Source organism: Diadema antillarum, unplaced genomic scaffold, assembly GCF_040938485.1.
Source record: "Diadema antillarum isolate AM-2024a unplaced genomic scaffold, OU_Dant_1.0 seq00002002_RagTag, whole genome shotgun sequence".
Taxonomy (NCBI): Eukaryota; Metazoa; Echinodermata; class Echinoidea; order Diadematoida; family Diadematidae; genus Diadema; species Diadema antillarum.
In genome coordinates this window covers 215,001-266,743 of record NW_027272658.1, presented here as the reverse complement: position 1 = coordinate 266,743, position 51,743 = coordinate 215,001, and the positions used below count along the sequence as shown (strand labels likewise).

Below are 51,743 nucleotides of genomic sequence, written 5' to 3'. Positions count from 1 at the left end.
AAAAAAAATGTAATGAACTCTCCGTACGCTCAGGTCACTATGTCACAAGATTCACTTGTAATTTCCACACTACCCAGAGTCAAGAGAAACCAAAGCAAGTACCACTACGTCGAAAACTTCAACAAAGTTGCGCACAACTGTTGAATACTTGATCACATTTAAAAGGTAGAGGAATAGATATGCCCTAAACGAACAACTATCTTTACACAAGAAAACACGCACAGACATTAAACTGGAGGTAACTACAACAGTGACAAAACACTCGATACAGATCTTTTTTTTTTCAAAAACCTGGTACAAAGAGACACAAAATTTAAAAAAAAAAAAATTGCATATCATGATATCACATACATTCTAAATTTTTCATCACACAAGTTCCTTTTCCTGTAATCAAATGAAATTCAGGTATAATTACATGTACTATATATAAATCCTCAATATCAAAATTGTAAGATCAATTCATATTTACTACCAGTTTACTTGCTACTGGAGAGGGCATAAACTCATATTCATCAATGTACAGCTAACCGACTCCATTTTTTTTCTCTCCAATTTAGTATCAATCCTTCAAAGCAGTTTTGCAATTTGAGATACCCATAAAAAAAAAAAGAGAAATAGAGAGAGAGAGAAAAGAGCCAGAAGATTTGTTACAGACCAATCAATCTGCCATTACCAGCATCACACATTTACAACACACATGATTCCCTAGGTCACTGATAGTCCCTAAATACTGGTGTTTGGGATGCTCCGCCCACACAAGGGGCAGGACTAGCTCCACACATCACAGGAGTACCGCCCCTTCGACTGCATCCTCTTGATGTAGTCCTCCGCCTCTGTCTGCGTCTTCCCGCCCTCCTCACAGATGATCTCGCGGATAGTTCGCTGGACATCCGGAGCCATGAAGCGAGCATCACTGAAAACGTACCAAAGCGTGCAAAAGTCTTGTTAGCAACAATATCAGGAGTCGTTATCAGCTTGCATTTTATTGCACATAGTTTCAAAAAGAAAGGAGTGACTAAGAATCATCAGGTGAGAATTCGTCTATGCAGCACGGATGTATCTAAGTTTTGGCAGCAGATACACATGATTATAATTATCCTGGAGATTTCATTATCTCAAAGGGATTAACACTCGCTTGTGTAGTTCCTTGAATACATGCTTCATAATATGATTGCCAAAGGGTAGAACTATTCGTTTAAAGTGTGGCAGACAGTTTGGTGACGTGCTCCATGTCACTCATGTTCGAAATGAGCAGCAACTGAACCATTTTGCGTCCCAGGGAGAGTCTTGCTGCCATCTAAAATAATCAGCTTTTAAATCATTAAATCCTTAAATTGGCAACTCTGGAGACCTGAAAAAGAAAGACAGAGAGAGGTCATTTTGACACATATCTGAACCAGTGAAACTCCAAAGCGATGGCACTCACCCACTGAACAGTTTGAGTTCAAGGCGGAGTCTTGTTTCCAGAATAATCAGGTTTTAAATCATCAAATTGGCAACTCTGAAGACCTGAAAAAGAGACACAAAGAAAATCCAAAGTGAATGCACTCACCCACACACGTAGATGTGGCTCCCCTTCTCCAGCATCTCCCAGAGTTTCTTTTGGCAGCCTTTCATGATGTGCTGGACGTAAACCTTCTTCTCCGTCTTTCGTGAGAAGGCCACGTGGAGCTCGCTCAGCGTCCCGTTGTTCTTGTAGTCCGCCAGTTCCTCCTCGTAGATGTAGTCGTCGTCGCTACGGCAACCGAAGAAGAGGATGGTGTCGCCAACTTTTTTAGCTGGATTTTAAAAAAAAGGTGGAGATTGAAACACGATAAAGATTGTGACAGTAATTTTGACATGGCACATCACGAAATGGACGGAGGTATTAGTGGTTATGATACCACAAACTACAAAACTGTCATCCATCAACCAGATCACTGGGCGAATCATCACCACCACTGTGATTGTCTTTGATGGGGCATTATCATTCCATCAATATCACTACAACCATCATTACTGTCAGCACCACCTACATGAAGTCTAAAATAATTTCTCTCTTTCATCATCACATGCCTGTTGACATCTTAACCAATACTTCACACTTGCACCTGCCCGACAGTCCAAGACCAGTAAAAATCACTGTTGGGCCAGTAACTTTTCAGGAATTGCCATATTTACTGGTCCCATATGACTGGTAAAAAATAAAAATAGCATTGTTAGGGCCAGCTCAAAAAAAAAGTACAGGACCAGTAAAAACATGGAAAAACTGGAAATTTACTGGTCCGACAGGGACTAGTTGGACCAGTAGAAAAAAATGGGTTAGTGTGCTGTGCAGTCCCGTCTTCACAATAGTATCACCTCATTTTTCAAAATCACTATCAAATCTTCATTTGACATCACCAACACAACCATCATCCAATATTCTATGACAACATTCCACTCTTAGCATCCCTTTCAATCACTGTCATCAATACCATAATCAGCATCATCGTTAATGTCACCAACATCACAATAGGCGCGGTCAGACTGGCAAAAGATCGAGAAGTTGAAGATCGCGATCTTTAAGATCTCGAAGTTTTGCCAGTGTGACCGCAAACTTTTCGCGAAACTTCCCGCGAAACTTCTCAATCTGTTTGCGGGCGGTGTCTCCGAAGCGCGAGGCCATTGTCATGTACAGATGTGGATTGTTACGTCACAATCACTAGCCATCGGATGGCGCACTCTTTCTTGCGCACGTACCAGTGGCTCAAACTTCTCGATCTTTGGCCAGTCTGACCGCGCCTTTTCATTACCAACACTACCAACCCCCACTGCCATCATTCTCAAACAACCCAAAGTGCTCATTTCATTTCAGTGCTACAAAGACCCCTCGACGATACTCCACACAAACACTTATACCATCAAACACTAAGACCAATGTAGAGAAAAAGGAGATGCAGACAGATGAAGGGAGGGACTGAGGGGGAGACAAAACTCACTCTCGTCCTTTCGGAAGAAATCCCGCTCCTGGATGAAGCCTCTGAAGGGGGCCAGACCGGTCCCCGGTCCCACCATGATGACGGGCGTGGTAGTCTTGAAGGGCAGGCGGAACTGGGACTTGCGCACGTAGATGGGCACGCGGGGGCTGTTGTCCGGCCCGTCGGGGATCTTGTCCTTCAGCCAGTTGGTGGCCACACCCTTGCCTATCCTGCCGGTGGATGTGGTGTAGCGGATCAGCACAGCCGTGATGGAGATCCTATCAGGAGATACCTTTGGACGGACAGACACCAAACAAATTCTCGTATAGCTCAACAAGCAGCAATAAATGTAACTAATGAGCAGAATTCTTGGGATGGCAGGGCTCACAGCCGAATCATGTTGAGTTTGAAATAGAAGTGCAATCTTGGAAAAACAACCGACCACTCAAACAGTTTGCATTGGGGTTAAATGGAACACATCAGTTCATGGATATCATTGCACAGCACGCAACTATTAACATTGTTTTCTTCTTGGATATGGGATTTCTTCAACCTTTTTCATGATCCTTGAAGCATGCAACATGAATGTTTGGCTTGCAGAAAGCAATTACACATACAGACATACTCCTCAATAAATGGGTGGTTTAGTAATAGACTGTTTACGCTCAGTGCTGTCACAGAGTTTAATTTCACAACTATGTGTTGGCACATCCCCCTCAAGGAATATTGCAAGCAAAGAGGTCAGCGACGTGTTGCAACCAACCTTAGGCGAGGAAGAGATGGAGTAGTATCTGGCCTGGAGGCGGGGCAGCAGCTCACAGAGGTGGTCAAGAGGAGGCTTGACCGATGGCAGGTCCTCCAAGATGGCCACGATGTTCCGATGGCACTTGATCACCCAGTCGCTGTACTCTTTCTGGAACAGAACGGTACAATACAAGATCACAAAACCAGCACAGGGAAGCCTTGTTGTAACAAGAACCTAAAAACCAGGAAAATCACCTTGTTTTGTATTGTAAGTATAGAATACTACAAAAGTGGAAAGTTTTGCTGTGCTGAAAATTTTGCACATTTTAACATGACTACAAACTAGCGCGAAAATTAAAGTATGTGAATGTTTTTGCTTATTGTATGTACCACTATGTAATGTCTTGATTCTGTGAAATTAAAAACGCAAATTAGACTGCTCACCAGCACGTGAAAAATTACTCAAGCAAAAAAAAAAAAAATAAATAATCCACTTTTATAGTAAAGTATTATATTGGTTATACAGTGCATTGAGAGTTCTGTTAGATCTGAAATGTGCTATATAGAGATGTATTGTTATAATCACTATATTCATCACTACCATAATTATTTTGATTGATATCATTATCATTGTCATTGCTATAGTGTATCAGGTTTTTCACTATGTCAGGGAAAAGAAACAAAGAAACAGAGTTGGAATTTACAATATGAACTTGGTGCAAGAGGGTTTTGTCAGAGACGATATCTCCACAATGACGCTCCACTGCACTGTCATTCATGACTACACTCATTCAGTGAGTAGAGAAAATATATGAAAGCATGTGTAACACTGTTAACATCCTTGGTGTAATGGCAAAGATTTCTCATATCATGCTTTACTTTTACTTCTGCTGTTTGCTTTCATTGTTTGGAGTCCTTGGTCTCTCTGGTTTGTTTTGGCTTCGTCCCCCCCCCCCCCCCCCCACCCCCAATCTCTAATGATGATGTCATTCCATGACCCTCAACAGCTCGTTTGCTCATTTCCCTCATGAGAGAAAAGCACATACTCGGGATAGGGAGAAGCAAATTTACACAAAAACAGAGAGAGAAAAAAAAACAGAGCACGGCAGAATAATACTAACAGAAAGAGACAGGGGAAAATGTACTGACAGACAGACATACATACACACAAATATACAATGGCAACAAGACACTGAGAGATACTCATCAATGATCTAGATGGACAAAAACTAATAGCCACAGAAAATACCTTGCAGAGACAGGCAGACATACAGAATGTTAGAAAGACAGAAAGACATACAGAATGTTAGAAAGACAGAAAGACATACAGAATGTTAGAAAGACAGAAAGACATACAGATAGACAGAGAAGGACATGGTCACAAGGAAAATTGCTTTTCATCCTCCGACTGGAAGATGTATTGTGCTATAAACCACATACAATGTTCATCAACACCAATACATATCACCACCTTTTTTTTTTCCAGGAAAAACAGAGAAAATGACACTGACAGAGGGTTACTGAACACGAGTAACAAAAACACACAGAAACAGGCAATAACAGTAACAGAGACTGAGACAGGAAGGAAGGAATTAACAAACAAACAAACAGTAGCCAGCCAGACAAGGATATCTACAGACATACAGACATGATTAACAGGAATATACTCTGATAGATGGTCCAAAGGCTAACAAAACCAGACAGGAACACATACATACATACAAACACACACATGCACACACACACACAGGGACAGACAGAAACAGAGACACAGAAAGAGAGAATAGTGGGGACAAACAAACAAACAGAGACAGACAGACAGACAGACTGACAGACAGCCAGACAAGGATACACACAGACATAAATTGAACAAAATTAGCAGGAACATACTCTGACAGTCAAAAGGCTAACAAAAACAGACAGGAACACATAATATACATATGCACAGAAACACACACAAAGAGATAGAAACAGACAGAGGAAAAAATGGGGACAGACAAACATACAAACAAACAGAGACAGATGGAGACACTACCTTTCCTTCTGGTGTGGCGGAACTCATGAGGAGTAGCTTCTCCTTGTCCTTGGGGTCTGAGGCGTACTCCGAGAGCTCCTTCAGCACATTGGTGCGGGGGCAGGAGGTGATGTCCAGGTAGTGGGAGAAGGCGGTGCGGTAGGAGGTGGGGCACGGGAACGGGTGCTTTTTACTCGCCTCCTCTGTTGGCATGGCAACATTCATAATAATAATTTTAAAAAAAATAAAAATAACTATTTCTTATTGAGCGCTTTCACAGGACCTGATCAAAGCACTGTACATACATCAACATACAACATTCACAAAGTATAGGAACAACACAATTACAATACAATTGAAACGGTTCAGTCTTGACTTTCCTTCTAAACATTTCTTCTGAGTCACATAAATCATATTTTGATGAACACTACAACATTGATCGGTCACAAAATGTAAAAACTTGTTCTTGAAGTAACATACTTAGTCTCACATCTCATTCATCACTTTAAAATATTCTATCCATGCTACTGCCCCCCCCCCCCATATCAACAGGAAAAAACTTTATTTGTGGTCAACACCTGCCACTATGGATACAGCTCTTCCTCTCTTCCATGCAAGTAAGAATTTATTTAAAAATCATCATTTCCAAAGTCACTATCGTGTTTTCAGATCCTCCATCTCAAGAAGGTGATGTATTGGATTACACTTTACATGAATGACAAACAGACGTAAGTGGCATTTCTGCCACTTCTCTGAAACCATAATCTAACACACATGGCTGTCCAAAAACATAACCACAGGACCAACGCACCACTTTATTACATCTTACCGTCAATGTTTGTGAGAGTGAAGACCACATCCAGATCCGCGTCCAGCAGTTTGCCAATGGAGTTGACGAGCTCCAGGTCATTGATGGGGTACACAGCAACATGGTCGCCAGATTCGTATCTAAGGAGGGGGCACGGACACATGATCATCAGATAAGAATCTTTTGACACAAACTATTCCTGCAAAATCATTAATGCTCAATATCCTGTTGCAAAACAAATAATCAAATTACTTTATCCAAAATGCTCTTAGCAAAATTCAGCGACAACCTAGCATTGCATCTCAATTGTTTTTTTCCCCTTTTTTCATCTCTGACCTCATAAATCATGAGTGTTGGGACTTACTGCCTGTGTGGTCATACATACCCACGAATGTGCAACACATTTTACTACACTACCTCAAGACGTGCTCAAGTTCGTGTGACACTAAAAACTGTCACTCCACTGAGAGATGAACGTAAACCTCTCACAGTAACTGCCACAGACATCACCACCACCACCAGCCACTTCCAGACTTCCAAACTTTTTGACTGAAATGTAGTGATTATTTGACTCAATGGCAGGAAGGAAAGAGCAGATCCCATAGGAGTGTGTAGTAGAATTATCAAGAATAAAAATAGGAAACTCTTAATGGACATAAAGGCTCAAAATTCAGATTCTTTCATCCAAATTTAGAAGGGCTGGGAGGTTTGCATATCACCAAGTGGTGACAATGACAAGGTCATACAGTAAGGTCAATGACATGAAAGGAAGGAAGCCCATCACTTCCTTTCTCTAGAGAAAGTGACTTTCTGAAGTGCAGTGACACTGGCTTGGCTGGAGGAAAGGAAGCGGACTTACCGTATCCTCGATCCGGAGATGTCGAACTCTATGTGCATGCAGGACCTGTCTCCTCCTTTGTGGAGTTCCCGGTTCATGCGGATCGGCGCCAGGTACGGGTTCTTGGCATCGTACGGACTGATTGAAGTCGGATGAGAAGTATCCAGTTACCAACATGGACAAAAGATGATGTACATAACATATTGATTGCCTTAACACTAAGACTTTCGATGATTCACTCAGTTCCTGAGGATTTCCCGATTAAAGCTTAACTGCTCAAAAACTTCCATAGTATGTTTTGACTGATTGCCCTAAACATTACGACTGTTGATTGCTACATTTGTTTCTGAGGGTTTCCCCCAAATTTAAGCTAAATTGCTCTTGACTTCCTTTGCAGCTCAATTTAGTCTCAAGATATCCTAAAATGAAACTAAACTGTTTGATGACTTCCTCTGCGCCTAAACTTGAGCTTGAGATTTCATAAAACTTTGGTCATATTACAATATGATTCATTAACACACAAAAAGTAAGCATTTCTGGCTACTCTTTCTCAGTAGCTTTTACTTCAGTTTTGTATCAAATCATGTACAATCATCATATTTTAGGAGCTTGACAGTAAAAGGATCAAAATATATTACATTTGTCTGTCCACATCATCCACACTCTTTCTCCAGCACCAAAAGTAACACCAGTAACATGATACAATCCTCTTCAATATCTGAGATACAGTCCACAGTTTAATAAATGTTCATGCATGTTAGAAATTAACTGTGATAACTTTTGTTGAATTTCTGTTGCTTCCAGGCACATATTTCACTTTCATTGTATGCATTTCTAAGGACTGAAAACCCATCTTACTCATCATTATTAGCAGAAAAATTTGTTAGAAATGTTATATAGAACAGAAAACTCTTTTAGAGTTGCATATGATTTTAACCACACTTATTAGAGGAACAACGTAAAAGATACAATATAATGACCCTGCAGACTAGCACTGGGCCGACAGTCAAGGACCAGTGAAAATCACTGTTGGACCAGTAGCTTTTCCAGGAATGGACCGGTGAAAGATAGAAAAACTGGGTACCTACTGTCAAACAGATAGGTCGGACCAGCAGAAAAAATGGGTTAGTGTGCAGCCCTGAATATACGGTGGAGTGGACTCACGGTTTCTGGTTGAGGAAGGATCCTTGCCTTGCCACCTCTCCCTTGAAGACCTTCTCTGGGACGTCCTCCGTGTGCTCCGTCACAGAGTACTGCCGTATACTGCAAGAAACAACATGTGTATCATCTTCACAACTTTGCTGTCGATTTGAGGTTATGACACGGTCACGGGTCAGCAGCAGTTAATCCTTTGCATGCCACATGTGTGAAACTTGAGCACATTTGAATCGTTGGAACCACAAGGGTTGAGGGAATGAGAGGTTCCATGCTCTAGGATACTACCATATCATCTCTATGGGTGGCACACCATGTTCCTTAGCCCTTTGAGGACGGATTGAATTTGCTACAACACGCATTTCCCATAGACACATGCCCGTGTATACTCGGGACTCGTTCTCAACGGGTTAAAAATCATGAATTGTCGGAAGTCACATACGACCAAAAGGTAACGATCTCGGGGCACACGTTTTTCTTCTTTCTTTTTTTAAAATCTTTATCATTGATCTAGCATTCCCTTGTAGATAGTGTTGTTGTGGCTCTTTTAATATTAAAGTACACAGGAACGAACTACAACACATAATCAACGTAGGTTGCACCATGTGCTTAATACACACAGTAAAATTCACATACCCCAAAATTCCATCCATCCAAATGAGACAATTATTTTTTCGTTTGGCATCACAAGTGAAGTCAAATCTTGTCTAGAAGAATGTAGGATTGTATAAATCGCAAAACAGGATTTTGATATCTAGGCCTATAAATCTCAATCACCAGCTAAGCATTCTCTAGTACTGTAAAAGTGGATATTTTCGCGTAAGTAATTTTTCACACTCGGCCAGGTAAAATGAGTTTCGCATGCTTTTAATTCCGCCGAATCTAGACAACAACTACTGGGAAAAAATATTTGCACGCTTTTATTTTGTGCTAGTTTCCCGGTTGCGCAAAATACGCAAAAATTTCAACACCGCGACGCCAACTTACCTTGATTCATCGCCTGTAGCCTCCCAGCCATAATATTCGCAGACAGCCGGCCAGAATTTGTCCTTCCATGTCACAAAGTCTTCTTCAATACTGAAATGCAAAAAGTGAAATCATATGCACATGAGGAAAGAAAGTCCAAACCCAGAGAAGTCAAACAATCAGAACATTAATGCTTTCAGAAGCATTTGCCAGCGAGGTACAAAATGAAATAAGCAAACACACTGACAAAATGAAATCATAGACTGTAGTCTGTCAATCAACATTCAGGTCTATGGTTTGAAATACTGCATTTTATGAATCCTTGACTCTGACTGGCTGAAGCTGGGGGCGTTTAAAATTTACGAACTGCCTTGAATTGCTTTTGTAAATAGCACAAAACTAAAACTGCCCCATAGTACTAAAACCACCCCATAGTACTAAAACTGCTCCATAGTACTAAAACTGCCCCATAGTACTAAAACCACCCCATAGTATTTAAACTGCCCCATAGTACTAAAACTGCTCCATAGTACTAAAACTGCCCCATAGTACTAAAACTGCCCCATAGTACTAAAACTGCTCCATAGTATTAAAACTGCTCCATAGTACTAAAACTGCCCCATAGTACTAAAACTGCCCCATAGTACTAAAACTGCCCCATAGTACTAAAACTGTTCCATAGTACTAAAACTGCTCCATAGTACTAAAACTGCCCCATAGTACTAAAACTGCCCTATAGTACTAAAACTGCCCCATATACTAAAACTGCCCCATAGTACTAAAACTGCCCCATAGTACTAAAACTGCCCCATAGTACTAAAACTGCCCCATCGTACTAAAACTGCCCCATCGTACTAAAACTGCCCCATAGTACTAAAACTGCCCCATAGTACTAAAACTGCCCCATAGTACTAAAACTGCTCCATGGTACTAAAACTGCTCCATAGTACTAAAACTGCCCCATAGTACTACACAGCGATTCTTTTTGGTTCGCAGCAGTACATATGCACATGTAGGTCCTACTGCAAATGCTTGGCTTAATACAGAGACTCCAACTCTCCCGTTTTCATAGGGAGATCTCCCGCCGAAAGCCCATTTTTGCACAATCTCCCGTTCTCCCGTTTGAGATTTGATTTCTCCCGCCCTGGCGCTGTGTCTCCCGGTGGAAAGGATTTCTTACTTATTTCTATCGTATGTTGAAAAAATAAGCCTTAGATAGCACCAGAGAACATCTAGAATCCTAGGAACTTCGCGCTTTGCACACATCAACTTGGAGTCTCCTGTTGGTTAGGGGTTTCGGGCGGGAGAATCTCCAGATCAGAAGGTGCTTGGTGGGTTGGAGTCTCTGTACTTATAGTGCGGACCTTGAACTTTTGATTCCAATAAGTCTATCCCTTTTTCTGCTATTTGTCTATTTCATCTAGTCTTGCCCCAGGCATTTTATGAGCACATAATCAAGCACATACATTTATGTACAAACACACACACATACACAATATACATTTGTAAGAGCACACTCAGATCACACTCGGACATACAAACATGCAGTGCATATACACATTCCCACACACACACAACTTACCCAGTCACTCAAATACACACTTACACACAATGTGCATACAAACACTCACTCACACAAGACATTTTTTATTTTCTGGTTTGTTTTTGTTTTTTTGTTTGTTTGTTGGTTGGTTGTTGTTTTTTTTTGTTTTTTTGTTTTTGTTTTTGTTTTTGTTTTTTGGGGGGGTGGGCATATCTACATTGTACATGTACATTCTCTGAAAAAAAAAAAGTAGCTACAAGATGCGGAGCCAGTATTCCAGAGGTGATGGAATGAAACACCCATAGCCAAAGTACACAATACAGTATACGTACTGTAGAATACATGACATACATGTATTCCCCATTGATCTCCCATTCTCCTATACCACTGGCTTAAAAGTAAATATTTCAGAGTTCAAAAGAGCTATTTGCCAAAGAAATGGGACACTTTGATCATCGCAATTTAGAAATCAAATGTTTAAACTTCAAAGGGACATTGACGTGTTTGCATTCATACATGGGCATTTAACCCAATGAGGACGGGCTGATTTTGCTACAATACGCATTTCCCATAGACACCTGCTCGAGTATACTCGGGACTCGTCCTCAACAGGTTAAGAAGCCTCTTTTTCCACTGTAACAAAGTACATATTGTGTGTTGAAAAAGAAGAAGAAAAGAAGAAGAAGAAATAGCATGAAATGAGATACAGCATTCAAACGACAGAAATGTGCTTTCAACGACCTGATTGATTGGTTAAACTGGGATGAAAGTCAGATCCTAATCCTCTATACAAAAGTATGTCAGTGTGGATTACTAAGAGTACACAGTATCATGCCCTTTATTCTGCAGTGCTTTTATTCACGCAACTTTTGTGAGTCAACTGATATTACCAAATTAACAGCTTGCAAAAATGTGCAATCCATAACGTCAATGTGTTGTCTATTTCCTTTGCAATGTGGGAATTTGCCATTTTTTCTCAAAAAGGTGATAATACTCCCAAAACAAAAGGCAAGAGATCTGGCAAGGTGTTAAGAAAGAGGGGGGGTGGAGTGTGTGTATCCGTCTGTGTGTATGTAGGCCTATGTATATATCGGTATGTATGTGTATTTGACAGTGTGTATGCAGGAGAATATGTGTGTGTGAGTGTGTGTGTGTGTGTGTACACAGTAAACATAAAAGTGCGCTGTAATTTATGACTAAGATGCCCTTGCGACATCACTGATCCAATAAAGTGGGACCTAATCTTTTTTTCAAATCAAGTAAAGTAAAGAGAAGATAAGAGTCAGGAAATTTGCGTAACGCTATAGCAAATAGCAGAGTGTATTGAACCAAGGAGTCCTTCCAGTATATGGAACACCTATTAGAAGTCTGTAGTATTCTGCAGTACAGATTTCTCAAAACACTGCCTGATTATGGAATGCCATTTGCATTCTGATAACAAGAAAATACTTCTTCAAATTTATGAAATTCTTTCGTCGAGATGTTTTCATTGCAACTGATTGACAAATTGCCCTACATCAACGTAAATAAGCACTGAAACTAAAACACTAAAACACTGATCAATTCAGTGCTTAGTAACGCCGATGTAGAGCAACTTGTCAATCAGTTGCAAAGAAAATACTTCTTATTGCTTCCAGTTCGTATGCAGGGTTATCAACATACTAGATAAAGAAATCAAAGTAATGTGTTAAGACCATTCAAGTGTAAGTCCTTTCCCGTAAAGCATGTGGAAAGAAAATTATAACCCAAATATTCTCTGGTAGTCTTGAAAGGTTTACTGTAATTACCAACAATGGCTGATCATACATTTGACATGCAGTTTTCACAATCTTTCTGAGAAAAAGTGTCTTGCCATGCAAAGACTAAGCTCCTATGCCCATTTCACACACCTCTTTTTAAGTGGTACATAGTTCAAGAAGTATGTACACAAAAATCATGTGAAGCATGAAGCCAAAATCGCTTATCATGACATCCACATGCAACATATGCACATGTGACCTAAAAAATTTGATCTCGAGACGGGCCCATTCTGGCGATTTAAACATGAGGTGATTCATTCAGTGATATACAAATGATAGAATCAAAGTTTAAAATGATATTGAGTGCTTAGATGCTTGACTGAACACGAAGTCTAGTCATAACCTGGTAAGTCCATATAATGCTTGAAAAGGTACCAGTGACACCCAAGTTGCTTCTAAATCAATTTGAAACGATGACGATTTTGAGAGGTTAATGCTAAAAGCTGGGTTAATGTTGCTTTGTTAATTTCAAATAAGCATTCTCCTTCATGAACTCTTTCACCCCCTGGGAATTCACTACGGCCCTGAAATGGACGATTCTAACAGACTCTCCAGGATCTGCTAATAATGAAACACTGAAAATCAGAACTATGGTAAATTCTGCATATGTGACATCATCACCATCCTCTCCTTATATCCCCATCCCAATCCTGGACCACATACTCAAGAGATTAAAACAAAAACAATGATATTTTCTTCAATGGCCTACCTTTTTTCCCCACCATATTTGTGCCAAGGGTAAAATAACGACACATAAATTGCATGTCACCATCTCCCCCATCCCCCCCCTCCCCACCTGAAAAAAAAAAAAAAAAAAAAAAAAAAGGTTCATGACATTTAATCCACAGGTGAAACATAAACCTATCAATATTGTTGATTATCTCATGGACCCCACTACATGTATCAATCAAGTTTCATAACGGAGACTATACTGTTTCTGAAAACAACCAAAGAAAACAAAGATTTGTGATCTACCGTTCATAGGATGAAAACAAAAACTCAAAAAGGGGGTATCACCCGATAAATCTGTATGCTTATACCAAAACTAAGTTCACTTATCTGGCAATCACTTTGTGTTTTGTTAGTTTTGGTAAATAACTTCTTGACTGTGGCTGATGTTGCTTCCCTGATGTCTTCAAAGCATTACAGAATTAGAAATGGAGACAACTAGAACAGAAATCTATAATAAAATTGTAGTGAGCATACTTGGCCCAGAAAAAAAAAAAAAGTAAACATATGTCGATGTTTACATAATATTGATGCACTCTACATGAAACACACTCTCTCACACACACACACACACACACACACACACACACACACACACACACACACACACACACACACACACACACACACACACACATACACACACACACACACACACACACACACACACACACACACACACACACACACACACACACACACACACACACACGTACTCGTATGTGTGCACTCAACGACAGTGGGTTAAATCTGTTACGGTACAAGCAGGATATTAGAAGATTGGCGTCATGGAGTAGGCTCAAAGAACAGGACATGATGTCCAAGTCTAATGGGTCACAGACTGTGGAATGATGAATATTTCATACCTGTAATATCCACCACAATAAACTACACTTTTTAAAGTACCTTGTGTATATCCTATGGTCTTTTACTGTGCTTTTTTAACAGACTGTGGGATGGGCATTCAAAGAAATGCATATGTAACACTTAAAGACAAGCAATGAGCCACAGAAAAATCTTAACCAAGATAATCGTAGCTGCAAAACCAGAACAGCTAATGACCAACAAGCTTTCTCCAACACTGCAAATACTCATCAGGCACTGTTCAAAAACAACAGCATCATGTTTATCACAATCTACCAAACAAGTTTCATGTACAGAGACTCCAACCCCAAGCACCTTCTGATCTGGAGATTCTCCCGCCCGAAACCCCAAGCAAACGGAAGACTCCAAGTTGATGTGTGCGAAGCACGAAGTTCCTAGGGTTCTAGATGTTCTCTGGTGCTATTTAAGGCTTATTTTTTTAACATACGCTAGCCATAAGTAAGAAATCCGTTCCACCGGGAGACACAGAGCCAGGGCGGGAGAAATCAAATCTCCAGCAGGAGAACGGGAGATTCTGCAAAAATGGGCTTTCGGCGGGAGATCTCCCGTCGAAAACGGGAGTTGGAGTCTCTACATGTAGAATTATGACAATGCATTCATATTCTCAGGAGAGATGTTTTAAGGTATCCACAATCAAAGTAATTAGAATGTGCCTCTTCTTTCTTTAAAATTAAATGCAAATGGATGGTGTGGCTGTGATAAAAGTAGACTTACTTTTGGTCATCGTCCCCAAGTCCAAGCTCGTATATCCTCTCAGCTCCCAGTTCTTCCAACCGCTGGTCGAGGTATTTGCCCATGGCGTTGTAGTGTTCATAAGTCTTGTTACCCAAACCAAAGACCTATTGCAAAACACGGAAATGAATGAATACAGTATTCCATGTTTATGGGACTTTCATGTGAGTACGTGTAGAAATGTAGAATCGTGCATGTATACGTATGTACGTACAGTATGAACGTATGTTTGTAAATATAATTACACAAGTATGTATGTTTGTATGCATGGGTAGCGAATTAGGTAGGTACGTGTATGTATGCATGAATGTACAAACATGAAATATGTATGTATGGCAGTTTGTACACATAGAGAGATATTCATACTAAAGGACAGATAGGAAGATACAAGGTGTACATTCACACTTTCATTATATTTATTGAATAATTCCTAGAAATAATATACGTGCAAGAATATTTGTAAGATCTATCAATATCAATACTGACGGACATTTCTGCAATACACTATGCTCACCCGAGAAGAGAACCCAGGAAACCACACCAATGTACACATCGTTCAAACAAATATATTTCATTCAAATTCATGACGTTGATGTAGGGCAATTTGGCAATCAGTCGCAAATATAATTCATTTGCACCAAAAATAAAAAGACATCTCATCATTTTTTTTTTCCACATTTGCCTCTAAAGACTTTTCATCACATAAAAAACATACAAAAAAAAAAATTAGAAATGAAGGCCTCACGCTCCTAATTCAACTCGCGCATTGCCTACAGGGAAGGCAGTACAAAGATGAGGTAATGTTGTTTTTTACCAAAAAAATCATTAAAAATCAGTCAAGTGGAAAATTGCCACTTTTGGTAGTGTTTGACATTGCTTGAGGACAGGAGCTTCTGCAGGCCATGAAGAAGTTGAATGAATCAGGGTTTTTGTATTTTTAATGAATTTTTATTGATATATGAGGTAATTTGCTGTTTTTATTGTTTTTGAGAGTGACTGGATGACTAGTCTCGTATGGAGGCTCTTAACTTTTTTTAGAGCTGGAAAACATCCCAAAATATGTTGTTTGCTTGAAAGCAGAGAAAATTTCCCTTCATCTGCTTCAATTTAAAAAAATTCTATGATTCGATTGATTTTTTTATGATTTATGGAATATGCTGCATTTAACACAGGTTTCTATGGGAGCCCGGAAAAGGAGCGTGAGGCCTATAATACAGGATGAACAACCCCCTCGTTTGACAGAAATTGTTGATGCTTGTCACTTTAAAATTCTGAGGCAGCTTGCTCTCTTCATAATCAGTTTTCCTATCAGCACTGTCAGCTCTCAATTTTCCATGAACGGACCGAGCGGCTGTCGTGATCTGATTTGTAGGGCATCGCTATAAGACGTGGTTAAAAAAAAAAAAAGAACCAGACAAAAAATGATATGTTATTCATGCAACGCCAGCCTGCATGAATGTGGGGGTGTCTCATGACGGTGATAATGTCACGTAATTGAATATTCCATCGATGATGCGTCAGTATCCAGCAAATGCGGTGTCAACAGAAGAGGTAATGTTTGGGATGGAAGGGGGAAAAAAAACACCTCAGGAAACAAGAAAAACCCCTGTGCGACTTACGGCATATTTCACTCCCGTGAGGTCTCCGTTGCCTTCCTGCAGCCAGTCGTAGAACTCCTGGGCGTTGTCCGTGGGATCGCCCTCGCCGTACGTCGCCATGCAGAAGATGACTAACGAGTTCTCGATGTCCGCCAGCTGAGAGAGGTCCTCCTGGGGTCGGGGGGGGGGGGGGGGGGTGAGAGAGAGAGAGAGAGAGATGGAGGAAAAGAGAGACAATGTGAGAGAGAGAGCTGGGATTTCTTATCATTCCACGATCTCACATTGTACATTACTGTAAAAGTGGTTTCTTTCGCGTACAGATAATTTCGCGGTTTCCATCGGTGCCGACTTTTTCGCGTGTCTTTAAATTCACGGTCGGCAAAATCTGTGAATTCACAGTTGGCAAAAACTGTTTTATTTTGCACATGAAAACCCAAACTATAATCCAATTTTTCTTTTACTTATCAAATAGAAATTAAACTTAAATACAGGCTTACCTGAAATCCCGTCTCTCGAGTACTTTATAACATGCCTGTACCTACATTGCGCGGTATCGCTGTGTGTGTGTTGACTATCAATACACTCGATGCGCGGAATCTTCGTGTGTGCATGTGCGCAATAGCGTTGTAACAAGCGGCAGGTTCAAAACATTTTCGCGTGATGTTAAATTTGTGGTTCAACCTCAAAGCGCGAAAAGCGCGAAAATAAAACCACTGCGAAAGAAACCACTTTTACAGTAGGTGAAACACCTCATGCTTACATATCACTGCATTTTATCGGCATTAAAAATACAGACAAACTTTTCTATCCTACGTCGGTATGTGACCCTGCATCACATAACCACCAAAATGTTGCCAGACGCAGTTTTTTAATGAAAGGCAAAAGGGGCAGACTCTAAGCTTTAAAGTGAACTAATATACAAATGGACTTTCATAACCCATCTAAACAATGGAAGGAATGTCTAAAGTGTTCACTGAAAAGAGAGACTTGAAGTAAAGGGTCTATTCACGTAATGCCAAATCTCACCAAACAGAGCTCTGTGCTATGAATGTGATAAAAAAGAGGATAAAACTCCTCAAAAACCACTGTGAAGGGATAATCAGATTAAGCTGATGTTTTGCACAGTCATTAGAATGACCATTCTATTCATGGCTAAAACCAACTTTCAATGCAATAAGGTCATCCTTTCAAAGTTGTGAGAGATGAAAGTGAAGAGTGTGTAAAGGGTTTTAAGAAATTATAAAAAGGGCCTTCTAAGACATACTTAATGACACTATTACAGAAAAATAAAAGTGTGCTAAAAAAACTACAGGAAGGGTATTAAAAATTCTCCTTTCATTGCAAAATCCAAAACTTCCAAATTATATATGACTTTCTCTTTCATAAGTGATAGAGAACTAAAAAACTGACTACTGTACGAGCTGAAATTTTCGCGGTGGTTTTATTTTCACAAATTTCGCGAATCGCCTTTGAACCGTGAAACTAACAACACCCGAAAATAACAACACGCGAACACAAAAACGCGCGACGGAGTTCAAGTTAAGTTCAGTTAGACCCTCGCAACCGCAAAATTAACAACACGCGAGAATGTCCTCCAGGCAGCAATTCGCGAAAATATCTGTACGCGAAAATTTCAGCTTGTACAGTATGTTGACCCATTTCAACTATTTTGAGTGAACATGTAAAACTGGTCACACCACTATTTGTTGGTTTTGTGATGCACAGTCACATAAAGCATTCATTCTTCACACACAGAAAGAGTACACTTCACTTTTCATGCAAGTTTCCTAGTTGGCAGAAATGATCAATGTTGAAGAGGTATGCATAAAGTCTGAATATGCCAGACTCCTATCACACCAAAAAAAAAAGTTGATACCAAGCCTCACGACCGCAATTTACTTTGTATAAGCGTACACAGGCTCAACTGCAGTACTAAATTTGGTCTTCTTTTGCAAAGCAGTCTCCAGCTGGCCCACTATTGATGTAAACGCACACAAGCCCAAATGTGGTACCAAATGTATTACCTGATATGTACTAATGTGGGGCACATCATGCACAGCATGCCAACCATAGAAACTACATTGTACATACCAGTACACTTCAGCTGTCTTGATATTCGTCCATCTTCAAATGTGTAAATCTCTCGCCTTTTTTTTTTTTCAAATATACCAACGTATCACAATTTTACGAATTTAATCAAGGTACAAACTCCTCACATGAAACCTATCCACGAATGAATTTTAATACATTAGTAAACCTGCCTATAGATGTGCTCCAGGCACAATCCCTGGAAAAAGACAACTTATACTGACAGAGCTCACCGAAAATGAATTAAAAAAAAAAAAAAGCAATTTGGAATACATCATCTCTTCACACCATCAGCCATTACTGTAGATAATAGTCAGATGGCGGACAGAGAAAGGAAGACTCCATGTTCAATGCTTCGGGTAATTATTAGATAACCAGGTACATACTGAAGGTCAGTATAAGCTCACAATCTGGGGCATGGCACAGATTCCTATCTCCTCTAAAGTTTGTCGGTATCACGTCTGTTTGTTTGTTGGCTTGTTTTTTATTTCTACCTTTCACTAATTCCAAAAAACAAACACAATAGCAGTTCACCTTCCTCTACCTGGATTTCCCAGGGGCTGTTTACATTCATGCCTCAAAAATCAGGGAGGTTCCTAGGAGCGATGAGGGAGATACTCGCATGTTACATGAATTTCAATCGGCAACATTATTCCTGTAGCAGGGAGGCCTTTATATTCTCTTGTGAGTACTATGAGGAAATATTTCGTATCTCAGAGATCCTCCTGCATAATCAGGGAGACATGGCGGTGTCATACTGTACAGATATTGTCTCTTTAGTAGCTCGGTCCGATATATTACTTGTATGTATCCGTTGATCAGAATACATGTTCATATGCATTAGACAATAACCCCAACCTACATCTTCCTGATCCTCATTTTTAGTTGCAGACAATCATTTACCCTCCCCCCACCCCCACCCCAACACCCACCATCAATAACCTCTTGGGGGATTGTAGTTGCAGTCACAAATCAGCTGTAAAGTACCTCGGGAAGATGGGAACTAAGAATAGCTTCAGGACACAGAGAAATAAAAGAGACGCCACAGAGAATTTACAGCAAAGGGGAAGACAGCACAAATAAGATTGTACAAGAGAGATGCTCAAACCAGATGAATAGCAAACTGATTTGCAAAAATGGTAGATAGAAAATTGAAAAAAGAAAAGGATAGATAAACACCTACAGTAACAAGAAAGCATACAAGAGGAAGGATAGATAATAGATAGAGAGAAAGAGAGGGAGATATATATACATGTATATTACAACAAATTGCTGAAGGATATAGTGAAAAAGGGAAAGAATGCATATATACATACATAATATGGAAAGACACTTTCTGTAAGAGTGGATAATTTTGCACAACTAATTTTTTGCAGGAAATAAAGCTGATCTCTTGTCCCACGAAGCGAGGTAAACACGAAAGGATGAATATGACGTTTTGGCCGCGAAATCTGCTGGCCTTCGTCTGGCAAAGTAGACCGAGCGCTGCAGTGCACGCCTATTTACATTGCTAGTGGAAGGGAGCATTGTGCTCAAGGGCACGCCATTGTTCCGCTTCGCTGGAGCGTAAGCTGCGCTATTATTGGATGATGCGATAACAGTCAGCCAATCGAGATGTTTCCCGCCTGTGGGGTAGCTAGTTATTGCTCTTTTGTCACGTGTTAAGTTGTGGCGGGAATTACCAATTGCGGACATCATAGCTAGGAAACAAAGACGGAGTAAACAGCAACGTACGATGCGGTGATGCGTAAGCACTGAGAACTCAGCCTAATAAATAATCACGTGCTTTTATTTTCGCACTAGCTTCTGGTTGCGCGAAATGCGTGAAAAATTTCAACACTGAAAATGTCCACTTTTACAGTAGTAAGATAGAGAGCTCAACAGGAAGGAAGAAATTTATATATGTACATACAGAGAGGGAGGAGAGAGAAAGGGGGGGGGGATTGATAAAAGTTGAACTCACCATTTCATTTTCTTCTGGGTCTGCCACCATCCCTTTCATGCCGTACCTCTGAGCATCCTTGGCCAGCCTGGTAGCAAATTCTTCAGCCGTTCCAGTCTGGGAGCCGTAGAAAACTACCACATTTCTACCCTACAATATGGAAGGGGAAAAAAAGGAAAAATGAAATACATACAACTGGTAATCACTGAATATAAAATTCGATGCTGGGATTTCAAAACTACAGCAAATTTTCAAGGAAAGAAGGTAATAAACACTGCTTAATTTGATTTTGAACAAAAAGAAAAAATAGGATGAATGTCAAGCCCCCATCCCTCCCTTTAGATAATCACTCACTACCAACACACACACACACACACACACACACACACACAAATACACACACATACACACACAAATGCATATTTGAAAGGGTGTTTTTTGTATTCTTGATTCAACATTCATTCAATGTATTCAAATGATCAATATACACACAAAACCCCATGTACCAACATACACAAACACTATAACAAAAGTTTGTCTGTAAAGAACCCACATATGTAAGGTTCTGTAAAATTGTTACACAACTACTCACATTGTAAGCACTGGCTATTCAAGCATGGGGAGGGGAGGGGGGGGGGAGGCAGAAGCAACGTGGCCTCTGTATTGAAAAAAGCTGATAAGAGGGATAGTAAAATCAAGATGCAAGGGACGTGTACTCACTGAGGATTTCATTTTCTGTACAAATCCTGATCCACTGCTTGAGCTCACTGTCATTGAAGAGCTATTGATTGAAGGGGGGAAATCGAGAAAAAGAATAGAATTGTTAAACTGAGTAAAACATAAAAACAGGAGTTACAGATGTTGTGTAAATCACACATTCCAATACAGAGTGTAACAAACTGTACAAAAATGTACTTTATCCTGTTGCATAACATCTTGCTGTGTCATTTGCAACAAACATGCCATGGTAATAAATTATGTCTGGTTGCTGCTTGATCAATTACTATAATATATTTTCATCCATATACATATCTTCCACACCTTCATTTATCTCTACCTTTCTATTTAATCTGTCCATCTATCTCTAACAATCTGTCTACCTATCTATTCATCCATATTCCTATCTATCTGTCTATCAATCTATCCATCTCCCTATCTATCTACCATCTATCTACTGTAAAAGTGGATATTTTTGCGCGACTAATTTTTCGCGCTCGGCCGGGTAAGAAGAGTTTCGCATGTTTTTAATTCAGCGGGATCAAGACATCAACTACGGGAACATATAGCAAGCAAAAGTATTTGCGTGCTTTAATTTTCGCGCTAGTTTCTGAATGAGCGAAATGCGCAAAAATTTCAACACTGCGAAAATTTCCACTTTTACAGTATCTATTTATCTACCAATCTATCTACTGTAAAAGCTTTTATTTTTGCATGCATGTATATATTTTCATGCATGAGACGTTTTCGCGAGACTGTTTTCGCGATTTGACACCGAGGCTATTGTAAGTGCACTCTTAAATTCCTGATTGTAAATTCAATGCCATCAAGATCAGGTGGAGATATTTTTCGTGTGTTGTCAAATTCGCCGCCCAACAGTGTTTCGCAAAATTAGTGAAAATTAAACCCTTGTAATTTAAGTAAGATCTTTTACAGTACATCTCTTTATCTGTCAATTGAGATGTGATGTCTCCCATCTTTCTTTTCTACCTCATACCTCTCCAAATTTCTGGCTACCAACGTATCTATTCAGCATTCAGTTTTCTCGTCCCATATCAGCCTCATTCATGATCAAAACACTTTTTAAAAACAGATTGTGCTCTTTTAATTTGTATGCCTTAACACAATTAAGCATCTAGACGAGAGACACCCTTTAATCCCAGATATTCATCTACAGTATGTATCTTTTAATATCTATTCATGTATGAAAAAAGATGTGTCTCCAGTTTTCCACTTATCCATCCATTTATCAGAGAACCTCTGTGGCATGCTGAAATCCCACTAGGACTGAAAATGGTTTGTGAAGTTACGATCACAGCAAAGTACAAAATACACTTCAAAAAGAAGATATCTGAAAATAATACTTACAGTATAGAATACAAGACAAGATGCACAGATGAATTTGAATGATTGCCTGAATAACGCCACATTTCGCATTTTAAGGGGCTGAAGTTATAGTTGCTCACTTATCTCGAACTGAAAACATTTTTTTTTTCTACTTTTGTCAACTGACCAATGGGAGAGCTGTATAAAGGCAATGACATCATTCAATTTTGTCTAATTTGCATACAACCTTGTCTGACATGGTAGTGGCTAATATCACTGTGCTGCATGGACCTTGTGAAGCTTCATAAATTTTCATGTCTCACTTATGTTCAATGTGATGAGAGTCCTGCTATTCTGCTTGTTTCACCTAACTGAAGGGTCAACTTGCACATGTCAGTAGCACTATAAGATATTTGTTCTGTGCAATGTCAGATACTGCAATAGACAAAGGTTTTGAAGATGAGGGCAAACTCTGCTATCAATCCTGCTGTATGTCTTTATCATATACTGTAAAACACAATATTTTCGCGGCATAAAATTTTCGCGAATTGGAGCCGACGGCCTTTTTCGCAGCATGAAATATTCACGAGTAGCCTCTAACATTCAATGCATATAGTGTAGACAAGAACTTTCACGTGCATTTTTATTTCGCGAATCTTGCCTCTCGCGAAATTCAAAAAATTAAAATGCACTCGAACATTCCTTGTTTTTACAGTATTCATAAGACAAAACTCACAAAGCGACCCTGCCAAATGAACAGAGCATGTACTTGTAATGTACACTGTATATTTCATGGTGTGTGTGTATGGGGGGGGGGGGGGAGTTAAAGGACAAGTTCACCTTCATAAACATAAGGATTGAGAGAATGTAGCAATATTAGTAGAACACATCATTGAAAGTTTGAGGAAAATCAGACAATCCGTTCAAAAGTTATGAATTTTTGAAGTTTTTGTGCAGTACCCGCTGGATGAGAAGACTACTGCAGTGTATGAATAACTTAGATGTCACATGCGTACAACAATATAAGGAAAATATAAAGAGAATTTCACAAAATTCCATCTTTTGAAAAAAGTACACATTCCCCTGACTCGTTACCGACAAATGTTATGGGTAATATTATTCCCCCTGCCTTTAGAAAGAGGCAAGTCAAGTGCCCTTTTATTATGCGAAAAAAGTGAAAATATGTTGAATTTTTCTTTTACATTTTCTTTATACTGTTGTACGCATATGACTCACAAGCTGTAGTAGTCTCCTCATCCAGCGGTTCCAACACAAAAATTAAAAAAATTCATAACTTCTGCATCGATTGTCCAATTTTCCTCAAACTTTCACTGATGTGTTCTACTAATATTGTTGCATTTTCTCAATCCTTATGTTTATGAAGGTGAACTTGTCCTTTAACAAGTCGACTGATAGTTAACAGCAAAATTAACAACTCGCAATAATTGCCTCCCACAACACAAATGTGCTGTACAAATTGTTTGTTGTCTAAAAAATGAAAAATTACTATTTTCTTCTCTGAGATAATATAGTATCTATACAAATGTATTTCTCATTCTGACATAATGGATCTCAACTGCAAATTTAACCCCTCATGAATTCATCTTACAAAATCTCAATTTGCAAAATTTACACAACATCTGTTATTAACTGCTGTCTATATGGCTTGTACAGTAGTTTGTAGATATTGTGAAGATACTCTCAACTGACTGACCAATGGCATGATGTACAAAGCAACGTGACTATGTTTGTCTTTTGTCTTAACTATCCTAAACACAGCAAGGGTAAAACGTGCATTTAAATATAGCACATCCACAAGTGAAACGAACTATTGGTACAGTCTGGACTTTAACCTACTATAAAGCACATTGGTCAATTACTTTGGCATTTTGGATTCGAAATGGAACTTCTCATTCCTTCTTTCATGACCCCCCAAAAAAAGAAAAAAAAAATGCTGTTTCTATCAATTTCACATCTTCCACATCTGTTAAATTGTCTGTTTACGATCAACCTTAGGCATAATGGCGAACTGAAATTTAAAACAGCTCCATTCCAAAGCTGCAATCTTGCCTGTTCACTTTGTACAACCTCAACAAATTTGTACACGGGTAATTCCGTGAAGTTGGGGCACAAAGTGTTACATTTTAGCATAACTCAATACTAATTGTGCTATACATATATTGTTTATAGGCTTTAAATTTTAAAATATCATGATGCTACATGGACACGTCACGATGCTACAGGACACTGTTACATATTGTTTAATAACTTCATCAAAATTGAATCTGAATGGCACAAAATTTCCAGGAAAATGTGTGGCCTCAATGCAAGTTTATGTAAAGCCTACAAACAATAAATGTATAGCATAATCAATATTGAGTTATGCTGAAATGTATTTTTAAAATATCACGATGCTACATGGACAGTGCCCCAACTTCATGGAATTACCCACACACTCTCAAGATATTTGTCATTCATTGCTACATTGTACATATACTCTGTATGTGTACTCATGTACTACCATTGTACATGTCACCATCTGATACATGACTGAAACATTACAAGCTCATCTTAGCCACTGCAAAAGGGAAAATATGAGAAGCAATAAATTTCTGAACTTCTGGTTTCACTTCAAAATTGCTTCCTTATAAGTTCACCCCCCCCCCCCAAAAAAAAAAACAAAACAAAACAAAACATATTTTAGACTTTAAACAGGACACTGACCGCATGTCTCTCAAAGCATAACATGGTAATATCATACCAACCCAATGTCTTATACTGTACTTCCTTCTCTCAGGCATCTAGCAGTATCACTATCCAGCTTGGTAGTGCATCTATCATGGAGCTACTAACAGCTCCATGCATCTATCATCAACTTGTACAAATATTCATTATCAATGAAAACATGCATTGGGTGGGAACATCAATAGAAAACAAATACATCATTAGCTCCACAACACATTTAAAGATTAAATTTCTATCTGAGTGTTTTTATACACAAAATACTACAGAACTCAACAGGTGCACTTACTAATGTTGATTGAACTTCATTTTCTATTATCATTATTATTATTAAAAATGAACTTTGGAATTGGATGACGGTGCAGGAGTGCAATATTCCCCTCTGAATTATTCAAGGATGATTAAACTACAAAGGGTACTCTGCCATTAATCTTACCGTGTTACCTCAGAATTCCCCATTGCATATTACACTGGATATGTGGAGTTACAGTGTATTGTACATTACACTCTTTCACAAAAGTCTTTCTTGAGCCATCCCATACATGTTCAGTATACAAATAAATAGGTCCATGCAGTCAAAAGCTTGCTATTAAGCAGACATGTCATGCTAAGGTCAAGTCAGTGTCATGAGGCATCATGGGGTCAGCTGGTCCCATGAGACATGAAATCTTTTTGTGGCTTCATTCTCTGTGTACGTAATGAATCACAGCATGGTATTTCAGCACAGTGACATCTTACACAGCATACAACGCATTCCTTGAAGCATACACAGTGTAAATGTACATTCACATTTGTGTAGAGAAGTATTTACAGCAGCTCTCATAGCCCCCCCCCCCCCCTCCCTCCAACTCATGTACACTTGTCCATTCTCTCTCAAACAAGTCTTTTCTACTTTTAATGTATGTGTACTTTCTATTCTCTACCAGGTCTGTTTCACTTGTGTCATTGTTGTACATCATACGTGTACGTGAACATGTTAATGTCTTCTAGTGGGTTTCTAAACCTCATGGCTTTCCTAAAAGGGTCCTGTAATGACTGCCCAATCTTGCATTGGGTAGCTTTTCATTGCCATTTGATTGTATAATCTACACTTCAAGTTCAACTGCTAAGGTTAGGGCATAACCTTCAATGTAGCTGAAAGTTGCTTTACTGACATCCATGTCTACATACATGTATTAGAAAAATCATAAAATTGTGAAAATATCCAGTACAGAAATTGATGAGTTACTCTCATCAAGAATGACAGCTACAACTGCAACATTGCACACACCAAGGTCTCATTTTATATAAATAGTAGTTCTTGCTCTAGAGAATGGCAACTTCTTGTAGTAACAGCCGATCAGGAAGCAGGATTCTTTTTACTACCAAGACTTTTACTACCAAGAATTGTCATGACAACATGATGCATGGATAGTAGGGAAGGCTTGGGGGGGGGGGGTGGTGGGAATAGGGGGGTGTAGAGAGAGTGTTTCGGGAGTGAGGAGAGGTGATTGATGCCAAGCTTTTTCTTTTCTGTCTTGTTTTGTGATGTTTTGTTTTGTTTTGTTTTGTTTTTTGTTTTTCTCTTTGAAATGCCATGGGGGTGCTGTCAAGGGGATCCCAACGCAGCACCGGCCAGCCAGGGGGAGGTGTACAGCACTTAAATGGCCGAAACACTGGTGATCCCTGGTGTGCTGCTGACGACCCATGGCATTTGCGGAGTTAACATCTTTCCGTTTATTTTCTTGCTTTTGAGACGCTTGGGAGAGGCCAGGTGACGACTGCGAATAGAGCAGTGACACCCCGGATAGGTGGGGCATCAGGGAAGGCTACCCTGATGGCTATGGCAAGCAAATAACCGGCCCCTCAGAGTTACCGGTTTTAAGTGTGGCCCATTTGCGGCGTAGGGCTGTGCGCCAGGGCTGAGGGGTGGCAGTGGGAGGGGTTTTCACCCCTATTGGTGAGTGTGTGCCCACTTGACTGAAAGGCTACTCACCCGCCTCATCCGCTTTTTCGCATTGAGTCGTGCTGAATAAGAATCCATACTGGATTCTGAAAGGGCGGGTACTTTGACTCACGACAATGAACAAAGATCAAGAGGGTGTGTGTGCGGGATGCGGGAGGAGGTTCAAGGGGAAGAGAGGTGTGGCAGTTCACAGAGCAAGAATGAGCTGTGGAAGAGTGGCAGTAGGGCATGACTGCACCAGCAATGAGCTGGGTGAGACAGTGGGAGGTCCCAGTCAGGTTTCAGACCACAGAGCCGGAGACCCTCAGCATGCTCTACATGCTGTGTTTGAGCGGAAGGAGCAGATTGCATGGCCACCGGCGAGAAGTGAGAAGTGGGAGCTTTTTGACATCAAGCTTGCGGGAGTTTTGAAAGTGGAATTGGCTGGGAGTGTTGAAAAGAAGATGCGTATGTTTGAGGGGTTGTGTTATGGGGCTTGTGCAGAAGAGTTTGGGATAAAGCCTGTGGGTAGTGGAGGTTGGGGGAATGTGGAGGGGGATTTTGGAAAGTCAGGGTCGAGGAGACAGCGGTTGATGGCCCAATTGAGGGCGGAGAAGAAGAGCTTGCGGCGTAGGTGGAGGCAGGCAGACGGAGAAAGGGCTAGTCTGAAGGGTTTGTATGAGGACCTGAAGAAGAGGTATGCGGATGTTAGGAGGGCCGAATATCAGTGTAGGAAGAGGAGGAGGAGGAGGAGGGAGAGGAGGGAGTTCTATAAGAATCCGCACAGGTTCACAAAGAGGTTGTTTGAGGAAGGGGTTTCAGGAAGTTTGGAGGTGTCGAAGGAAGAGCTCGAGAGGCATCTGAAGGCCACATACTGTGATGAGAGGAGAGAGGAGCCTTTTACTGGGGTGGCAGGGCTATTGAGGCCACAGGAGCCAGAGGTCAGTTTTGACTTGAGTGAGTTGAAGTTGTGGGAGGTTGAAGCCGTGGTTAAAAAGGCCCGAGCTGGCAGTGCAGCTGGGCAGAATGGCTTGTCCTACAAGCTGTTCAAGTACTGTCCTCGTGTCCGAAGGGTGCTGTGGCGGATCCTAAGGGTGCTATGGCGGGAGCGGATTGTTCCAGTCAGCTGGTGTGTGGCAGAAGGGGTATATATCCCAAAGGAGAGGGATGCCAAAGGCATTGGCCAGTTTAGACCGATTTCGCTTCTCAACGTGGATGGTAAGATCCTCTTTAGTGTCTTAGCAAGGCGGTTGTCAGGATTTGTCATGAAGAACAAGTTTGTGGACACCTCTATACAGAAGGCAGGGATACCAGGTTTCCCTGGGTGTACGGAGCATGTCCAGATGATTTGGGAGTCAATCCAGAGGTGCAAACGTGAGAAGGAGGATGTGGATGTCATCTGGTTGGATCTTGCAAATGCATATGGATCAGTTCCTCACAGGTATCTCAGCTTTGCTCTTGAGTTTTTCTGGGTCCCTAGGGTGATCCGGGAGATGGTGCAGAGCTACTACAGCCAGTTCAGGATGAGATTCACGACCCAGACTTACACAACAGAATGGCAAGCGCTAGAAATTGGCATCCCCATGGGGTGTCCAGTCTCGCCGCTGCTGTTTGTCCTTGGGATGGAAGTGTTAACCCGGTGTGTGGCCCCGAGAATTGAAGGGTTGATGCTGGCTGCAGATGTGGTTGTGCCGTCGATTAGGGCTTTCATGGATGATCTCACAATCGTGTCTGGCAACGAGACCCAGGTCAAGGATGGCCTCCATAGGTTGGAGGAGTTGGTGGCCTGGACACGGATGAAGTTCAAGGCCAAGAAGAGCCGCTCAGTGTCAGTGCGGAAGGGGAAGGTGGTCGCAAGGAGATTTCAGATTGGGGGAGAAGATATCCCTCAGGTCACTGAGCAGGGAGTAAAGAGCCTTGGGCGGTGGTATGAGTGCAAGTTGAATGACAGGCACCGAGGAGTTCAGATCTATGAGAAAGTGGTGGAGTGGTTGAAGAGGGTGGACAGGACACTCATCCCTGGGAATGCGAAGGTGTGGTGCTGCCAGTTTGGCTTGCTACCACGGATCATGTGGCAACTGCAGGTGTACGAGGTGGCAGTGTCCAGGGTTGAGAGGATGCAGCAGAAGATGAACTCATACTACCGGAAGTGGTTAGGCGTTCCAAGAATGCTTACAGATCTGGCATTCTTTTGCAGATCAGGCAGGTTGCAATTGCCTATGACGTCAGTGGTGGAGGAGTTCAAAGCTGGCAAGGTTAGGCTAGTGATGATGATGAGGGAGTCAAAGGACCAGGTAATAGCAGGAGTTAGGCCACCGATCCGCACAGGGAGGAAGTGGAGGGCGGAGGAGGCTGCAGACGAGGCAGTGGCAATGGCAAAGTGGAAGGAGATGCAGGGTGCGGTTCAGGTGGGTCGGGAAGGGGTCGGGTTTCATCAGGGTGTCAGATGGTACAGCAAGCAAGGCAGGAAGGGTAGGAGGGAGTTGGTGGTGGAGGCGGTTAAGGAGAAGGAGGAGGAGTACCGCTTTGCCAAGGCTGTACAGCAGGGAGTGCAGGGAGCATGGACCCGATGGGAAGGGGTGGAGCAGAGGAAGGTGTCATGGAATGACCTTTGGTCAATGTCCTCTGGAGCTGTGCGCTTCATGATCAGTTCCACCTTTGATGTTTTGCCGTCTCCAGTAAATCTCCAGAGATGGGGCATTGTGGAGGATGGTGGATGCAGGGTCTGCAACAAGGCGAAGGGCTCACTAGAGCACACTCTGTCAGCATGTAGAGGTCTATTACAGGCCTATACATGGAGGCATAACCAGGTGTTGAAGGAGATGGCGGAGGTGGCGAGGGTGGCAGTGGAGGCAAGGAAGAAGAATGGGCCTCCTAGGGTGAGGGGAATCCGGTTTGTGAAGGAGGGTGTGAGATGCAGTGTGAGAAGGAAGGGTCAGAGGGATGATGGTGGGGGAATCTTAGCAGCGGGGGATGATTGGGAGGTGCGGGTGGATGAGGGAAACCGTACAGTGCCAGAGGAGGTGGTAGTAACTGCCCTTCGGCCGGACATGGTGCTGGTGGCTAGGTCTGTGCACAGGTTAGCAATGGTGGAGCTGACTGTGCCATGGGAGACAAGGATGGATGAGGCAAGGGAAAGGAAGCTGGATAGGTATGCTGAGTTGAGGGAGGAGTGTGAGAAAAGGGGGTGGAGAGCGGAGGTGCATACTGTGGAGGTGGGGTGCAGGGGATATGCTGGTCGATCGGTAAGGAGGTGGGTCAGAGGGATGGGAATAGGTGGTAGGGACGGGGAAAGGTGGATCAGGAGAATTTGTGGGGCAGCGGAGACGGGATCTGCATGGATAGTAGGGAAGGCTTGGGGGGGTGGTGGGAATAGGGGGGTGTAGAGAGAGTGTTTCGGGAGTGAGGAGAGGTGATTGATGCCAAGCTTTTTCTTTTCTGTCTTGTTTTGTGATGTTTTGTTTTGTTTTGTTTTGTTTTTTGTTTTTCTCTTTGAAATGCCATGGGGGTGCTGTCAAGGGGATCCCAACGCAGCACCGGCCAGCCAGGGGGAGGTGTACAGCACTTAAATGGCCGAAACACTGGTGATCCCTGGTGTGCTGCTGACGACCCATGGCATTTGCGGAGTTAACATCTTTCCGTTTATTTTCTTACAAACTATTTATTCTTTATTGATATGGAGCCAAACAATTTTATTATAACGTCTGGCTACTACAATTTATCTTAATCATGACTGACTCGACGTCAATATGGACTGGTTTAACACCACAGCTCCGTTGCTTGTACCATTTTATATCAGAATTTGAAAATGAAATGACTACTGCAGGACTGCACGCTAACCCTTTTTTTCTACTGGTCCGACCTGTCTGTTGGACCAGTAGGTACCCAGGCTTTTTTTTTTTTTTTTTTAGTTTTGTTTTTTCATTTTTTTGAATACTGGTCCATTCCTGAAAAAATTTACTGGTCCAAAAGGGATATTTACTGGTCAGGGACCATTGGTCAGGGACAGTCAGACCAGTGCAGTGTGCAGCGTTGACTACTGAATATTAGACACACTGTACAGTTGTATAAATACTACATTATCCTGCTTCTCTAAAAGAAGTTGACTATAAGGGCATTTCCTTATTGCATGTTGCAGTCAGCGGTGAAACAGTATATTTTAGAGTCCGGCTGGTATTTCCAAACGCCATCTTAGGGTTTCTTGTATTACCACTTATCGTATATTTTTAACGGAAATACAGTGTACACTGCATCACTGCGTACTGCATGAGGGCAGGATTGGAAACCCAACCAATCCCTGACCACAAGTCACCCAAATAGTGCAAATTATTATCATGGGAATAATGAATAAATGGTTTATACTGCCGTGGAAGCAGTCAAGTTTTTGTCGATGAGCACAATGATACAAAGCCAAAGTAGTTTTGCGATCCCATGATACACATTACATGTTCTTCCTGAACAATTTCCCATGCATCTCATGTTCATGCTACAGCATGTGAATACTCGAATTTTGCAGCTGCATTAAAACTTCAGTTTATTCATGCCAATCTGTATGTTGTTCTTGTTTTGTTGTTCTTTTTGCCAGGAATAATTAGCACTGATATTGTCACGTTGGGTGACTCAAAACAAGAGTCAAAGTGCTGATGTGAAAACAACAACAACTGATCTGCAAGCACTTCCACGTTGGATAATTAAACCTGCTTTAGAATGCAACATGTTACACCGTGGACCATCCTTTGACCTACACATACAATGTACATGTACGCTAGTGTAGGTCAAGTGATAGTCCGAGTGTCAGTGAGACAGTGCCGTGGTGCGCGGCAATTACAAATTTGTTGTAATTGTCAGCTATGTCAGAAGTTGACTCGTATCTTACCGTGCGAGTACGTAGTCTTCATGTAGTTGCCTTGTCCGTGTTTCAGAATGTTCTGCGTTTTTAGCAACAACATGATTGGTAAGCGAATTAGCCTAAGCCCTAAGGATATACCTACCCCTCAACTGGCCTGACAAAAATGTGGGTCCCACACTTAATCAGAATCACTCTGTTTTGGATATCTCAGCCATTTCAAAACCAATTTTCATCATATTAACATTGAATTCCTCATGGAAATACATGCTCTTTCATAATTCATAAGTGGTTTCTCATTATCTCACAAAAAAATGTTAGAAACCAGAACTTAGGTCTCAACCAAAACGACATGATCCCTTTAAACTAAACAAATACTGCAATATGTCATCTGTCTTTCAAGCACCTATTCATGAATGATCATAATACATTACAAAGCACATATGAAGGTACATGTACACGCAAAGTTCAAACAAGGTCACTTTAGGGGCTACCAAACTTTTCATGCTCTAAAATGGGCTGACTGACATAATTTTAATATTCTTGTACCAAGTAAATCCCGGTGACTGCAAATGGAAGAAAATAGATCTGGTGGAATCCAAAATTAACCCTATGATTACCACAGGCGATATGCTTCTGCACAATGCCTATGGCTTCATGATGATTGTGACCCTGAGAGGCTTAAAGGGCATGCTCTGTGCATATCCAAACAGGGTGCTACATAAGCACTTGCCCTATTGACCGGGGCAAGTGAAAATCGAATTCGGGCAAGTGTTTTTAAACAATGAGAACAAATGCTTGCCCAAATTGGACAAGCAAAGAAGTTTTGAAGACACCGTTTTTTTCACTTCATTTCCCCCCAACAAACCCACAAAGTTAACCATACAGAAGCCCAAAGATAATGGCTGTTTAGTGATGCAACGCACCATTTCAGCAGCTTTCCAACACTTACGTGAAGAAGGCCCAATGCATTTCAACGGCAACACTTGATCAGACCAAGTCTGTTATGCTGTTTATTCAAATGATAGTGTTTTATTAAACCCTTGACTTACACATGATTTTCTGTATTATTTCCTTATATTTTGGACTTTCTTTCGGGCAAGTTAAATTATTATTCGGGCAAGTGTTTCACAACAAATTTGAAAATCTGCTTGCCCGACTGGGCAAGTGGTAAAATAAAGTTATGTAGCACCCTGCCAAAGGGCTCCCTCGCTCACCTCGCTATGGGATTGATCAGCCCGTCTGTCTTGGTCTCGTTCTTGGAGCGGAAGAAGAACCAGTAGACGCCGACGCCCACGCTGAGACTGAGGAGGAAGACGTCCAGCATGCCGACCCCCAAGCCACCGGCCGAAGCCACCGCCTCCGCTGCCTCCACCGCATCACTCCCTGCTGCTTCAGGAAACATCCTCAGCGTCTACTCTTTTTCTACGTTCGGCAAAAAGAAACAGCAAACAAACAATTGCATTCATAAATCTTGAGGATGTCGACAACATAAACATGAAGCTAAAACATCATCACGTAATATGTATACAACTGTATGGGTATCAACAATCAAACATTAACTCATCAAACTCAAAAGCTGTTGTAGCTCAATTACTTCTAAAGGGGACTGATTCTCAACTTGAGGCCCCTGATTCACTAGCAGTAGTGGTCGTGTTATAGACAAGGCACCTTATAATCCCTATTGCCTAGTCCTTGGCTATTGGGGACAGTGTACTTCTGATTTTGACACCCCTTGGTACCATAGCCCCCATCCCCCCCCCCCAAAAAAAAAGGTCCATGGCCCCTCAATACCTCATACATGTATATTTACCATAATGTTTGAAAAGACAGCTTGTGTGAAAACTTGTGAAACCCTTCTACCAAACTTTGAACTGAAAAATCTCCAGAAAAACTGTTGGGAGATTTATAACACAGGCTAATATATGTTGCCATGGCCAATCATGCATGTGAATAACTCACCAAAAAGCAAGCAAATGGATGTCTCTGCTAGTGTAAATGGCTGCTCTATACATCCATATTTTTATGGGTATTTTTTTTTTTTCAATTTAGGTTTGTGCTTAAGTAAATGGGCTTCCTGATGAATATCAAAAAGAAAAATGTCAACACTGCCAACCTCTTTAAAAATGCCCTGAAAACAAAAATCAGAAAAGGTGGAACAACAATTGAGTAGAATTTATTCAACGATGTACTGTATCCTTATTTTGTAAGAAAGAAAACAAAAATGAATATACAGCTACATTGCAATCGAGCATGTTACAAAGACTACAGTACTTTGATGTGCCATTACTGGTATAGTGACAAGATCTTTGTTTGATTTAAAGAAACAAATGTCTTCACCTAAACCATCAATCTTTTACTTAAATAAAACACTGGCATAACATAAGTTCCCTTTGATATTTGGTCATTGCATATTCTCCCTACCCCCCACCCCACACACACAACCTTGTCTAGACATTGCAATTAATCAACACTTTCACATATGTGCACTAGAGGGCAGCTGCACTTGTTACACTCTTGAAGATCCATGCCTAATACAGACATGTATGTGGGGGAATCTCTGGGGGACAGGTTGGGGCAGTAACACCCTCTGTATTCTAAACCATGCTTGCTTAATAGGAAGGAAACGCGTATTTGTCCCCTTTATATATGCACTACACGCATGCATCACAGCCATCGTCCAAAAGCACATCGTACATTGACCCTCGACAGAGCTTAATCGGTTCTGATGGGTTGGGACTCCTCCAGACGATTCCCTGCGGAAACTAATGACGCTCACTGAAACCAATTCATTGCCTTTCAACAGACACGACAAGACTACCTTCTACATGCATAGTGTACAATGTAGCTCTAACACAAACCTACGACCACAGACAGTCGCTGGTGACTGGTAAGACTTACACTGTACATGGACGATGAGAATAGAACACGAGGTAGCAACATGTTCAGTGTACAAATCTAGATGTTAGCAATGCAACCATATCGCTTGTTTGAAATCAAGATGGACAAGATAGACAAGATGTTTATACTCACTACGTCCCTCTCAACCCAGGTGTACAAATGGGTACCTGGCAACGCTAGGGTAAAAATAATAGCAGGGCCCTCTGGTAGAGCAGTGGCAACACTGAACTTGAAGAGGCAACACTGAACTTGAAGAGGCTACCCTGGGTAAATAAGACCATATTATTAACACATTATTATTTCTAAGCATGAAGAGGTAGTCTGAGAAAACTTGGAAGGAAAACTTAGGCTTATGCTTTCACTTCTACGCTCATGGGATGCTTTTAAACTTCATTTACATGCTAGTTTTTAAGACCATCTCCCTTGGTATACAGGTTTAAAATATAGCATGTGGTGAGAAATTTTAGCCTCTCATAACTTTATTTTTAAATTCAAGATTGTACTACCACCCATCCTGTTTGTTACTTTTACTCTATTTATTACTACCAACTATTACAAACATGTAGCAGTATACAATCTCAAGCATATATCAGGACCATCATCTATACGTAGGACTGCGTTTAGGCTATTTTGGGGCAAAGTCAGTATTTTGAAACATGATAGTGCAAAACATGGTTGCATCCCAACTCACTCAGATGTGAACGCTTTATCTAAACAGCAATTCAAAACACACAAAAAAAAGGTGCATTTATGATCCACGATTTTCTCTAGTAACATTGGCTGGGGTAAACGCAAACCCTGCTTACGATTGGCGATTTTCTCAAGTCGCATTTGCTGGGGAAGCATAAACACAAAATTTCATACACTGAACAGCTTGGAATCATAGGGGTTTACAGTTTTTAACAATGGGCAGTGCATGTTTGCGAAATCAGCTCTTTCTCATGCTTGAAAAAAATAGAGCATAATCAACAGTTCGGTACCCTAATTTTTTTCACAAATTGACTACCCTTGGGATTGTACACAAACAAGTCTCTGGTGGTACTAATGTGTGTAAGGTTCAATGCTATTCAACAAGCTCTTTAATTTCTCAACTTATGAAATGGTCATATAACAGGGAGTATTAGCAAGTTCCCTAAATAATGTAACCCTTTACGAAACAGGAGTCAATCAACACTGGGCCAACTATCCTTGGCCTATTATGATAAGTCTCCCAGGGAAATGCAACAGATGCTTTTCTTCTGAGCTCACTTGGAATGATTTACATTTGTGGTCAAGTTAAAGTGAGAGCCTTCTTTATTGTATGCTAGCATTGACCATTCATGACTGCATTGACTTTAGGTCACATGTATAGCAAAACACATGTCAAAGTGATGGGGGGGGGGGGGGTGAGTGGCAAGTGTATTACTGTGGAATACCAGGAGTTGCTGCCCCTTCTGTTGTGTACATGCTGTGTACTCAAGGCATTGATGCAACAGACAAGGCGTTCAATACCCCCCCCCCCCAAACCACACCATGTGTGCCCATAAGGCCAAAAAAAAAAAATTGTTGCATTGGCGTAACATGAGATTTTCAAATAGGGTCGGTCGGGCGGATTTTTTTATTTTTTTATTTTTTTTGCTACCTGCATTTTACGTGTAAAACTCGTGCTCAGCTCAGTAAACAGTTACAACTGCTGCACCGAATGTTCTGTGTTCATCTATTCTACAAATCATTTATGAGGCCGATATTACTGGAATTATACCCCTTCACAGAATTTAAAGATGTTGAAATCCCTATCCTGAATGTTTTCACTTCATATTTTACTATTTTGACTTAGATAAGATAGATGCAAATTGACCCATATGTACGATCTTTTCATCGCACACGGCGATCTCTATTACAGTCCCACATATACAGATTCGTGTAAGTTCTCCACACAAGAAACCTATGGCAAAACTGTGCACATCGCAGTCTGAATGCTAACTGTTACGTATACACTGAATAAATCTTGTTAGAGTACGTGTCCGTGTTGGAAACAGATGACGTACTGATCAAGGGAGGCTTATGCGAGGCGCTAGATCTCTCCCTCGTACATCCGATATCCCCAGAGCCGTTTCCACTTCCGGGTTTGTGCGATCGCGATCGCAATCAACAAGATATTTGATATCGATAGCAAAAAAAAAATAAAAAAACATGGGGTCGGCGGAATTTTTAGGGTCGGGCGGGTTACGCCAATGCAACAATTTTTTTTTTTTTGGCCTAATCAGGGAGGTGAGACACCTCCCTGCTATAATACACATGGGAATAATGGGATGAAATTGTGCCATACTATGCACTGGTCTCTGCACAGCCAGTAATTTCCACACTTCTTGTACTTTCCTGCTGTTGAGATTGTCAGCTTGTAAATGAATCTTCACTAAAAATTGTGGTGTAATATCAATATTAAGAGCATGATGACATTGTAAAAACACAGACCCATATCTGGTTGCAAATAATTACCTTACTAACACATCAATAAAGGGGAGCTGCCATTAGTTATGTTCAGACGACAAGCCTTAAACCTCGAGGTTAGGAAACCTCGAGGTTAAGCTTGTAGTAAGGGACCGTGTAGACGCACTCGTAGTTACAGTGTACATTGTAGCTAACCTCGAGGTTACACAACTGTACAATGTAGCTCGATGTTAAGAGCCACGAGAAATCTTATGGTTAGCGCTCTATCCACGAGCCGCAGGGGGTCCCACTTGTAGTTACAACGTTAAGCACCGTGTGGACACAAAAATCAACGAACTCAAGAGCTTAACCTCGAGGTTTCCTAACCTCGAGGTTAAGCTTCGTCATGTGGATGCACGTCCGTCATGTGGACGCACGTCGTAGTTAGGGGGCAAGAGCATAACCTTGGGGTTTCCTAACCTCAAGGTTAGGGCATGTCGTCTGAACGTAACTATTAAGAGTGATTTTCTTGGTAGGCCAATAGGCTGGGAGTCACATGGAAAATGCCCACTAACATTACCAACTAGTAAGACCCTATATAATTGAATTGTGCTATAAATTGCATGCATGTTTAATGTTGGGAGTTTTAAGTAACTTTGTACATGTAGGTCTACTATAATAGTAAAAACAGCTAATTTTGCAAACAATTTTTTTTTTTGCGAATGAGGTCACAGACATTTTAACAGAGATGTTGTTGTCGCGATTTGACACCAAGGCTATCGTACATGTAAGTGCACTAATGCTTGTCCATTCACTTCACTAGTGCACCAGGGGGCGATATTTTCACGTATGGTTGAATTCACTGTAATCTATACAGCTTAGCTGTATAATTCATGAAATTTATTATGCTACACTTGTGTACATATGTATGCCAACCATCTCTACATCAAACAATGCACTGCACTGTCCTTGCTCTATTTTTTTTTTAATTCACAGTAAGTCCTCAACTGATGATCAAGGGTGTGCCTTTATGTTGCTGCTAGTGCTCTACTAGAATATCCTGTCACCACCATCCAATGTGTCCATCATGACGTTTTATCTATTCATTCAGTATGATTGACAGATGAGATGAATAGCTCTCTGTTCAAAGAGAAACTGTCACTTGTTTGTCAAAGAACATTTCTCTATTATCGATCATGGACAATGACCTGGTTTGTTTTTCCTTCTCATTCCTCTCCCTGCCCCCCCCCCCCTTTTTATAAAAGCATACATTATCATTTACACATAAAATGGGTTCATCAAACAGTTCATAGCCTCACACCAAAGAATATGCACTGAAAGGGGATGAACACCTGAGCTTGAAGAACATGAACCCCCTGTTCAGACGCAAGCAAGTTTATACCAAAAACTTGATAAGGAAACGACATATAAAGAATCATCATAATAGCCGACAGACCATTCAGATGCTAATCTCGACCGTTACGGAAAATGTCGTGTCTAATGTTCAGTTTCCCACTGCGCATGCTGTTATGGTCATGAGTGACAGGTATAGGGTCACCTTTTGTGCGCGCTCCCATTAAGCCCCACCCAGTTATACTGTTCTATAGTCGCCATACATTCAGACGCAGAATGGGCATGATGGAATGCTGATTCGTTATCGAGTTCTAGTTTGAAACGATGCTCTGGCCGTCGTTTCGCTATACGTCGTTTCGTTAGTCAGCGTCAGACGTATAAATTCATTGTATAGCTATACCGCTCTAGTTTAAAATTTTTGCGTCTGAACACCCTGAATGAGAGATAATTGTATTACCTTCTGGCCTACAGTGTACACACTGTACATACCGGTATTTTAGAAAGAATAATGGCTTTGGGAAATGAAGACAATTGCACGATAAAACAAACGACAATACCATCAATAATGATAATCATCATACACTGTAGATGTGACAACATTCTGTGAAAACAACAATCATAGTCAACATATGATTAAACGTTAGTCTCAAGTCTAAAGCAGACATGATGGTCTTTTACGTGTAGCTCTTTTAATTGATGAACAATCCCGATTACTGAAAACAACAGAACACTGGCATACCATTTGGGGCTTGTTCACACGCAAAACTAAACACTACACATGTTATAATCTATGTTAATATGTATCACAAGGAACTAAAATTTGCGTAGAACAAGTGCCCACTGCAACAACAGTTGATCCTTGAGACCAAAAAAAAAAAAAAAAAAGTGTGACTGAATATCTCTTCAACCTACATTTGTATTTCAAATATCATGTGATTTCACATACACCTAAAAGACCACACAGTCTGTACAACACAGGGGAAGTACATAAGCCTCTCATTTCCAGGAGACACTTTTGCATAAAGCAGGTCAAGTCTACAAGATCATTTTCACAATGTACAGTGTAATAATGCTGAGAATGCATTGAATTCCCTATTCAACATTAGTGACTGCACACTGGAATAAAAGACACAGTCAAGGCATTCCTGATTTAATCTATACACTATTGAGACTATTCACATCCATATAAATCTGCCATGTACAGCTGTGCTTAGTAAGGATTTATACACTGTGGTAATCTTATACTGCAGTCTGCACATTAGAACATTTTCTGGGCAGGGAATTTTCTCTAAAAAAGGAGAACTCGGGGTGAGTAGTATTTACATAAGAAGGGCGCCCTATTCACAGGATTTGACCCCATTGACATCCAATGGAGTCTACAACAAGGGTGCACTACAAGACCATCAGCGTACCCTCCTGGCTATGGACAGGGGTGCTATTGAAAAGGTACGCTGTCCTCCACTGAAACACACAGAGGGAAGAGATTACCAAATATCTTCAGTCTTTACACCTGGGCTAAATGGACTCTCCCTTTCCGTATTAATGATATCATGGATGTGATTACATATCATGGGCGTACATTACATGTACTACATGTAGGTCTGTTACCACTATAAATCTTTCTCCACAAAAGGAAGAGAACAAAGTGTGAGCTCTGCTCTTTAACGATGTACAGTACATGGCTTATAAAGTCAATTTCTCTCCAAAACACTACCAATAGTATTCAGAATTAAAGTGAATTTAGTGCCTTCATCATCTTACATGGCTTTTTTAACCTGGGTAAGGGTATCATTTATGTATTGAATGAACAAAGAAAAAGAAACATAAAAATAATACTGCTGAATTACATGAAATCTAAGAATCTATGTCACAAGTTAAACTGGAGTTGTACATCCATGTAGGGCCTATATTGGATGTCAATAAAATTTACAACACTTGATCGACACATTCATACCCCACTCCCCCTCAGCTTCTGAGTCAACCTTGAGTGCACGTTACACATTACTGTATCGCCGCACATTATCAGGTTTATCATGAGCATGTATGAATTTTTTCCGGTTCTGTGGTTTAGCCATCGAGGGAGCTCTCCTCAATGTGTGGACTTGCATCATAGTTTCAAATCTACTGTAGAAGCTAATTAATCATTTGCAATGAAAGTTTGAAACTTGGAAGATTACAGACGCAGTGTGAACCATACCACATATCATGTAATACTGCTTGAACAGTACATTACGTCGACTCAAAAGGCCCGTTCACACACAAGGGAAAAAGTGAGATTTAAAAATCGATTTTCTTATCGCGATCAAAATTTCGAAATTTTTTCCTGTGTGGACAGAAAAATTTCACTAATTTTCGCGATCCTAGTCGCGACCCAACTCGCACTATTAGTGCGATTTTTCAGAATAATCGCAATTATTTTGCCTAGCGTCGTGTGTGTGAGCGCGATCGAAATTCGGAAATCGGTATTTTTAATCCCATCGTTCGTAGCGCGTGAACGTCAACATTATTAGGACCGCGAGGTCAGTCTTCGGTCATGCAAGTTTCGCGCAGTCGCAATTTGGCCTCTGATCGTTCTTTCCTTGCTGCGAAGTGCAATTTTTCCTTGTGTATGAACGGTCGAAAAAAAAAAATCGAAATTTGGATCGCGATTGTAATTTCGATTTTCATTGTGTGTGCACGGGCCTAAAGTCTCCTGAGATTACCTAGCCGAAAATAGCAGCCAGTATCTTGTTGATTTTTGTTTCCCAGTATTTGTTCCCAGGATTCTGTGGTTTGGCTGCAAAATGTGCTTTTTACAGGGAGAGAGGTCAATGGACCATACACCAAACTCATTCATAAAAACCTCCTGGCTTTTATCAAGTGTTCACAGGATACACTGTAGCATGATATCCTGTATAAAGCTCAGGAATCTGAAAGTGGATCATTGGTTTTGGTTACGTACATTGTACAAATGTAATTTTCAAATTTTCAAGGGATACTGACATCATTCCACAACACATATCCGCAAAAAGTATTGGAAACATTTCGCTCTTTCTTTTTTTTTAACTCAACTGCAACCTAGAAACTCAGATGCACATACTGTAGTACAATCAATCCTATTTTTTAGCAACACATGTTTATCCTCATTACATTCTGTGCTTTTTTCTCTCTTTTTTTTACCTACATACATTTCAGTTGAAATTAGGCCTTTATTTTCTCAGTGCTTACAAAATGGAACAAAAAAAAAGTACCTCATGAGTACAAAAGGCTTTTGGCTTTGGCGAATGAAATAAAATGAATTGAAATTTTCGCCCATGAGTGATTTCAGATAGACCGCAAATGTCTATAGGCAAGCACAGCTGTTGAAAACTCTACACAATATCGTTCAAAGTGATTGTCCATGCTGACTATATCCAATACACACAATGTAAAAAGACTAAACAAACTAAAAATACTGCTACAACACAAACAATACTAAAGCCCTCTGCACACAAACACATGCACACACGTGCACGCGCATACACACACACACACACACACACAATTTTGTTGTTAATTCAAAACTATACAGTAAATATCAGCTAGTCATGACTGTTCAATAACCTTGTAAAACATACTATTCGTGGATAGTTTACTATACAAACTATGTACACTATAGTCTATACACAAAAACAAGGAAGAGAAAGTGAGAATATTCCTTACCTAATGAAATAACAGATGAACTGTATTATATCTGGAGTTGAAAATATTAAAGTTGTGAATGACTCTAGTCATTTTACTCTTTTACAGCAAGGGCCTTGCATGAAAGGTTTTGATACACACAAAGGAAACGTTCTACTGAGGTCCAGAGTGCATTTTACACATTTACATTGTTGAGCAAGTAGCAAACATAGCGTGTACCATAGGTATTCAACCTCAAAGGAACTTGAGCTCTTCATTGTGCAGAAATAACACTTGCTGCATACTGAAGTACAATGTACATTACACTCACACAAAGGTCAACAACAGTTCTCATTAGACTCCATTCAAAGACCACAATTATCACTGTACACGTATGTTGATGCATATTACCTTTCATACAGTTGAATTTGCTTCAGTAACCACCTGTCTGTAAAAGTGTACATGCAGTCGTCGCCACGTACATCATGTGACCACATAAAAATTCCCCCAGAGGGCGTAGTGACGTCAAGAATTGTACGCATGCAGGAGTATACATATGATGCTGCGTTTACACCATGTTCCCAGCAACCATGGCAGCCACGTTTCAGGCCACCATGGACAAAACGGGATGGACATGAAATAACCCGATGAGACGGGAGAGACAAACGTGACAGGCCGTGATTGCCGAGGATGCCGAGTCAGATTTTTAAACTGTCAAAAAATTTGCAATGGCAGTCCCGGTGCTAATGAGGAATCTTGTATGCTGTGATAAAACGGGGTGAACGCAACGAAACAAGACGGCACATAATAGGTCATAGCAAAACTTGGAGGCGGTCTGTAGCAAGACGCGACAGAAAATATTGATAGTCTAGCTTGACCAGATGCCATGAGAACAGTGTCTGATAGCTATGTTCACTAGGGCAAGGACTGGAACGAACAAGACTAGCATGCAAAGGGAGGAAAACAGGAGAATATCTCATCTACCCATGACAAACTACGTTTTGGGCAAATGGGGCTGCCATGGCCACAGGAAAATGGTGTAAAACGCAGCGTAACCGCCACCACCTACAATGTAACATGGCATCTGTAACCAGCAAACACAAAATCATGATTCTGTTAGACAGCTAAAAGACAATAATTATATACATATGGTAACTGGTATATTTTGCTGTGTTCTTGGTTTCGTGAATTTCACAAGTTGACTAATATTTGTGAAATCATTGCTTCTCACCACACAAATGGGTTGCATGCATACAACTTGTGTTGTAGTCTCCAAGGTCAGAAATTGCTAAATTTTTCTTTGAAAAGTTATGACACTTCCTTCTCATTCCATCTACACTGTATATGGTTCCTGATCGCAAACTCACCCATCTGCCTGATTGCATGAATACAATCTGGTCAAAATTTGTGAAGTACTATACCTTGAAAATGTCCCTATTATCATAAATGCCACATCAAACCTGTCTATGTACATTTTGTAGACTTCTTGTCTACAAAGACGGTACTGGTAATTTGTGTTTCCCTAATGCAGTCTTGCAGAGACAGGCAGGGTGCTACAATGTACATACAAATAAGAGCTTGCCCGATTGCCCGAGGCAAGTGAAAATTAAAGTCCAGCAAGTGTTTTGGAACAATGAAAACAAGAGACCCGCGGGTCTAGCGCTCACCTGAGTATCGCAAGTTCACCTTTCACGCAGTCACTAATCTAAATTATTCACAGCTCTACCAAAATTTGACGAGGCATTCTCAAGTGGAAGATGAAAATGTACAATAAGGGCCCAATGTTTTCAAGATTCCTTAATTTGGGGGAATTGGGGCCCCCTGGGGCCCTCTGGGTGGGGCATGGTGCCCAGTTTGATAAATTGAGATCCTGACCACCTAGGGATGCTACCTGCCAAGTTTGACAAAAATCCATCATGAGGTTTTCAGGAAGAAGATGAAAATGTACAATTCAGGCCCCCATTTGGACCCTTCCAACCACCCCCCCCCCCTACCCCCAAGAGGGGCACCCCTGGATCTCCTATGAACAAACTTGAAACTACAGTCATTAATGTACTCACTCATAGTATTATCTCAGCTCTATAACTTCTGATTCTAGAGAAGATTTTTAAAGATTCCTTCATTTGGGGGTTTGGGCCCCCTGGGGGCCCCCTGGGCGGGGCATGGTGCCCATTTTAACAAATTGAGATCCTAACCCCCTAGGGATGCTACCTGCCAAGTTTGGTGAAAATGGGTCATGAGGTTTTCAGGAAGAAGATGAAAATGTACAATTCAGGCCCCCATTTGGACCCTTCCAACCAACCCCCCCCCCCCTACCCCCAAGAGGGGCACCCCAGGATCTCCTATGAACAAACTTGAAACTACAGTCATTAATGTACTCACTCATAGTATTATCTCAGCTCTATAACTTCTGATTCTAGAGAAGATTTTTAAAGATTCCTTCATTTGGGGGGTTTGGGCCCCCTGGGGGCCCCCTGGGCGGGGCATGGTGCCCATTTTAACAAATTGAGATCCTAACCCCCTAGGGATGCTACCTGCCAAGTTTGGTGAAAATGGGTCATGGGGTTCTCAAGAAGAAGATAAAAATGTACAATTTAGGCCCCATTAGGACCCCTCCTCACCTCCCCCCCCCCCCCCCTGGGTCCCAAGGGGGGCACCCCTGATTCTGCCATGAACAAACTTGAAACTACAGTCATCAATGTGCTAACTCATAGTATTAACCTAGCTCTATCACTTCTGGTTCTAGAGAAGAAGATTTTTGCGGATTCCTTAATTTTGGGGGGTTTGGGCCCCCTAGGGGCCCCCTGGGTGAGTCATGGTGCCCATTTTAACAAATGGAGTTCCTAACCCCCTAGGGATGCTACCTGCCAAGTTTGGTGAAAATGGGTCATGGAGTTCTCAAGAAGAAGATGAAAATGTACAATTTAGGCCCCATTAGAGCCCTCCCCACCCCCCTCCCCTGGGTCCCAAGGGGGGCACCCCTGATTCTGCCATGAACAAACTTGAAACTACAGTCATCAATGTACTAACTCATAGTATTAACTTAGCTCTATCACTTCTGGTTCTAGAGAAGAAGATTTTTACAGATTCCTTAATTTTGGGGGGTTTGGGCCCCCCTGGGGGCCCCCTGGGTGGGGCATGGTGCCCATTTTAACAAATTGAGTTCCTAACCCCCTAGGGATGCTACCTGCCAAGTTTGATGAAAATCGGTCATGGGGTTTTCAAGAAGAAGATGAAAATGTAAAAAGTTTACGCACGACGGACGACGCACGACGGACGACGGACGACGGACGACGGACGACGCACGACGCACGACGCACGACGGACGCCGGACGAAGGGCGATCGCAATAGCTCACTTGAGCCTTTGGCTCAGGTGAGCTAAAAAAAATGCTTGCCTGAATTGTGCAAGCTAAAAGTTTTGAAGCCACCTTTTTTTTACCCCCCCCCCCCCACAAACCCAGAGTCAACCATGCAGAAGCCCAAAGATAATTTCATCTCAGCAACTTCTATCACTGGGCAAGTTTAAAGGACAAGTTCACCTTCATAAACATAAGGATTGAGAGAATGTAGCAATATTAGTAGAACACATCATTGAAAGTTTGAGGAAAATTGGACAATCCGTTCAAAAGTTATGAATTTTTGAAGTTTTTGTGCAGTAACCGCTGGATGAGAAGACTACTGTAGTGTATGAATAATTTAGATGTCACATGCGTACAACAATATAAGGAAAATATAAAGAGAATTTCACAAAATTTCATCTTTTGAAAAAAGTACACATTCCCTTGACTCGTTACCGACATATGTTATGGGTAATATTATTCCCCCTGCCTTTAGAAAGAGGCAAGTCAAGTGGTCTTTTATTATGCGAAAAAAGTGAAAATATGTTGAATTTTCTTTACATTTTCTTTATACTGTTGTACGCATAATGACTCACAAGCTGTAGTAGTCTCCTCATCCAGCGGTTCCAACACAAGAATTTCAAAAATTCATAACTTTTGCATCGATTGTCCAATTTTCCTCAAACTTTCACTGATGTGTTCTACTTATATTGCTGCATTCTCTCAATCCTTATGTTTATGAAGGTGAACCTGTCCTTTAAGAGTGTGTGTACCGTACACTATGTCCAAATAATGGGATTTTCCGCAATGATAACTTTGAAAAGTGAATCAATCCAAATATAATTTCAGGGTATGAAATTAATTACCCACATCTTACAAAAATACCATTCCAGTTTGCTGCAGTGGTCAAAGAGAAATGAGGGTCTTTATAGAACATGTCAGGAATCCCTTCCCTCCAAGTCCTGTCCATTATGTTCACACAGTAATACGCAGTTCCAAGAGCATCCAAGTGCTAAACTTGGAAGAAACGGACACATGACAAGCTTTACAATGATCCACATTCAAAGTGAATGGGGTTTTCTGCAAAATAAAGGTGAGGTGCTATATTTTTAGATCCTGAAATAGCATTTCATATTGAAAGCTTTCAATGCGGAAATCCAATTGTAATTTTTTTCTGGGACATACTGTATGGGTGGAAATGAGCTGCTTGGTGGAGATCTGCGCTCTCCGAGTGCTTTTCTAGTTTTCACATGCTTTGATTCTTGCTGTATGTCATTGATAGCAAGAACGTTTCCATCATGGCATAAATTAAAAGTGCTTCATAGCGCCAAGGGTATGTGCTTCATCTTGGTTACGCAATATTTGCTCCTCCGACAATTGTTCCAATCTTACTTTCTCCAAAGAACTTTAATAGGGTTAGGGTTGTGACATGGTTTTAGGTTTACATGTAGTTTGATGTAAGGATTAGGATTTGGGTTCGGGCAATGTGTGTGGGTAGAATTCATGTTTGGCTTAGCCTGCAGATTGTATTTCATGGGAGCAACTGTCGCAGCAGCAAATGTCATGGAAATGTCACCTATGATTGTCTGCTCCAGCAAACATTTCCTTGTGTGCGCTGATTGAAATGTACCGCCGCATGGCCAACAGCACGACTTTCTAGCTTTAAGTGAACTATAGTGAGCGTCACCCGGGTAACTGGTTTATTTCCCTTGGTTTAAGCAGATAACCGTACGGAGAGAAGTGATCTACAAGTGTGCAAAATGAAGCAATAAATCATAATTTTTGGCAAGTTGCAAATTGTGTTAGTCAATACAGATTACTGTAAAAGTGGAAATTTTCGCAGTGTTGAAATTTTCACCCATTTCGCGCAACCAGAAACTAGCGCAAAAATAAAAGCACACAAATATTTTTGCTTGCCATACAAGTTGTACGTTCCTGCACGTGATGTCTTGATTCCACGGAATTTAAAACACGCGAAACTCTCCTGACCCGGCCAAGCGCGAAAAATTAGTCCACTTTTACAGTACACCAAAATACAGCACTAAGATTACATTTACGTTGTATGTGTCTAGTTCATACCATGCATACTACATGTATGTATTCAGGGCTCGACACTAACGGTGGCCCGGTGGCCCAGGGCCACCAAAAATGAAAGTCAGGCCACCAAATTTCAGAAAAGGGCAAATTTGGTGGCCCACCTCGGGCCACCAAATTTTTTTGAAAAGTGTATCAATAAATTTGTAACTTTTTGCGCCGGAAATGCATAAATGCATGCAGTGAGTGTGCGACTTATTAAAAAAAAATGGACTTTTATCAATTTTTTTTTTTTTCGCGCCACCAAATTTTTCTCTCGGGCCACCAAAAATTTGAAATTGATGATTTTGGTGGCCCCATCGGGCCACCGAAAAATAAAGTTAGTGTCGAGCCCTGATGTATTACATTTGATTAATTCAAAATCTACTCAGTCGTACCATGGTCACAGAGTCCCGAGGTATATCTGATGGTGACTGGTGCAGCCATGTCACAACTTGCTGCACAGCTGGACTATTAAAGAGATAAGACAACTTTTATTCTGCATGCTGGCAGCCTTTTGAAATAATGGCAATCCAGGGGTTTAGGGGCTAAACACTGTTATGACCTTACAATGACACTTGATATTTAAGGTTACAGAAATGTATTCTGACATGTTTCAGTTTCTCAAAGATGCTACTGCAAACCAACTTTGGCGATCAATAATGAAATTACTGCAATAAATAATGCCAGATGCCTTTGACATTGACAGAAATCACATTCCCTATGAACTCGCTCGCTACTCCCAGATCCCCAATATGGATGTGCAAACATATTGCGTTCACATTACAATGTACGGTACATCATCTGCTGAAATTAGCCAGCCACTCTGATGGCATGCTGGCATCTCATGCTCCTGGGCCACATTGTGAGAAACTGTGCATTTAAACGCAACTCGAAAAATCAAATACCCCAGTCCTATAAATATCAAATGCAACTTTATGTTTTAACTTTGATTTTGATAAAATGCAAAGTTGCGGGCGATAAATAGATCTACTGAGTACTGTAGATCTACTGAGTACTGTAGATCTACTTGTATTTTAATGGATGTTGTGTTTGATCACATGTTGAGTTTCCTGAACTGGTAATCAGTGCACATGTACATATGTAACAGTTAGTTGGTAATTTGTTGACTGAAAGATCGGTTTCGGTCTGTATCTGGTCGTCGGGGATATGTTCCACGGAGACTGCGTCTGGCTTCACGGTCTAGATCCCCTCCTATCAGGGAGGTGGGAAGAGGTCTCTCCCACCTCCCTGCTCCTATACATACCAAAGGCAGTCCTACACGTTACCGTAGGGAGATACTTTAGCACAGAAACAGATTCACCAGTGGCAGTGATCAGTTATCAGAAAAATACATAGAAGCGCATATACAGTGCGTGCAGTTGTCCTTTTTGGTTATCACCGTGCACGTTAGCGTTTCAGATTTGCTGGTGGGATGCTCTAGCACGGAAACCAATTTACCCATGCTCTGTTATCACTAAAGTCCAAAGCAAATGGTCAAAAATTAAATATCTCTACCTTTCGAATTGGGAGCATAACCATGATAACCAGGCCCACCCAGGCAGGACACTGCCTTGACCGAAAGATCGGTCTGTATCTGTCCGTCGGGGAATGTTCCGCGGAGACTGCGTCTGGCTTCACGGATCCCCTCCGTATACAGACCGAAGTCAATGATTGCGGCTCCTGTGTGGAGCAGTCGCGCACAGATCAAACGTTACGATAAACCAAATTTCAGACAGCTTTTTTACATTCAAACAAGTATGACATGACATGACACATTATGCAGCAATATTTGGGATAAATTTCTCACATTTTGCAATCGAAATACTCACATAACCTCGGTTATAATGCAGAAATTTTATCGATATCGCAACATCGCCGTTCGCGAGCAGTAAGTCGCCATTTTGAATCTGTAACAATTGCTAAGCCAATCACATGCGAGGTACATGTTTTAGTAAAACAAACACGTAGAAACTACCTCGCATGTGATTGGCTAATAGATTCATAGTGTATGTTTCTGCAGTTTGAATGTGATGACGCGACAGGCTGTGTTTTACATTGAAAATTCTCCTAAAATATTGGATTATTCATTAATCTGGTGAGTGTAACGTATTCTTAAAAAAATAATTTCACCATACAAGCTTAAATTTGCCGACCTAGGGCCGTGAATTAGACGCAATCGAGAAGGGTGAGGTACCTCACCCAATTTTCCATAGAGACAGTGGTTAAGAACATCCACACAGCAATGGGTACTGCAACCTTCCGTCTGTCTACGGAGGACAACGTTAATGGCAAAATATAAAAGAGTCCTCCGGACAGACGGATCTTTCTGTCTAGACACTGCCTGGCATCGGGCACCTCACTGACACTGGCACCCACTGGGTTTGAATGCTTGCACTTGCACTTTGCTTTGCTTTGCAGCTTTAAAATTCTTAACCAAAAAGTTCAAATGGTAAACCAATGTGCCCATTGTCTAAAACCAATAGTTTTAATGTCAGAAGATAAATCGTAGATGCACTTTCTAACAATTAAACTAACGTTAGAGCTATACCCCGTTTGCGGCACGATTTGAACAGAAAAGGGTGCCTGTTTGCGGCAAGGGCCATTACCCAGTTGTAACTAGTATTACTAAGTGTTAGAGACCAGAGCAGAGTAACTCCCGAGTACAGCGAGTCCTGCTTGCATTCTGAAGTGGAAGAACACATGATTTTCATTAGCTGTTTTATTGAAGAATGAAAGCGCCCCTGCCAGAAATAGGCACCCTGCCGCATACAATAATTGGGTATTTTACTCGACTCTAACAATGTTAGACTCTGAAGTTTCCACTAAAACCAGCTTTGGTTGGATATTTATTAACGGTATAACATTAATAAAACCACGTTGGTTGTAACTTACCACACTCTCAGATTTAGGTTTCGTCACGTCACACAACTTCAATCACCGAAATTTTGGAGATTGACTTTTTGGACTTTCATGTGGTCGTATGTTCTGTAAGATGGACGTGTGTTCCAACGGATCGCGCGGAGCCGAGCCGGCCGACCTGGATAAGAAATTAATGAAATCGGTAGAATTCACGTAACGTCACGTTTATCGCTCCAACTGGTACGATGGTGTGTAAAACGCCGGTTTGTACGTTCCAGTGCACAGCACAGTTGAGTAGATACAAACGCCTCTTAGCAGCTCGTATGTTGTGCGCTACCGCATATGTACGTACACCGGCTGTATGTCCGTGGCCGTGTTAGCGCACAGCACGGGAGTCAATGAGGACTTCCAGCGTGGAATGTACGTGGAGGGACACGGCCCGCGCACACAACACGCACCTGTCACCCATCTGTGTCGTTTACACATCACACGATTTCGCAATATACGGTATCCGAACTAATTCGCCCACAATTCAAATCGGCCTTGCGTTCTGTCAGAAACCCTAAAGCGCTAACATCAAACCATGTCGATTGGCGGTTCCTATATTTTGAACAAAATATTTCACACTGTGATGTAAGCATGAAATATCGATTCCGAAAACATTCCTTCATTGGTATTATTACCACATTATTGACAAGTGGGAACTGATGAGCCAAGTTTCATTAATTAGGGGTCGATGATTTGAGGGGCGCACTTCTCAGCGGCGGTGCATGACGACGAGCTGGATAACAAAGATCGTCGACCTTTCCTGTTCAAAGTGTGTCATACGACA

The 51,743-nt window shown here is 41.1% G+C and overlaps 1 protein-coding gene across 1 annotated transcript; it reads right to left on the bottom strand.

Moving 5' to 3' along the window:
• Positions 1-673: 673 nt before the first annotated feature.
• On the bottom strand, positions 674-33,755 carry LOC139713553 (NADPH--cytochrome P450 reductase-like). The gene is made up of 14 exons (XM_071625276.1): positions 33,553-33,755; positions 21,501-21,561; positions 20,802-20,930; positions 16,772-16,921; positions 15,135-15,259; positions 9,486-9,575; positions 8,508-8,606; positions 7,365-7,481; positions 6,527-6,645; positions 5,719-5,900; positions 3,703-3,852; positions 2,961-3,231; positions 1,553-1,778; positions 674-913 (listed from the first exon to the last, which is right to left on the bottom strand). Exons 1-14 carry the CDS (start codon positions 33,738-33,740, stop codon positions 769-771), a joined length of 2,052 nt encoding a protein of 683 aa, XP_071481377.1. The 5' UTR covers positions 33,741-33,755; the 3' UTR covers positions 674-768.
• Positions 33,756-51,743: the final 17,988 nt, after the last annotated feature.

Excerpts from the sequence above, each read along its gene's own strand:
- LOC139713553 (XM_071625276.1), bottom strand. The coding sequence starts at position 33,740 with ATGTTTCCTGAAGCAGCAGGGAGTGATGCGGTGGAGGCAGCGGAGGCG. Across the intron at positions 5,901-6,526 it reads CACTCTCACAAACATTGACG|AGGAGGCGAGTAAAAAGCAC; the intron begins GTAAGATGTAAT and ends CCATGCCAACAG. Across the intron at positions 914-1,552 it reads AGCCACATCTACGTGTGTGG|TGATGCTCGCTTCATGGCTC; the intron begins GTGAGTGCATTC and ends GTACGTTTTCAG.